General features: G+C 40.9%; 2 protein-coding genes across 2 annotated transcripts; both read right to left on the minus strand.

The window, feature by feature from the left end:
• Nucleotides 1-16,131: 16,131 nt before the first annotated feature.
• On the minus strand, nt 16,132-39,596 carry LOC129543816 (myosin-4). Its single transcript, XM_055407159.2, has 40 exons — nt 39,575-39,596; nt 39,317-39,364; nt 36,709-36,949; nt 36,466-36,609; nt 36,200-36,356; nt 35,420-35,447; nt 35,222-35,336; nt 35,043-35,135; nt 34,849-34,912; nt 34,124-34,222; nt 33,927-34,030; nt 33,491-33,629; nt 33,171-33,289; nt 32,931-33,080; nt 31,505-31,675; nt 30,419-30,725; nt 29,507-29,577; nt 28,865-28,952; nt 28,667-28,784; nt 28,231-28,354; nt 28,005-28,141; nt 27,629-27,884; nt 26,684-26,926; nt 26,193-26,369; nt 25,833-25,978; nt 25,269-25,359; nt 24,788-25,177; nt 24,161-24,287; nt 23,635-23,753; nt 23,312-23,508; nt 21,950-22,133; nt 21,698-21,863; nt 21,471-21,595; nt 20,897-21,205; nt 20,066-20,269; nt 18,057-18,182; nt 17,797-17,967; nt 17,617-17,721; nt 17,417-17,512; nt 16,132-16,399 (listed from the first exon to the last, which is right to left on the minus strand). Exons 3-40 carry the CDS (start codon nt 36,910-36,912, stop codon nt 16,247-16,249), a joined length of 5,817 nt encoding a protein of 1,938 aa, XP_055263134.2. The 5' UTR covers nt 36,913-36,949; nt 39,317-39,364; nt 39,575-39,596; the 3' UTR covers nt 16,132-16,246.
• A 4,665-nt stretch (nt 39,597-44,261) lies between these two features.
• Nucleotides 44,262-68,867, minus strand: LOC129543839 (myosin-1). Its single transcript, XM_055407191.2, has 40 exons — nt 68,760-68,867; nt 68,476-68,506; nt 66,540-66,783; nt 66,297-66,440; nt 66,036-66,192; nt 64,909-64,936; nt 64,027-64,141; nt 63,848-63,940; nt 63,659-63,722; nt 62,913-63,011; nt 62,716-62,819; nt 62,425-62,563; nt 62,115-62,233; nt 61,875-62,024; nt 60,617-60,787; nt 59,534-59,843; nt 59,371-59,441; nt 58,212-58,299; nt 58,009-58,126; nt 57,587-57,710; nt 57,362-57,498; nt 57,011-57,266; nt 54,940-55,182; nt 54,671-54,847; nt 54,447-54,592; nt 54,110-54,200; nt 53,632-54,021; nt 52,908-53,034; nt 51,025-51,143; nt 50,665-50,861; nt 49,753-49,936; nt 49,309-49,474; nt 49,095-49,219; nt 48,387-48,695; nt 48,097-48,300; nt 47,646-47,771; nt 47,388-47,558; nt 47,015-47,119; nt 46,800-46,895; nt 44,262-44,523 (listed from the first exon to the last, which is right to left on the minus strand). The coding sequence occupies exons 3-40, from the start codon at nt 66,741-66,743 to the stop codon at nt 44,371-44,373; spliced, it is 5,820 nt and encodes a 1,939-aa protein (XP_055263166.1). The 5' UTR covers nt 66,744-66,783; nt 68,476-68,506; nt 68,760-68,867; the 3' UTR covers nt 44,262-44,370.
• Nucleotides 68,868-70,753: the final 1,886 nt, after the last annotated feature.

Raw genomic sequence — 70,753 nt, forward strand, 5'->3', positions numbered from 1 at the left:
TGAGAAAGCTATTGTGTTTCCCTCCCCAGAGTCAACAACAGTTATCAGATTCCTGTGTGTCCTTAAGAGATATTTTATGTATGTATAAGCAAATTTAGATATATTATTTTCCCCAATATGACTCAGTTTTTATGAATTTTTTAGATCAGTGTTTTTTAACCTTTTTTTCAATAACTTGCCCACTGAAGAGAGACATTAATCAAATTAAATTCATTAAGTCTAATTTCTCTTTAAGAAATGAATACTCAGCATAAAATTTTAATTAAATGGATTTAAATTTAAACTTAAAATAATTTCTCCATAACAAAAGAGATTAAGCAATAAGGTTTTTTCAGATAGGGTTGAGCTTTTTTTATATGGGGGCCATAGGGAGGCACAAACTATTATAATGCCTAAGATTTTTTTGCTCTCCTAAGAACTAATTTTTACTTCTTAAGGACTGATATCACCTCCATTGAAAATGTATGTGTCAGTTGTTTGAAAAGCATTTATGTTCTCTCACTGTTGGCTACAAAATATTTTTAAAATTTTATCATTCAGCTTATTATTTGTGTTTTCCAAATCATCTGTTTTTCGTTTTGTCTACTTGATCTGTGATTTTTCTAATAGGTGTAACTTAAAAGAGTCCACTCTGGCTATTCTCAGATTGTTCAGACTTTTGTTTATGTAATTCAAAGTTAGTTGCTAACTCCATAGAAATTTATGATGGTTTTATCTTTTTGGTAGATTGTATCTTTTTAAAACGAAATATGAACTATCCCTGCTGCTTTTAATAGTATTTTGCTTTGAGTTCTGTTTTTGCTAATATTTTGTTATACTGTGTTGCTTTTACTTTTGGGTAGCATGTATATGGACTATCTTTTTCCATATCTTTATTTTCATACTTTCTATTTTATTTTATATCTAGCTTTAAAAATCAAGTAGCTACTTTAAAAATTCATTATATGAACTTCTTTTTTTTATTTTTAAATTTAATTTAATTAATTTATTTATTTATTGGAGGCTAATTATTTTACAATATTATATTGGTTGGTTTTGCCATACATTGACATGAATCTGCCCCGGGTGTACATGAGTTCCCCTTCCTGAACCCCCCTCCCACCTCCCTCCTCCCCTTATCTTCCCTCTGGGTCATCCCCGCACACCAGCCCCGAGCATCTTGTAACATGCATCGACCCTGAACTGGCGATTCGTTTCACATATGATAATATACATGTTTCAATGCCATTCTCCCAAATCATCCCACCCTCATCCTCTCCCACAGAGTCCCAAAGACTGTTCTATACATCTGTGTCTCTTTTGCTGTCTCGTATACAGGGTTATCATTTCCATCTTTCTAAATTCGATATATATGCGTTAGTATACTATATCAGTGTTTTTCTTTCTGGCTTACTTCACTCTGTATAATAGGCTCCAGTTTCATCCACCTCATTAGCACTGATTCAAATGTATTCTTTTTAATGGCTGAGTAATACTCCATTGTGTATATGTACCAAAGCTTTCTTATCCATTCGTCTGCAGATGGACATCTAGGTTGTTTCCATGTCCTGGCTATTAAAAACAGTGCTGCAATGAACACTGGAGTACACCTGTCTCTTTCAATTCTGAACTTCTTTTAATAGGTAAGTTTTAGAGGCTGCAAACTGGCATGTATTTGATGGTGTATACAGGATAAGGGCTTCCCTTGTGGCTCAACTGGTAAAGAATCCGCCTTCAGTGTGGGAGATCTGGGTTCGTTCCCTGGCTTGGGAAGATCCTCTGGGGAAGAACGGCTACCCACTCCAGTATTCTGGCCTGCAGAACCCCATGGATTGTATTGTCCATGGGGTCACAAAGAGTCGGACATGACTGAGCGACTTTCACTAACTCACCCACTCAGTGTCTTAAATATCCATGTAACAAGCCAGGTGTTATTTTGTATGATTTTACGCAAGTCACCTAACATCTGTAGGCTTCAGTTAGTTCATCTGTTAAAGTACAATTATAATAATTTTCCACCACCTCACAGGATTAATGAGAAATATAATTAATCCTTACAGGATCAGTGAGAAATATGTGTAAAGCAGCTACCATAGTAACTGGCAGTGTAGAAAATATTTGATAAATATTGGCTATTATCACTCTGTTGAAAACCGTGTAAAAGATAGGACTCTATTACCATAGGTCACAGGATATCACTGGAGTCTTTTAAACAAGGAACTGACATTTTAAGATTTGCATTTTAAACATAGTTATGGTGGCATCATGGAAGATGGATTGGAGAAGTGCAACAGAGATAACCTACTTAAGCAGTTGTTGTGCTATTTTAGGGAAGAGTTGAGAATCTAAACTAAGCCAGTAGCTCTTGGAAAAGAAAAGAGGCGGGGGTATGTGTGGGATTGTAGACTTGACTGTGCTTGCTGCTGGTGAAATATAAATAACTGTAGATGTTTAGGAATCACTTAATTTATTCTACCCCAAGACAATGAAAACTAAATTTCCTGAGATTATGGTAATGTTTCTCCATGGAAAGGGAATAGATTTGGAAGTAATAGACAAAGGATAGAGCTGTAATTCAACAGCAAATTGCAATATTCAGTTCAGTTCAGTCACACATTCGTGTCCAACTCTTTGTGACCCCATGAACTGCAGCACACCAGGCCTCCTGGTCCATCACCAACTCCCAGAGTCCACCCAGACCCATGTCCATCTAGTCGATGATGCCATCCAACCATCTCATCCTCTGTCATCCCCTTCTCCTCCTGCCCTCAGCATCAGGGTCTTTTCAAATGAGTCAGCTCTTTGCATCAGGTGGCCAAAGTATTGGAGTTTCAGCTTCAGCATCAGTCCTTCCAATGAACACCCAGGACTGATCTCCTTTAGGATGGACTGGTTGGATCTCCTTCTAGTTCAAGAGACTCTCAAGAGTCTTCTCCAACGTCACAGTTTGTAGTAAAAGAATGCAAGTTTCCAGGAATAATAAATTTTTACTGACAACAAAGTAACAAGTCCATCCTTGAGTTCAGTTCAGTCACTCAGTTGTGTCCAACTCTTTGCAACCCCATGGACTGCAGCATGCCAGGCTTCCCTGTCCATCACCAACCACTGGAGCTTGCTCAAACTCATGTCCATTGAGCTGGTGATGCCATTCAACCATCTCATTCTCTGTCGTTTCCTTCTCCTCCCACCTTCAACCTTTCCCAGCATCAGTGTCTTTTCCAATGAGTCAGTTCTTCACATCAGGTGGCCAAAGTATTGGAGCTTTAGCATCTGTCCTCCCAATGAATATTCAGGACTGATTTCCTTTAGATTGACAGGTTTGATCTCCTTGCTGTCCAAGGGCCTCTCAAGAGCCTTCTCCAACACCGCAGTTGAAAAGCATCAATTCTTTGGCGTTCAGCTTTCCTTATGGTCCAACTCTCACATCCTACATGACTACTGAGAAAACCATGACTTTGAATATATCAACCTTTGTCAGCAAAGTGATGTCTCTGCCTTTTAATATGCTGTATGTAGGTCAAGCCCATCCTACCTGACATCAAACATATTTTAGAAATGTAGTGATGGAAATAGTGTGAAGTTAGTGTAGGTTACTGATATTTCTCCCAGAAGTGTAGGTTAAGATGAGTAGATCCGTAGAACTACTATTAGTAGTCCAAAAATGGTTTCTGGCATGTACAGAAACTTAGTATATCAAAAGATAGCACTTCAGGTCACTTTGCAGGGGAGTGGGGAAAGAAAGGACAATTAGGTCTTTGCCTGACACCATTTATAAAAATAAATGCTAGATGTATTGAAATCTTAAGCATTAAAACAAAGCAAAACTGTAAAAAAAAAAAATCAAGAAGAAATGGAGATACACGTAAATAGGAAAAGTAGCCAAAAAATACAGACAGACAGTTAATGGAAGAGGCAATGTAAGTGGCCAATAAACTTGAAAATACTCAAAGTTCAGGTTATTCAAGACCTGAACTACTGGTATATTATATATTATAATAATATTATATAATATATAATATTATTTATATTATAAATAACAACTGGTATATTTCACCCATCAGGTTGAACAAAACCGAAACCAAAATCTGAACTAAAATTTCAGAAATGGAGACTTGATTGGAATAAAGAGGCATTTATTTGAGCTTTATTCTTTATTAGGACAAGAAGCACTTGAATTTTGTTCCACTAGACCATCACTTCATGGCAAATAGATGGAGAAACAATGGACTGTGGCTGACTTTATTTTGGGGGGCTCCAAAATCACTGCAGATGGTGATCGCAGCCATGAAATTAAAAGACGCTTACTCCTTGGAAGGAAAGTTATGACCAATCTAGACAGCATATTAAAAGGCAGAGACATTACTTTGTCAACAAAGGTCTGTCTAGTCAAAGTTATGGTTTTTCCAGTGGTCATATATGGATGTGAGAGTTGGATTATAAAGAAATCTGAGTGCAGAAGAATTGATGCTTCTGAACTGTGGTGTTGGAGAAGACTCTTGAGAGTCCCTTGGACTACAAGGAGATCCAACCAGTCCATCCTAAAGGAGATCAGTCCTGGGTGTTCATTGGAAGGACTGATGTTGAAGCTGAAACTCCAGTACTTTGGCCACCTGATGCGACGAGCTGACTCATTTGAAAAGACCCTGATGCTGGGAAAGATTGAGGGCAGGAGGAGAAGGGGATGACAGAGGATGAGATGGTTGGATGGCATCACCGACTCAATGGACATGGGTCTGGATGGACTCTGGGAGTTGGTGATGGACAGGGAGGCCTGGCGTGCTGCGGTTCATGGAGTTGCAAAGAGTCGGACACGAGCAACTGAGCTGAACTGAATGATTATATGGTGGGGAGAGTACTTTAAAACTAAGTTTGTAGAGTTATAATGTTTTGAAAATGGTTGTTAGTGTCCTTGAGTTTGATACATTTCAGAGAAAATTCAAGTTTTCATGTAGGAATATGTCTTAAACCACATGTAAAATGTCCATCTAGCTCCATTTTGGATGCCTGAACCATAGTTACACCATTTTGATTTTTTAAATGATCGTAAATATGTCATCAAAATTGATAGTAGCAAATGGTGATGTGGGGGAGTGGATGCTCTCATATGCTATGGATAAGGGTGTAAAATTCCAGGGCAATTTGTCCCATCTTTTGAAATTTAAAATTGCAATAATTGCCACCTTACTCTTTTTCTATAGAAGCATGGGGTGGGGGTAGTGGGGACAAGAGGTGTGCCTAGGCTGTGCATCTAATATTTCTTCTAATAGCAAAACTTTAGAAACAAATGTCCCTTCAGTTACTTTGTCTGTGATTAATTAAGTGGCCACCTGTTAAGCAGTGTTTCTCTGATTATGTGGTGAGTAGTTGAAACCTAACACTCACTTTAATCTGAGATAGGGATCAACATAATGCATTTTCCACTTGTTTTCTTTGAGATACAACCCTGGAAATGGAAAACCTTATTTAAAATGACAGTAAACAAGCATGTAAAGAGTTTTGATGGCAATGTATAAGAAAACTGAGCTGTGAGTTGTATTTTACTAAAACTTATTTTTTGGTGTATTCCAACCCTTCTCCAATGCAGATATCTCTTACACAATTCTTGTGTGACAACTCATTTCTTTTAACTTGGAGCAAAAGTTCTTCCAAGGTCTGGCTTACATCCATTGTCCTTGCTCTTCTCACTGGTATCTGCTTACAATTAAGCCCAGAGCCAGCATTAAGTTACTGTATTTAATGGTCCTTCTACTCTGAGTCCTTGCCAAGAATTAGCTTACAATTCCTAAGGTTCTCTTTGCCCTAAGGATTTTTCCATTTTTTTCTCTTGATCGAAGAGAAGCAGAGGAATTACAGCCACTTGAGGCATCTCTGTGTTTTCTGATATGAGACTCTAGTTATCTCATCTTTAAGAAAACGAAGTAACTTCTGTCTTTTCATGGCTCGTGCCAAAGAGGAATGTTGTTTAGATTCATCTATGCTCTTCCATTTCTTTTTATTGGTGAGTAGTAGTCTGTTGTGAGGATATACCGTATTTTTTCATCTATTCTCTTGCCAAACCATATTCTTTCCTTTTGTGGGCATATCTTTTATTTCATTTGTTCAATCTAAGGAGTAGAATAGCTATATCAAAAAGTAAAAGGTATGTACTTAATTTATAAGAAATGGCCAGACAGTTAAAAATCAATTGAACCATTTTATGTCCTTACTAGTATACATGAAAAATGTAGTTGTCCAGCATCCTTGCCAACACTTGTCATTGTCAGTCTTTATAATTTTAGCCATTCTTATGGATGTATAGTAGAAGCTTCTTGTGATTTTAATCAATATCCTCTAGACCAGTGATATTAAGCATCTTTAAATCTGATGATTGGACCTTCACATATCTTCACTTTGGAAGTGTATGGTAAGTTTTATGTGTACCTTTCATGTTTTCATTTTAGTTCCTGTATGCACTGCAATGTGCTCATCACCAGAAGTTTAGTTTCTACCTAGTCACCATATAGTTGACGCCTCCTTTACCCATCTTTCCCTCCCCCAACTCCCTTCTCCTCTGGTAACCACTGTTCTGCTTTGTTCTCTATTTATGTGTTTGCTTTTGTTTGTTTGTTTATCCCACATATGAGTGAAATCATACAGTATTTGTCTTTTTCCATCTGATTTATTTCATTTAACATAATACCCTCAAGGTCCATCCATGTTGTTTTTATGGCCAAGTAGTATTATATTCTGTATATATCTTCTTTATCCATCCATCAGTGGGCACTTAGGTTGTTTTTATATATTGACTGTTGTAAAAATGCTGAGAATGAACGTAGGAGTGCATATATCTTTTTTAAGTTTTCATACTCTGAATAAATATCCAGAAGTGGGATCAGTTCAGTTCAGTCGCTCAGTCGTGTCCGACTCTTTGCGACCCCATGAATCACAGCACGCCAGGCCTCCCTATCCATCACCAATTCCCAGAGTTCACTCAAACTCATGTCCACAGAGTCGATGATGCCATCCAGCCATCTCACTCTCGGTCGTCCCCTTCTCCTCCCGCCCCCAACCTTTCCCAGCATCAGAGTCTTTTCCAGTGAGTCAACTTGTCGCATGAGGTGGCCAAAGTATTGCAGTTTCAGCTTTAGCATCAGTCCTTCCAATGAACACCCAGGATCGATCTCCTTTAGAATGGACTGGTTGGATCTCCTTTCTGTCCAAGGGACTCTCAAGAGTCTTCTCCAACACCACAGTTCAAAAGCATCGATTCTTCGGCGATCAGCTTTCTTCACAGTCCAACTCTCACATCCATACATGACCACGGGAAAAACCATAGCCTTGACTAGACGGACTTTTGTTGGCAAAGTAATGTCTCTGCTTTTTAATATACGATCAAGGTTGGTCATAACTTTCCTTCCAAGGAGTAAGCGTCTTTTAATTTCATGGCTGCAATCAGCATCTGCAGTGATTTTGGAGCCCAAAAAAATAAAGTCTGACACTGTTGCCACTGTTTTTAAATGGGAGTTCTAGTCTTAATTTTCTGAGGAATCTCTGTACTGTTTTCCACAGAGGCTAAAGCCAATTTACATTCCCATTAGCAGTTCATGATGGTTCTCTTTTCTTCACATCTTTGCCAACACTTGTTATTTCTTTCTTTCTTTTTTTTTGATAAAGCCATTCTAACAGGCTTGAGGTGATGTCTCATTGTGGTTGTGATTTGAATTTTCCTGTAATCAGTAATATTGAACATCTTTTCATGTGCCTCTTGGCCCATCTATACATCTTCTTTGGAAAATGTCTAAGTAACTCTTCTGCCTATTTTTTAATTAGGTTGTTGTTTTTTGTTTTGTTTTTGGTTGTTGGTTAAATGGTATGCCTGAATGCTTCCAAGATATTTTTCTTTGCCTTTAGGATTCAGACATTTATGATAGAACTTGCTGTGGATTTGAGTTTATCCTACTTGAATAAACTCCTTATTGACAAATTTAGAACTTTTCAGCCATTATTTCTTTGAGTACTTTTTCACTCTGTTCCCTCTCTTCATTTCAGGACTCTGATAACATGAATGTTAGATTTGTTTGTTATGGAGCCATGGAACCCTTAGGCTCTGTACATTTTCCTATTCATTTTCCTTCACTTGTTTAGGTTGGGTCATTTCTGTTCCATATTCCAATTCACTGATTCCTCTGTCTGCTCCACTTTTCCATCGAGCCTGTTCATTGCATTTTAAAAATTTGTTATTATATTTTTCACTTCTAAAATTTCCATTTTAGATTTTTAGATCTTCTGTTTCTTTACTGAGGCTTTATATATTTACATTTGTTTCAAGCATGTTCATAATTGCTCCTTGAGGCATTTTTATTGTAGATGCTTTAAAATCTTTGTCAGGTAATTGTAACATCTCTTATCATCTTGATTTTGACTTTTTCTAGTCATTTAAAATGGCAACCCACTCCACTGTTCCTGCCTGGAGAATCCCAGGGACGGGGGAGCCTGGTGGGCTGCCGTCTATGGGGTCTCACAGAGTCGGACACGACTGAAGTGACTTAGCAGCAGCAGCATCCTTTTTTAATTCACTGTGAGATCTTCTTGAATAATGAGTGATCTTCAACTGAAGCCTAGACATATTTGTACTATGTTCTGTAATTCTGGATCTTATTTAAAGCTTTCATCTAACTTTCTGTGACATTGTTCTGTTAAGGTAAGGGGGTGGTACCACTTTGTTACTGCCAGGTGGAGGTACAAATCCAGGTTTCTTTCTGTTAACACTTGAGAGGGAGGTCTCCATATTAATCCTGGGTGCAGATGGATGTCTACCGAGTGGTTGTCTCTGCCTCCACAGTTCGGGGGGCAGTAGCCTCATTACCACTGCGCAGTTGTGAAATGCTGACTTCCCATTAGGCCTCCTTTGACAGTGAGAAGGACAAGAGTTACCTGATGGCTGAGAGTCAAGGATCCCATCTATTGACTGCATTTGTGGGGTCCCATTACTGGCTAGCAAGCATGAAAGTCTTTTCTTCCTATTTGGTCTCTCCTGACACCACCCTAGTGGTGGTGGGGCACCTCATTATGGACTCATGGGGTAAAAGAATAGATTTTCTCCTTTACCTTTGCTGGTGGTATGGGATACAGCCATAATTTTTTTTGTTGTTGTTGGGTTGGATCAGTTATCTAAAAGTTTTTCTGTTGCTAGGCTGCCCATTACTTTGTACTTGGGTTAGAGAGAAAAGATTCTTGTTGGGGCTTTCTTGGTCTGCACCCATTTGTGTTTCTGTGTTGTCTGCTTCTTCAGTTTTAAATCTGGGGCATATTAGGCAAAATGAAAACCTGGAGAACTTACCTAGCTGGTCCATCTTCTTCTCTCCACTTTCGGAATTTCTTAGGTTAGTTTTATGTCTAAATGTCCAGGGGGTTTTAGCTGTTATTAGTCAGAGGAATAGGGGAAAGCAGGTCCACTTCATCTTCCTGGAGACATAAGTATCCTTACTGATTTTTTTGTTTAATTTCTATTGAATACTAAGAAAGTGGAATTAAAATATCATCTGGTTTGAGATTTATTTTGGGATAATGCATGTAAAATCCCTAACACTGTGCATGGCATACATTAAGTTATTACTGGATTATTATTCATCCCACAAATATTTCTTGAGTACTTGTTACATGCCAGGCAGTGTTCAAGTCATCAGACATTCAACAGTGAACAAAGCAAAATCCTGCCCTTGTGGAGCTTTTATTTTAGCTGAGGGAGAGAGAGATTAACGAGTAAGTTAAAAATCAAGGGGTGATTTATTCCTAAGTATTTTATTCTTTTCATTGCAATGGTGAATGGAATCGTTTCCTTAATTTCTCTTTCTGTTTTCTCATTGTTAGTGTATAGGAATGCAAGGGATTTCTGTGTATTAATTTTATATGCTGAAACTTTACTGTATTCATTGATTAACTCTAGTAATTTTCTGGTGGTGTCTTTAGGGTTTTCTATGTAGAGAATCATGTCATCTGCAAACAATGAGAGTTTTACTTCTTCTTTTCCAATCTGGATTCTTTTTATTTCTTTTTCTTCTCTAATTGATGTAGATAAAACTTCCAAAACTATGTTGAATAGTAGTGGTGAGAGTGGGCACCCTTGTCTTGTTCCTGACTTTAGGGGAAGTGCTTTCAATATTTTGCCATTGAGGATAATGTTTGCTGTGGGTTTATCATATATGGCTTTTATTATGTTGAGGTATGTTCCTTCTATGCCTGCTTTCTGGAGGGTTTTTTATCATAAATGGATGTTGAATTTTGTCAAAGGCTATCTCTGCATCTATTGAGATAATCGTATGATTTTTATCCTTCAATTTGTTAATGTGGTGTATCACTTTGATTGATTTGCAAATATTGAAGAATCCTTGCTTTCCTGGTATAAAGCCCACTTGGTCATGATGTATGATCTTTTTAATATGTTGTTGGATTCTGTTTGCTTGAATTTTGTTGAGGATTTTTACATCTGTGTTCATCGATGATATTGGCCTGTAGTTTTATTTTTTGTGGCATCTTTGTCTGGTTTTGATATTAGGGTGATGGTGGCCTCATAGAATGAATTTGGCAGTTTACCTCCCTCTGCAATTTTCTGGAAGAGTTTGAGTAGGATAGGTGTTAGCTCTTCTCTCAATATTTGGTAGAATTCACCTGTAAAGAAACAAAAGACCTAGATACAGAAAACTATAAAACACTGATGAAAGAAATCAAAGATGACACAAATAGATGGAGAAATATACCATGTTCATGGATCAGAAGAATCAATATAGTGAAAATGAGTATACTATCCAAAGAAATCTATAGATTCAATGCAATCCTTATCAAGCTACCAACTGTATTTTTCACAGAACTAGAACAAAGAATTTCACAATTTGTGTGGAAATACAAAACCTCGAATAGCCAAAGCAATCTTGAGAAAGAAGAATGGAACTGGAGGAATCAACCTGTCTGACTTCAGACTATACTACAAAGCTGCAGTCATCAACACAGTATGGTACTGGTGCAGAGACAGAAATATAGATCAATGGAACAAAATAGAAAGCTCAGAGATAAATCCACACACCTGTGGATGCCTTATCTTTGACAAAGGAGGCAAGAATATACAATGGAGAAAAGACAATCTCTTTAGCAAGTGGTTCTGGGAAAACTTGTCAATCACCTGTAAAAGAATGAAACTAGAACAATGTTTAACACCATACACAAAAGCAACCTCAAAATGGATTAAAGATCTAAATGTAAGACCAGAAACTATAAAATTTATAGAGGAAAACATAGGCAAAACACTATCTGACATAAATCACAGCAAGATCCTCTATGACCCACCTCCCAGAGTAATGGAAATAAATAAAAAATAAACAAATGGGACCTAATTAAACTTAAAAGCTTTTGCACAATGAGGAAGCTATAAGCAAGGTGAAAAGACAGCCTTCAGAATGGGAGAAAATAATAGCAAACAAAGCAACTGACAAAGAATTAATCTCAAAAATATACAAGCAACTGATGCAGCTCAATACCAGAAAAATAAATGACCCAATCAAAAAATGGGCCAAAGAGCTAAGCAGACATTTCTCCAAAGAAGACATACAGATGGCTAACAAGCTTATGAAAAGATGCTCAACATCACTTATTATCAGAGAAATACAAATCAAAACCACAATGAGGTACCATCTCACAGTGGTCAGAATGGCTGCTGTCAAAAAGTCTACAAACAATAAATGCTGGAGAGGGTGTGGAGAAAAGGGAACCCTCTTACACTGTTGGTGGGAATGCAAACTAGCACAGCCACTATGGAGAACAGTGTGGAGATTCCTTAAAAAACTGGAAATAGAACTGCCGTACAACCCAGCAATCCCACTGCTGGGCATACACACTGAGGATACCAGAATTGAAAGAGACACGTGTACCCCAATGTTCATCACAGCACTGTTTACAATAGCTAGGACATGGAAGCAACCTAGATGTCCATCAGCAGACGAATGGATAAGAAAGCTGTGGTACATATACACATTGGAATATTACTCAGATGTTAAAAGGATGCATTTGAATGAGTTCTAATGAGGTGGATGAAACTGGAGCCTATTACACAGAGTGAAGTAAGTCAGAAAGAAAAATACCAATATAGTATATTAACGCATATATATGGAATTTAGAAAGATCGTAACGACCCTATATGCGAGACAGTAAAAGATACACAGGTATAAAGAACAGACTTTTGCACTCTGTGGGTAAAGGTGAGGGTGAGATGATTTGAGAGAATAGGATTGAAACATGTATATTACCATATGTGAAACAGATCACCAGTCCAAGTTTGATGCATGAAACAGGGCACTCAAAGTTGGTGGACTGGGACAACCCAGAGGGATGGGATGGGGAGGGAGATGGGAGGGGGATTTAGGATGGGGGACACAAGTACGCCCATGGCTGATTCATGTCAATGTATGGCAAAACCCACTACAATATTGTAAAGTAATTAGCCTCCAATTAAATAAATAAATAAAAAAAATCAAGGGGTGATGAGGTGCATGAAGACATTTAAAGTGAATCCAAGGAGTTAGAAGTATAATTGGTAGGGCAGGAAGAAGGGGTTGTCTTTTGATACTGAGCAGCCAGGGAAGGCCTCTCTAAGAAGGTGTAATAGACCTGAGTCCTGCAGCTATGAAGGTGCGAGCTATAAGGATGTCCAGGTGAAGAGCACTTGCTCTTCCTTTCCTCTCATGAAATGCAGGTTACTGACCTTGTTTCTAGGGGAAGGTTGTCATCAACACTTCTCACTGATCAGGTTAGGCTGGGTTCCTCAGTTCTTCCAGCATTGAATTAGAAGATACTGGTCTAGGTCTCACTCTATTACCTGTTAATTATGCAACTATGGCAAACCATTGTCCTCTTTGTATCTGTTTCCAAAAGGATTCTTTCTGTCTCACACCATTGTGAATGTTTCAGTTCAGTTCAGTCACTCAGTCGTGTCCGACTCTTCGCGACCCCATGAATCACAGCACGCCAGGCCTCCTTGTCCATCACCAACTCCCGGAGTTCACTCAAACTCATGTCCATCGAGTTGGTGATGCCATCCATCCATCTCATTCTCTGTCGTCCCCGTCTCCTCCCTCCCGATAAATTGTAAGTGAAAATGTTTTGCAAATAAGAGTCTACAGATGTAGGATATTATAATTATTTCATATAATGACAGTGCTTTCCAACAAAAACTCAAAGGCATTTACATGGTGTTTTAGTGATTGTTTTAGCTCAGCCTTTTCATTTTATAGATGAAGAAACTGAGGCCCAGAGATGTTGGATTGATATGTGTATATGTGGGGCAATAGTACATCATATGTTATTTCTTTGTGAAATATTTGGTCATAATTTAGAGACATGGTTTTCAGAATGTAGTCACTGAACTAGCAGCAGCATTAACAGTACTTGGGGCATTGTTAAAAATACAAATTCTTGGGTCCCAACATAGACCTACTGAATTAGGAACTCTGGAAATGAGACCCAAAATCCTGCATTTTAACAGGATCTCTAGATGACTCTGATGCATGCTACATTTGAGCAGCTCTAAAGAAGAGGTTCGAGTAATCTCTTGGCCCTCGAGGAAGGATGCTTGCAGTCTTAATGCTCCAAGGCAGGTCTCAGCAAAATTGTTAGTAAATGGCCTCTGTGGACATATTTTCTTATTGCCTTTCCTTCTCTCCAGCTTGCCTTCCTTCAGGCACATCTCAAGAGACCTCTTTCTATGCTTTTTTAGTTGGTTAGCCAATAATTCTAGCTAGAGTATTAGTTGAGGTTAGTATATTCTCAGTTTAATTAGAGATTAAAGTGAACATCCTTGAAGAAGCCAAGGGTTCAGTCTCTAAGAGTAGGATATGTAGAGAGAAGATTGAGAGAAGGGGAAGTGCTGTTTTGGAGTAGAGGGATCTTGAGATTTCTTCTGATTTTGGTGTCTGTTGCTTATGTGAAGACTTATGAATTGAGGGAAAATTCATGATATTTTCAAGTATCAGTATGTTAATGGTCCCAGGTTTTGCTTTCAGTTGTCATGGTCCTCAGAGCATAGAGAGGTAAAGAAACTGGCCTTTGTACAAATTTTTAGGAGATGTTTTAGTATAATGGTGCCTGGCTAGATACAAAAGCACTGGGGCATGGCCATCTCTGCTTAGTTCTGCTTGCATACATTTTAAATATGTAAGTTAGAGAAAAAGTCCCTTGCCCTTTGTAACATTTCACTGTCTTCTTCCAGTCTTGGATTCTTTCCATCCTAGTAAGCCTAAGCGATACTTATCAGGAAGGAATTGGAATTAAACTGCCTCCATTTTTCCTGATTTAACATTAATCATGGAGACAGCCTTCTGCTTTCTCCTTGCTGGCATCCTTTTTGGATTCTTGTATCTGGTATCAATAACTTAGAAATGGTTCCCAAATCTCAATGATTCTTCATATCAGTTAAAGAAAATACAAAGAGCATTATAAGTATTTATATATGATCATATGTGCTTTTATTGTAAGACATAAGGATATAAATCTATAAATCACTTAATCTATGAAGAAGATGAAGAAGAATATTAACAAGCATAGCTGTGACTCTAAATCCTTGCTGCCTTATTTAATCAAGGACCCCAGAGTAATTGACCCCTAGATAATGAAATCCATTCTCAACTCTCTACATAAGCAATTATTTAAATAGGAGACAGAATAATAAAGCAATTGCCCAGTGCTTTTTAGGTCAATAGGTTAACTCTACAGAGTTTAATTAAAATTTGATAATAAATGCCTACTCCAGGCAGAATATTTCATTAGTCTTTATCATGACCTAGGTAAAATATTCCTTATAATTATGTTCTACTGCTTTTAAATTCTCTTCTCATGAAGCAGGTTCCTTATTGCTAATTAGGATTCCCACACTGGGGAAAGGAGACTTCCCATAGTACCTTCCTCACGAGAGAGGGATGCACTGTAAAAGAGTAAATTGGGGTTCGACTAGCTTGTTTTTAAATGTCTACAGAGTGAAACCAAATTGTAAGCTTTAAAAAGTATTTTAAAAAAGCACTCTGGCAATGGCTGTGATAAAATTTCAGTCACATTCTTTTTGATATTAAGAAATTATTTTTTCTAGTTCCTGCTTGAAATATGTATGGTACTGAGAAAATTTAGGTTTCTTGGTAGGCAGAAGTGTGTGTAGAAATTAGGTCAAAAGGAAGATTTATCTTAAAAATTCTGTCCTTTTTCTTGGAGAGATAGGTGGTTCTGAGGAAAAGCTTTTCCCTCTGAGGGAAATAAAATCTGTAACTATAAAGTAACTGTGAGGTTTGAGTGGTGTGAAACTGTCTAACTTTCTCATGCTCTCCCAGGCCTTTCTTTATAGCAGTGTTGGAACCCTGCTTTCATTCTGCATTCTTGTTATTTCTGTCACTGTCATCTGCAGTCTATCTCATGTAAAAAGCTCCACAGTCTTTCCAGGCTCTGTTCTTTGCTATTCTCCTCCATCCTCCACGCTACTACCAGAATTACATCAACTCTCCTCCACATGAGGACCAGTTAGATGCTTTCCTAATTCCTCAGGCCTGTGTGTGGGGCCATGCCCCTCACAGTCAGGTCTCAGCTTCCGTCTCTGGCCTTCTCAGATGCTCTTTGCTCATGGAGCCTCTGCTTCAACTATTCTGAAATCTCATGCTGTTTTCTCTTCTTAGAATGCTCATCTCCTTTTCTCTTTCACACGACAGCCATTACTCATCTTTTAGGAGCTAACTCTGTCTCCTCTGAGATGCCTCCTGGATTCCCCAGGTTTGCATCTCATTCTCTGCTGTTACCACACTGCGTTTTCATGCTTCTCTCAGAGGATGCATACTGTACCAGAATCTGAATTGCCATGACTTGCTGGCTTGAGGTCTTCAAGAGCAGGGACACAGTGGTCATATCCATGGTGCCCATTTCTGTACAGACACATTCTTGGTACTCAGTAAAAATGGTTGAATGGAATTGAAGGTCCATTAAACCACCTTTGCTTCATTTCATTTGCCTTCTATTAAAGTTGGTTCACTGACCACATTCATTTTTTGTCATTGTCTCTGACTGCACATAGTAGGATCATAACAAATGTTGAGCGAATGGCTTAGTTCTAATAGCACTGTTGAGCTTGTAATTAAGAGACACATGTATTTTTAGATTGCAAAATTCTCTGCAGATTTATTTCCTTGATATTAAAATTACATTTGACAGTGACAAAGAATTTCACATTTTGTGCATTTCTTTGGTCACCTTTTTGCATTAGAATGAATTACTCTTCACTTATGACTTTTGTGTGAACCTCCCGGCTCTTCACCCGCAGCTTGTTGACCTGGGACTCGGCAATGTCAGCCCGTTCCTCAGCCTCCTCCAGCTCATGCTGGAGTTTGCGAAATTTGGCAAGATTGACATTGGATTGTTCCTCCTGAGAAAAGAAATGCATTTGAGAGAACAAGAAAATGTGACATTTCCTGATTCTTACTGCCTGCGTTACTAGGAGCAGCTACAGGATTTGCTTCGTAAGTGAGAAGCAGAAGAGTCTGTTCTTCGGTGACATACCTGTTTGGGACAGGGCATCCCACACATTCGCCTCTGTGTTATTTGGGCTTACAACTCCCTGTTCATTATCTCTTATTTAACTCTCTTCTTGGCAAACTTAAGATGCTACAGTGACAACAGGGAGATCAAAGTAGCAGGTTGATTTGAATCAACCTTGTTTCTGTAAAACAAACTCTTAAAAGTAGGTACTGTGGTAGAATTGGGTGCAGAGAACCTTAAGGAAGGATTTTAGAATTAACAGTATGAGAAAGCGCGCGTAAGTGCTCAATCACTAAGTTGTGCCCGACTCTTTGTGACCCCATAGACTGTAGCCCACCGGGCTCCTCTGTCTATGGGATTTCCCAGGCAAGAGTACTGGAGTAAGTTGCCATTTCCTTTTCCAGGGTATCTTTCTGGCCCAGGGATTGAACCAGAGTCTCCTGCACTGGCAGGTGGTTTCTTTACTACTGAGCCACCTGTGAAGCCCATGAGAAAGAGAACTGCAACCAAATGAAAAAGAAATGTTCTGAGGTGGATTCATCATAAACTTAAATAAGGCTTAGATTCAGAGCCCCCATTTGCACACCTCTGTGAGTTACTCGTTGTTGCTGAGTGTTCTAGATAGGGAGGGAAGTGAGTTATAACCAAGAAACATTTCTATACTACCATGTCTGGAAAACTGCTTAAAAGAGACCTCAGAAGAAATGAACCTGAATCTCTAAGGCTCTGGTGATTAGTGTTATGGTTTTTTTCCTTCTAAATATTCATTTTTCAAACCCAATTTCATATTCTTAATTCTGTGTTCTTTGCCTTAAAAAAAAGCCTCTTAAATTCTTTGACCTTTTGTCTCCACAAAACCTGGCCCTGCTCCTGAACCATTTTCTCTCACTGTAGAGGTACTCACAGCCTCTTCAGCTTGTCTCTTGTAGGCTTTAACTTTGCTTTGTAACTTGTCCACCAAGTCCTGCAGCCTGAGAACATTCTTGCGGTCTTCCTCAGTCTGGAATGAAAGAGGTAGCAAATAGACAGTGTCATAATTTGAAAACAATTTATTTTTATTTTCTTGAAAGCAATAGGCCTGAATTATATGGAAAGGCTTGTCACCTGGTAAGTGAGTTCCTTCACTCTTCTCTCATGTTTCCGAAGACCCTTGACAGCCTCAGCATTGCGCTTCTGTTCATTTTCAATCTCATTTTCAAGTTCCCTCACCTGCAGGAGTACAAAGATGGTTAGCCACTTGGCTATAACTAGCTGCATGGGAGTTGAACAGGTTGGGAGCCCCACCCTGGCCTCCAGCTTCTGGATCTGCTTCTTCCCGCCCTTCAGGGCCAGCTGCTCAGCCTCATCCAGGCGGTGCTGCAGGTCCTTCACCGTCTGCTCCAGGTTCTTCTTCATCCGCTCCAGGTGGGCGCTGGTGTCCTGCTCCTTCTTCAGCTCCTCAGCCATCATGGCCGCCTAATTAGCAGTAAAACAAAACGAGTTGAGAAAGGTGAGAGAGCCCATCAAGATTCTAGGTTGAGAACCCAGGGTGGCCCTCTGCTCACATCAGTGATGGCCTTCTTGGCTTTCTCTTCTGCGTTGCGAGCTTCCTGGACAATGTCCTCCATCTCTCCCTGGATTTGAGTGATGTCTGTCTCTAGCTTCTTCTTGGTGTTGATCAGGCTAGTGTTCTGTTTCAAATTAGTTAAAAAGAGACAAGGTCATTTCAGTGTATTATACCTGTAAGGTCGGACTTCGGTGGCCATCTTGGCTTCTTCTTCTCTTCATTTCCCACCGGCGGGAGAAAGTCCCGCCAAGCGTCTGGAGAGTCTCTGACGCAGCAGCTCTCGACCAAAACCAGCCCTCCCTCCTAACCTCCAGAGCAACCAACCCCCTCTCGCCACCTCGACTAGCTGACCATTCATAATCTCGAATTCCTGTGCTTCACCTTATTTAGACCTGTCCAGGCTATATGAGGTTAAAGCGTCTGCCTCCAATGCGGAAGACCTGGGTTCGATCCCTGGGTCGGGAAGGTCCCCTGGAGCAGGAAACGGTAACCCACTCCAGTATTCTTGCCTGGAGAATCCCATGGACGGAGAAGCCTGGCAGGCTGCAGTCCACGGGGTAGCAAAGAGTCGGATACGACTGAGCGACGGAACGAATGAACGAGGCTATATGATGTCATTTCCTGCCCCGAAGACATATAAACCGCACCCTGCCTTTGTTGGGGGCAGAACTCCTCCTGGCCATTCTTGTGGTTGGTGGGTTCTGCCCGAGAGTGCACTGCTATTAAAGCCTGTGACTTTCCTTCAGTGTCTCGGTTATTTTTATTGCAACTTGCGGAGCCCGTTTCCAAAATCTTACAATACCTATTTACATTGTTATTTTTACTAGGCCTAAAATTATTGATCATAAGAAATATTCAGAATAAAAACCAAATCAAAGGTAGACTCTTAAGTTTCACTTTTCTTCTTTCTACCTACCTACGTCTATTAATAAAAATTCTTTTAGATTCTTCCAGATGAAAATTAATTTTGGATACCAAGCATATTCAACTAGTATCAGTGGCTGCTGTAAGTATAAAGCACGACCACTGCCCCAGGAAAAAATGTGAAGTGCTGCAGGTAGCATCACATGGCTCATGATGAATGGATTATTCATTTTTAGTTGTTTATTCACATTTGTTGGCTCTATATGGATAAATAGCACCATTATTGGTACAAAAATGAACCAAGGATCTCTTATAGTTTTAGAAAGTTGACAGTATTTGAAATATGCAGTCAATTCAAGGATACTAATGATGAGTAACAAAAATGCTGCATTTTAACTTGATTTTAAAATTATTTTGTAGTAGGTGATTTTAACTTTTCATGATGGCTATTTCCATATATTGCAACTTTTAAAAAGTATACAATAATATATGCTTATTGTAAAAAAAATAGTTAACATACAAATTAGCAAAAAAGAGACAAAGAATAATTACTATATTCTTGCTACCCAGAGATAACTGTTGATAAAACCTTTGCTTACACTTCTGGATATTTTCTGGGTATTTTTAAAAGAAAGCATAATGCTTTCTATATGATTAAATTGCTTTCTTAACTTATTATATTGTAAATATCTTTCCATGACATTTATTACATGAATATTAAGTGCTGCTTATTAGCCATTGTGAGGCTATAACCACCACTGATTTAACAAATCCATTATAAACAACAAACGCTGATTAGAGGTACTGCGGCCTTCTTGCATTTGATTTATCTCTTTGCAGCTTAGAGTTACAAGATAAGATGGGTTACCGATGTTGTAAATATGATTATTAGTAGGGGGTCTTTTGTGCTTTTTTTAAACAGAAGTTTCTAGAACAGTAAATTATTTCAAATCAACATGATTAAGCCAGCCTATAAATGTATTTGTAAATCTGCTGGACCCCAGTGCATATTTACTGCTGTACATTTTCCTGAACTCCTGGGAGGGACCCTTGCCAAGGTTCCCTCTGTTGAACAAGCTTATCCTCTGCAATGGTCTCCAGCTTCAGGGATTGCATTTGCTCAACCATAGTCCCAAACCTCACCTGTGTGTGCAGGAGCTGCACACGCTCACTGGCGTCCAAAAGCTCTTGCTCTGCCACTCGCCTGCTCCTCTCTGTCTGTTCCAGCAATGCCCTCAGCTCTTCAATCTCAGCCTGCATCAGGTTGGCTCTGCGCTCAACCATGGCCAGCTGCTCCTTAAGGTCATCCTGGCCCCTGATGGCATCATCCAAGTGGAGCTGAGTGTCCTGTGCAAATGGAGCAAAGGGCTCTTATGCTCCAGTTAAAGCAAATACAACTTTAGGGTCACGTACACACATTGATCTTGACAACTGAGTGCATGATTGGACAGGAAAAATCCTCAAGTCTCTTTAAAGACAAATTCTTTGTAGCTTGGGTGGCGGTTCTACCCAAGAATGTGATGTTATATTATTTTAGATTATAGTCATTAAAGAAAATGCAATGAATAAAGCTATACAATTTTGGATTAGGAAAGTATCCTTAGAGATGAGCTAATAAAACGGTGTTATTTTATAAATGTTAGATAAATAGAGATATACATATTATGTTTCTATTTATACATTAAACACATACAGTCCACGTAAGTGATTTGTGCAGTGGTATGTCACTAAAATTGTTCATCACTACCTCTGACTTGTCACCCTCATCACTTTGTCTTCTTTTCAGATGACAAAGTAAATTCTGCCCTGGGCTTTTAAGAATTAAGCTGTTTTTCAACTGTGTGCAGCAAAATTTCAATTAATTACTGTACTATTCAGATGACTTATGGCATACAGTCCTCCTGAAATATTAAAATTTGAGTCACACAATTACTCCCAGACTGTATAACACCATGTTTGTTTATCCCAATGTACCTTCAGTACTCCTTGTGTGTTTCTAAGATTCTTTATTGCCTCAGTAGCTTGGCGGTTGGCATGGTTCAGCTGGATTTCCATTTCATTGAGGTCTCCCTCCATCTTCTTCTTGATCCTCAGGGCATCATTCCTGCTCCTGATCTCAGCATCTAGGGTGCTCTGCATTGACTCCACAACTCTGAGATGGTTCCTCTTTAGCTGATCAATTTCTTCATCTTTTTCAGCAATTTTCCTGTCGATCTCTGATTTCACCTGATTTAACTCAAGTTGGATGCGAAGGATTTTGCCTTCTTCGTGCTCGAGAGATGCCTTTAGAAAAAGAAACATTTAAATTAACTAAGGAGTGTTTCTGAGGGGTACCTTATGATGATTTCTTCAAGAAGGCATTAGAAAAACTCAAAAACTCTAATACAGCTTAGTTTAGCCTTTTAGTTCAATATTCCTAAGGTACAATTCGATATTTCTTACTGAATAACATGAGTTATCCCCTGAAAGCTTGCAATGTGATAGATCTCAGTGGCTATTAATTTTTCAATTTATGTATAATGCATAGGTGAGCAAACAAAACATGTACCTCTGCTTCCTCTAGAGAAGCTTGTAGTTCACCCTTCTCTTGTTCTATTTGTTTCTTTACTTTCTCCAGTTCATGGATATGCTTTCCTCCCTCTGCAATTTGCTCAGTCAAGTCAGAAATCTCCTCTGTAGTTTAATAATAAAATACAAAGTTCAGTTGAGAAAGATGAAAAATTGAAAAGATACCTGTCTTACCATTTTTGAAATAGAAAGATTACAAAGACTCACGCTGTAAGTTCTTGTTTTCTCTCTTTAGGGTTTCAAGTTGGTCGAGGGACTCCTCATAGGCATTTTTAACTTTGAACAGCTCAGTGCTGAGAGAGCGGGACTCCTTCTGGGAGGCCTCAAGCTCAGCCTGAGTTTCCTCATACTTCTGTTTCCATTCTGATAGGACCTGAAAAACAATAAATTGTCAGTTGATGGAGAAAGGGAGACTAAATATTAATAAAACATGGGTGGAGTTTATACAGGCTGAGCCACCTTGTCAAAATTCCTCTGCTTCTTATCGAGAGCTGCGCAGGCAGCGTTGGACCTCTCCACATCGAGCATGAGGTCCTCAACCTCATTCTGGAGCCTCTGCTTGGTCTTCTCAAGGGAGGCGCATTTGGCGTTCACTGCTTCTACGTGTTCCTCAGCATCCTGCAGACGCTGGGCCAGCTTCTTCCTGAGTTGGTCAGTGTGAATGACCAACAGCAGAGTCAGAGTTACCGCCATGAACTTTATAAAGCTGCTGACTAGCATATTTTCCCCAAGACTATTTGCCCCTTTGCCCATAAGTTGTTATAGTTTTCTAAAATACCTTCTCAGCACCTGTTTTATCTCTTCTGCAATTTTCTGTTTTCCCTAGTGAATTCTTTTTTATCTTGGAGATATTCAACAATGTATGAGGTCATTTTGGTGTGTTTGCTAGGGGTGATGGTGGAGGGGGTATGAGTAAGATTCTGAGTAGGCACTTTAGTGGAGCAAGCAACGTGAGGATGAGGAAGAAGGGACAGCCATGAACAGGAAGCCTGGCATTAAAGACTTTTAACTTTGAATGGGATCCTCAACCATTTTCTAGTACTGTCTTCTTTACAAATGAGGAAACTGTGGCCCAGAGTGACACTGTCAATGTCATACAATTAATCAATAGTTTTCTAGGTTTGGTCCCTTGAGAGAAGAAATATTATTCCCTTATTACACTTCTCCAAAGTCTTATTGCTCTCTTTGAGCTCACACTCATAACCAGGATGCTTCCTTTGCAAAAGCTCTCTCATTCTGTTTAATTCTAACAACTGCTGAGATAAATCAAACTTTAGAAAACTTCCTTCACTAGAATATAATGTTTATTTTCCTTCCATGTATACCTCCCATGAGTTTTATTCCACAGTGTGTGTAATTAGTAAGCTCATTGGTACTGGTTGTTAGTTAAATGATGGGAAAGTATTATAGTCTTATTCTGAACTAATAATGCTCCAGGTAAGGATAAACGGATTGCTGTTAATTATAATATTCATAATAATGTACTAGGTAGTGTCAGTGCCTCTGTTTTTCCTTATAGTAAAGAAAATGAATTATTCTTAATTCATAAAGGATATGCTGATAGTTATTAATTCATTTTGGTGGAAAGAAGTTTAAGTTGCTTTTGTAACAGACCGGAATAGGGTGAGGGCTCTGGTCTTGGCCCATTCTCTACTGGACATACACTGGGCTGACAGAAGGAGAATATGGTGGAGTCCACCACTCTACATAAATAGGCTGAAATCCTTCCCCTATCTCCATGGACTAGTCTCTTTCTTTTATTTTTCCTTCACTATTTTAAAGCTTCTATTTCTTTCCACCCGCCTTGCTAAGAGCTCATACTTGGCCTCCTCCAGCTCCTCCGTGCGCTGGATGGCGTCCGTCTCATACTTGGTCCTCCACTGGGCCACCTCGCTGTTGGCCTTGGACATGGCCCTCTGCAGCTCGGCCTTGGCTTCCTGCTCCTCCTCGTACTGTTCCCGCAGCAGGTCACAGTCGTGGCGGGCTGACTGCAGGGCGTGGGCCAGGGCGCTCTTGGCCTGGACCAACAGAAAGTGTGCACTATAGGTTTATGATCTGATCCCTGATCTTCTCAGTGTAGAGTTGCATAGGGTGACATGCTGCAGAGTTCAAGTGACTGAAGGTGTCAGCTGGAGAATTCTCACCTTGGTCTCCTCCTCTAGCTGCCTCTTTAATTCCTCAATCTGTTGAGTAAATGCTTGCTTGCCTCGGGATAGCTGAGACACCAGAGCATCTTTCTCATCTAGCTGTCGTGAAAATTCACCTGGGAGGGACAGAATGTGGTGATTTAGTTCTGTCGTCTAGGAGACGAATTACTTAATGAATGAAATCACACCAGAACTCTGTTATTTCATATGACAGGGAGAGTAACTCCAGAACTTCGATGCTGTTGCGAAGTTTATTTCTTGCTCTTTTCTTCAAAAAGTGTGGGAGTTTTCTTTGGTATTTTAAGGTTGAGGGGGGTGGTTTGAGTAATGCTGAGGCAAAAAAAAAACAATCTCTTCAGCCCATTGAGATTAAATTTTTTTCTGATTATAACTTGTGGTCATCCTACTGTCTCATAGTAAAAAGAGGAATAACATGTCAGTGATAAAGGGGTGTATGTGGCCAAAGAAATGATTCCTTTCTGATAGGCGCACCCTGCGCTCCAGCGCCTCCGCGTTCACTGACCTGACTCTGTGTGCAGACGTGCCTTCTGGGCTGACAGTTCACTGATTAGGCGCTGGTGCTCTTCCTCCTTAGTTTTCACTTCACTCAGTTGGTCCTCTAGTGTACGGCACATTTTCTCGAGGTTTCCCTGTGGTGGGAAGTAGAAAACAGGGAAAATAACATGCTTCTCTTTCTAAATCTGGGGAGCTGTAACTCTTTGCACAAAGGGGCTGAGTTTTCTTTACCTTCCTATCTACTGCAAAGCTCTGCACAGTGCCTTGGATGCGAAGTAAGAGGCACCTGATATTGGCTAAATGAATAAATGAACTATTGTAAAAGTTAGATTTTTGTTTTTTGGAAAACTAGAACATCATTTAAATTCTGCATCACGGAGAATATAGTTTTACATAAGTTTTTTTTTTCTATATTTTTGCGTTTTCGTGGTAATAGTGACAAAGTTTAAAGTGATTTTTCTACAAAGGAGATAGGAAGATTAAAATGATTCATTTCAATATAGTAATATCTATTAATAATAATTTTAAAGTTTGAGATAACATCGAAGGCTTGTACAGTTAGATTAGATATTATAGAAACTCAATCACTTTGAGTCATGGAAAATAAGATGAAATGGGACAGGTTAGTACATACCTTGGCTTTGGAGACAGTCTCCATGTTGCTGGCCAGGTCATCGATCTCCATCTTCAGCTCGCTCTTCTCCTTCTCCAGCTTCTGCTTGACCCTCTGCAGGTTGTCGATCTGCTCCCCCAGCTCGGCCACACTGTCCGCGTGCTTCTTGCGAAGAGCGGCCGCCGTGGCCTCGTGCTGCAGGGTGGCCTCCTCCAGGTCCCTGCGCATCTTCTGGAACTCGGCCTCCCGCTTCTTGTTCATCTCGATCTGGGCAGAAGTGGCCCCGCCGGCTTCTTCCAGCCGCTCGCTGATCTCCTCCAGTTCCCGGGAGAGGTCTGAGCGCTGCTTCTCTGCTTTGGCGCGGGAGGCCCGCTCGGCCTCGATCTCCTCCTCCAGCTCCTCGATGCGGGCCTGGAGGTGGGGAGAAGTTCATCGTGAGCTCCTTTAAGCTAATTGGTAATTTTGTCATGATGGATGAGACTGATGGACACCATGGACTTACCTGTAACTCCTTGATCTTCTTCTGCAACTGCATCCCGAGGGCCTGTTCATCTTCAATCTTGCTTTGCAGATTGCTCATTTCAAACTCCTTCCTGTTAGGAGAGCAGCATGTTAGCTCAGGCCGTGTCCTCTTGCCAGTCTTTTCTATGTGTAACTGAACATTTTTGTATGGCTGGTGTTGAGGAAGTGCTAAGTACATGTTTTATAAGTCCATGCGACGAGTTGATTCACTGGAAAAGACTCTGATGCTGGGAAAGGTTGGGGGTGGGAGGAGAAGGGGACGACAGAGAATGAGATGGCTGGATGGCATCACCAACTCGATGGACATGAGTTTGGGTGAACTCCGGGAGTTGGTGATGGACAGGGAGGCCTGGCGTGCTGTGATTCATGGGGTTGCAGAGAGTCGGACACGACTGAGCGACTGAACTGAACTGAATGTAACATTTTCATTAAGTACAAAAGTTGAAGATGTCATTATTTGTATTTGTTTTTTCTGTGTGCCGTGAAGTAATGTTTTTGAGATCCAGATAGTGAGCAGCTTACAAATGTATTCTCTCATACTCACTTTTTGAGTTTCTCATCCAGTTGCTGCTTATCATTTTCTATATCCATTGTGGATTCTTGGGCCAGTTTTAGGTCACCCTCCAGTTTCCTCTTGGCTCTCTCTAGGTCCATGCGCAGTTTCTTCTCTTGTTCCAGAGATCCTTCAAGCTAAGTTTATAATGCATTTTATTTGTTTAAGTTCTTAAGCACTGAATGTAGCTTTCAAAGACATAGGAGAATTTTAAAAGATACAGCAAATAGCATGAAAGCTTTAATTATTATTTCCAAATCAACAATTAAAGGCTTATGAGCATCACTGCTGGGTGCATGTCACAATTGTTTATTTCACCTTAAGAGGAAATACTGTGTTTTTCACACTTACATCATCCACTTGCTGTTCTAGCTTGGTTTTAGATTTGGTCAGGGTGTTGACTTTGTCTTCTTCTGCCTGTAAGTCATCCAGGGTCTGCTGGTGGGCCTCCTGAAGGGCCTTCTTCTCCTTGGTCAGCTTTGCAATGTTTTCATCAAGGCCTGCCATCTCTTCTGTGAGGTTTTTCACCTTTAGAGTTAAACAAATTACAGAAATATTAATGACATCCTGTTGTCTTGATGAGAAACATAGTAATATTTTAGAATAATGTCAACATGAGTTGAAAAATGGAAACTAGAAGTTAACCCAGGCCTATGTAGCTGAAAAATATGGGAGATAAAGGTCAAGGTAAATGGATAAAAATGATGAAGACTAAAGAGATGACATAATTATAACAGTGTTATCTTTTCATATTCAATAATTTCAGGATTAAACATGCAGTTAAAATATATCAGTAACAAGCTCGCACTTGCAAACACTTTAAAATGGGTCACGATTTGTACCTTGTTCTCTGTGGCATGTTTCTCCTTCTCAACCTTGGCCAGTGTCAGCTCAAGGTCATCTATGTCTTTCTTTAGTTCTGAACATTCGTCCTCCAGTTTCCTCTTCTTGGCCGTCAGCTCAGCATTGATCTCTTCCTCATCCTCGGCTCTCTCAGTCACCTCCTTGATCTTAGCCTCCAGCTGGATTTTGGTTTTAATCAGCTGGTCACACCTTTCCTCTGCATCAGCCAAGCCATCTGCTTCCTAGAGGGAGAAAGGAAACATATTCATTTGTTTAAGCTGTATCTGCAAATACACAACAATGTATTAAAAGGAGCAAACTTCAATGACTCAGTCAGAATGGTCAACAGATATGCCAACTAACTTGTCAACTTAATCAAATGGACAAAATGTTAGTAATTGCAACCTACTGATTAAATAAGTATAATAGTGAATTTCTTCCAAATATCCATGTGTGGAAGGTCAAATCAGTAAAATTAGCCTTTTGGCTAAATCTGCTGCTTGGCTACTTTGGAAAAATTACTTATTCATTCTAGAGATCAGTTTTCTTACATTTGAGGGGGATTAGTTTAGCCTTTTTTCTGTCCTCGTAAAAACAACGTAACTTTCATTTTATGCACAAAAACATTTATTAAGAGGAGAACATTATAATGCAAGGGAAGGTTGTAGAATGAAAGGAAAATGTTTATGGATTTTTTTGTGTGTGTGACTTTGCTCACTGATGACCGAACTATGCATGAATGTGCATTGAACGAATAGGGCATAATTTGTGACTTTACGTCTACTCTTCTCTAGGTCTGAGTTTTAGAATTTTTGAAGGGTAAACAATTACAACAAATGTGTCAGTGGAAACCATTTATTTATAAACCTTCAGTTTAAAAAAGCCTCATATCCAGTCAGTGATTGGATGATATGTAGCTGAACTGTGCAATGTCTCATACTCACAGCTTGAACTTGGAGTTGTAAGTCGTTTTTCTCTTGCATCAGAGTCACCATTTTCTCTTCAAGTTCTTTCCTTTTTGCCTCTGACTTAGCCAGCTCTTCTTTGGTCTTCTCAAATTCTTCCTTCATGTTGGCCATCTCCTTCTCTGTCTCTGCACTCTTGAGGAGGGGCTTGATCTTGAAATATAGCTTCATCCAAGGCCAGTGCTTGACATTCATGAAAGCGCGGACATTGTACTGGATGCAGAAGATAGATTCTCTGTTGCAAGAAAAGATGCAAGTGAAGAAGAATGTGGAAAGTTAACATCTCTCAACAAAAATAATGACTGGATTAAGCTATGAAAATGTGGAGCAGTGAGACTTGTACTTGTTCCCTCACCTTCTCTCCATCATCTTCCTGAACTCCACTCTCATCAGGAACCCTCTGCAAATGGCCTGAGTGCGTGTGATGAGCTGAGCCAGCTTTTCATCTCGCATCTCCTCTAGAATTCCCAGCAGGCCAGCCTTAAAGAAAACCTTGCCAAAGAACAAGTTAAATACGTTACTTCTGCTCATAAGAAAGCCCAGAGGGGGTGAATTATGATAGAAATTAGGGTTGCTGGTACCTTGGTGTGACCAAATTTGTACTGGGTGTGGTCAATGTCAATAGACCCTAAAAGTTTCTCAGAAGCCTTCTTGCTGTCGATGAACTGACCCTCTGGGATAGCACTTGCATTTAGAACCTTATATCTGTCAGAATAAAAAGAATATAAAAATGTGGGTTTTCACTGGAAAAAAAATGAAACTCTTGGTAGCTACCATTGAAAAAATTAACTTGAGTTTTGGAGAAAACAATTCCATTAAGACCATCAATTGCTTTTTGTAAAACTTGAGAAGATAGGATGAAAAACTTAATGACTATATAAACCAAGGCTTCTTTCTTTTACAATCACCTTTAAAATGGCTGAAGCTCATTTTTCAAGGAAAAGCCTTACAAATGAGCTGTGTGACAATTTTTATATAGACTAACACACTGAAAGGGAAAAATAAAGAGACACAAACCTCTGTTTGAAGTCTGCATACAGGATTCTGCTGGGGAAGCCCTTCCTGCAGATGCGGATGCCCTCCAGCACGCCGTTACACCTTAGCTGGTGCAGGACCAGCTCGTGCTCCATGGCCCCTAAAAAAAGACATGTTCTCCATATAATAGTCTCCTGAGAAGTCACCCTGGAGCTTGTCTGGGTATCAGAAGTGCCTTACCAGGAGTTTTTGTTTCATTGGGGATGATGCAGCGTACAAAGTGGGGGTGAGTGCTCCTCAGGTTGGTCATCAGCTTATTCAGATTCTCCTGTGGAACCATGTTAAAAGTTTCAAAATAATTTCTAGTTGCATCAACACGAGAGTTCCTATCAATGATCCTTAGTGAATTTGCCCCCATTTCACATTGTAATGAGCTGTCTCAATGAAGAACAAGTCATGATGACCAGGAGAAATCATATGTATATAGAGAGGAAATAATGGATTACAAAAAATCAGCCAACTTCAGTTTATTTGCCTCAAGCACTGCTAATGAGAGAAAATTTGTATTGAGACTTCATTCATATGAAGTAGATGTAACTGACTACATCTACTTCAAAGAGGGTTTGATTTCATGTGAAATTAGCTTTTAGATATTGGGCTTAAGGGGTAAATGATTAATTTATCCTAAAAGTTGACATGAAGAAGGACACACCATGGGTCTTTTTGCTACATTTTTCCTTAAGGAATTTTCCAGTGTTTTTTTTATTTTTTTGTATGTCACTACCTCAGTTTCACCATATATTTCTTTAAAATATTTTTTTAAGTTATGGTAATATTATTTTTTACATAAGTAATCCTTTGGAATTCAAGAATATACTGTACCCTGAAAAGAGCTGACACAGTCTGGAAAGAAGAACCCTTCTTCTTGCCACCTTTCTTTCCACCGCCACCCTCTGAAATATGAAATGGAAAAATTAAAATTATTTACAATTATCCGTAGACATCAGAGCTGCCAAAATTCCCTTGGGAATTTAAATTTGCACTCATTCAGTTGCATCATTCCTATTCTTTCCGTGTCTCTCTCCCTTCAACTTTAGATTAAGAAAATATGTGTCGGTTCATGTAATCGGTATTTAGAACAACAGCAACAACAACAACAAAACTTGTGGGTGAAAGGAATATATGTGGGGAAGGGATGGGACACAGCTACTCCAAACTGGCCAAGTCTGTCCCCTGAAGGGGGTGCCCAGGAGACAGAGTAGTAATGCCTCCTTACTGCACCCAATTCCAGGAGGGAAGGCAAAGTTGCATGCTTGGTCCCAGGTGGTGAACCTCTGGTAACCTGCAAGGAAGTCCTATTTCCTATTTGCACGTACTTTTGTCCTGTTACGTGCACATTTGGGGTTTAGGAGAATAGAACTTCAATTTCTTAAGCTCTGGTAGGCTGACAAAAGATGTCATCATTTCTAGCTTAGCTGAATCCTTGTAAAACCCAATATTGTTAAAATGGTATAAATGAGCTCTATGATCCTGACTAAGGAAGTCCCTTTACCTCTTGGAGTCTCTGTTTGCTCATTGGTGAAATGAGGCTATAGACAAAGGATCCATAGTGTAAACTGTAGCTTTGAAAGTCTGTGATCTTAGAATGATACCATGCTTATTAAATATACCTCTTTCTATTAGCTCCACATTGGCCAGTATTTTCAATAGTAGATTTTGTTGTATCTGTCTCTGATAAGCAATGTATTTATGTTTTGAGACTCTTAAGGATATATAATTGATCTTAAAAATAACCTTCAGCACTTGGACCTCCAGCGAAGAGGAAAGCCAGAGTCTTCATTGCAGACTTCTGGTACAGCCCGACCACCGTCTCGTTCAGGGGGTCCTTGTTCTTGTCCAGCCAGCCGGCAATGTTGTAGTCCACAGTGCCCGCGTAGTGTACCAGGGAGAAATGGGCCTCAACCTTGCCCTTGGCAGGTTTGGGCTTCTGGAAGTTGTTGGACTTTCCAAGATGCTGTTCATAAAGCTTGTTCTTGAAGGAGGTGTCTGTGGCCTTGGGGAACATGCACTCCTCTTCCAGGATGGAGAAGATGCCCATAGGCTGAGAGAATGAAAAGAAACATGCCACTTGAATTGTCTGCCTACAGAAATAATGGGTAGCATTCTGATCCGACTTGAGTAAATACATCGTATCATTCTTTAGGTTAGTGAAAACTCATTTCTTTGGTCAGAATTTGTTAAATGGCAAGTATTAATTGTGTGCCTATCAATATGCAGGTGTGTGCTGGGCTCTGGGATATGATGGAGAGTAAGATGAACAAGGAAGGACCTCTGGTGGAGTTTGTGTCTTTGCCCCAAAGCCTTGGAGCAATGTTTTTCCAAGTGTGACTTGTAAATGGGTTGTGTCAGAAACACCTGATAAAAATGCATATTCCAAGGCTCTACCCCACCTTTACCCCAAAATATTTCTAGGAGCGAGCTTAGGAGAATGTGCAGGTTTACTCAGTACTTGTGGGGTCTTTGGTACAACTGAGAGCCCCTGCTTTATAGTACTAGGAACTCCACCTTCAAATGCCTGCAGTAATGACTCCAAAACTGACAAAGAAATAAGTGAATCATGCTCTCCTCAGAGCTCTTTAACAAGGAAAGATGGTTTAAGAATCAGACTTGCCATCAGACTATGAGGAAGGGTAGAGTTCTGGACTCTAGGCAAGACTCAGTCTCCTTGTACCGGATCGTCTACCTCAGAGTTGGCCAAAGGACCTTCCCTGATCTTAGTTACCAATAGAAACCTTTTACCAGAGTGTGCAGTGAGATTTGTGATTTTCCTTTAACTATGGGTCAGCAGTGTGACCTGTGGTCTGAGAAAGGAAGGCGAACCTTCTCGATGAGCTCGATGCAGGCGGCCAGGTCCATCCCGAAGTCGATGAACTCCCACTCGATGCCTTCCTTCTTGTACTCCTCCTGCTCCAGCACGAACATGTGGTGGTTGAAAAACTGTTGCAGTTTCTCATTGGTGAAGTTGATGCACAGCTGCTCCAGGCTGTTGAACTAAATAAGTAGAAAATACAAATGAACATTCTTCTTGTGATAACAGCTTCTCTTTGAAAGGACTCTTCTTACATAGTTAGCCCAACTGCTCCCTGCATGAAAACACAAGCTGACTCAGAGCGATATCCCCATACACAGAAGCCAACGAGGTTCTAAGACATGGGTGAACCTTGCAAATACTAGGCTGAGCGAAGGAAGCCAGGTTCAAAGCTCTACGTAGTGTATGATGTCATTTACATGAAATGTCCAGAACAGGCACATTCATACAGGCAGAAAGCAGATTTCCAGGGGATGGGGTAAGAGGGAAATGGGAATTGACTGCTTATTGGGGAGCGGTTGCCCACTGGGTGGATGAAAATGTCCTAAAATCTATTTTACACATCTATAAATATATCTGAATCCATTGAATTCAGTACTTTAACTGGGTGAACTGCATGAGATGTGAATTATTATAACTCAGTAAAAAACTGTTATTGAAAACTCTTAAAAAGGTTTCCAGTTTACAATGTCCTTAGCTCTCATTTGAAAACATGTGGCTCACTCTTCATATTGTTGCTTGGAACAAGATTATTCCTCTCTTCCCATGTTGGGTTGAGGATTTCTGGAAATGCTTTTGTTCCTAAACCTAGAAAATCTCATCCAGTGTCCATGAGTGCACTCATAGAGAAAGGGGTGGAAATGAGACCTCTGGATCAGACACACCTGAGACACTGCTGTTGGGGAGAAGACTTGGGTAAACTGTATGGGAGGTATTCTGTCTCAGGCAGGTGAATTTGAGTTTCTTTACCATGCCATTTCCGTCCCCTCTACTGGCCATGGAGGGCAGGTAGGAATCTCAGAATTGGTCTTTGAATGTGTCCTTGTCTTCCACACAGCCATCTCTGCTAACTATGAAAGTGCTAACTATGTGCTGGGGGATGGTGCTTAGGTCTTTAAATCCAGAAATCTTGTAATGGCAAAAGATTCACAGAAGTAGATCCATTATCTGGGGTGCTATGTGCTTTCCATACAGGTCTTAGTTGAATTTACCCTGTTTGGGATCAATACCATTTCCATTATCCAAGTTCACAGGTAGGAAATGACAGAGGTGGAGTTTGAACCCAAAGTTGATGCCTTTTCATGGACTTTTTGATTATCTTTCATGTGTCGATTTAAGGTGTTATGGTGTTAACTGTTTTTTTATAGACTCTTTCTACTAATGACTGCTGCTGCAAGATTGGTAAGCTTTTCTCCTGCAAAGTTTCTGCTAACTCACATCAAAGATCTCAAAGCCAGCGATGTCCAAGACACCGATGAAGTACTGCCTGGGCTGCTTGGTGTCCAACTGCTGGTTGATGCGGGTGACCATCCACAGGAACATCTTCTCATAGACGGCTTTGGCTAGAGCTCCCACTGCATTGTACACCTTCATGGACATAGTAATGATTGTTGTGCTTATTAAAGACATGACCTGAAGGCCTGGAAAATGTGTGATTTACAGAGGTTGTGCACTTACCTGCTGCACAGTTTGGCCTTTGGTGACAAACTCATTGCCGACCTTGACTCTGGGGTAGCAGAGGGCTTTGAGCAGGTCAGCAGAGTTCAGACTCTGGAGGTAGGCAGCCTTGTCAGCCACTGCAGAGACACAATTCAGACATCCAGCATGACCTACTGTGGCCTCACAACACCTAGGGGCAGAGTAAGGAGGGAATCACTGCTGTGTGGGGTTTGATTTGTGTGTCCATCAGATGCTCAGGTGAAAAGGAGACATGAGCTTGGAGTCAGTTTACTTGCCTATTTTCTCTCATTTAACCCAGTTGTGGGTTCATTTGGTACCTTCAGTGCCATCTGGTTCTGCTTGCTCCTCACGCTGCTTTTGCTTAAATTTCATGTTCCCATAATGCATTACTGCCCCTGTGAGCTTGTAGATGGACACTCTTTCATCAGAAGTGAAGCCCAGGATGTCAATGGCGCTCTGCCAGGAGAGATGAGAGGACAGAATTAGGACATAAGACACTAACTTATTTAGGAGACTTTATACTGTGTCATCACCAACTCGATGGACATGAGTTTGAGTGAACTCCAGGAATTGGTGATGGACAGCGAGGCCTGGTGTGCTGTGGTTCATGGGGTCGCAAAGAGTCGGACACGACTGAGCAACTGAACTGAACTGACTGAACTGATACTGTGTCCTGAACCACACCTACAGCAGGGTTGTCACTGTCATTCCCATATATAACAACTCGTTTTAAAAACTGCATGTGAAACTTACATCTGTGGCCATCAGCTCTTCTTGGTCATCGATGCTAGGGACTGTGATCTCCCCTTGACTCACGAAGGCATAGTCATATGGGTTGGTGGTGATTAGGAGCATTTCTGGGTACATAGAATTCAGGGTGTATGTTTTGCATTAGAAGGGACTAATAAAGATGTTAGCTTTTAACTTAATACATTTAAGCTTTTTCATACCAATTAGATCTGGCTTCTTATTAGACATGATCTGATAAAAAATATGGTAGCTTCTTTCTGCCTTCAGCTGGAAAGTGACTCTAGACTTCTCCAGAAGATCTGCAATGGCAAGTGGACATGGGATTAGAGGGAAAACTGATAAAGTTCTTGGAGTGACTGGATCATGGGGTCATGAACTGAAAATTTCATCGGTCCCTTGTGATTTCGGCTGAATGGTCCCATGAGGTACCATGTAATTTTGTCTTTACCACTGTGGTTACTCTTACCCTCTTGAAGGAAACTAAAGTTGTCTGTCTCAAGACATATTCATTTCTAATACATAGGATCCTTGACAATTGATTCTTGATAACCTGTTCCTCCTCAGGGTCTCTGCTCACTTAATAATAGTTACTAAGAGAAACGTTTATCAAGCTCGCACTAAGGAAGAAATCCCATACACTAGACCCAACTAATGTACCCCTAGTCGTAGTTTTTTCTTAGAAAAATCTGAAATGTCTTATGAGGCTGAAATCCTTCTGACAAGCCCAGAAATTCCTGGCAGTTTCTATAGCAGAGTTAGCTTCTGACAGAAGTGGGTGAAGCATACCTTCAGCTCTAGTTAGACTGGCACATTTCCCATTGGCATGTTTGGTGTTACACAGGCTCTTAGGCCCAGCAGGAGCTAAGATATAACTCCAGTCTATCACTGTCACTCTGGATTCTGCTTAGAAGGTCCTGTTACTCACATGTTTCAATATCAGCAGAAGCCAGTTTCCCTGTGGTACCAAAGTGGATCCTGATGAATTTACCCTTGCAAGTGAAAAAGACGATGTTACAAACAAAACAGCACATGAGTAAGAAAAGATTGAAATAATGACTGAGAGATGCCTTTGTGGGCATTTAAGGCCCGAGAAAACCCTTCTGTGACCCAGAGACTCACAAAGCGAGAGGAATTGTCATTCCTCACGGTCTTGGCGTTGCCAAAGGCCTCCAGCAGGGGGTTGGCACTGATGATCTGATCCTCCAGAGTCCCCTGCCAAGGCAAGAGCAGTGCTCACATCTCGGGCTCAGGAGTTTCTCACCTGACAGCCCACACGCTGACCTGGCAACCTGACCCACCTGCATTTTGCCTGAAGTTGGTTCCTCCTTCTTCTTCTCCCCAGTGACTGCAATTGTTGCAAAGTACTGGATGACACGCTTTGTGTTCACAGTCTTTCCTGCCCCGGATTCTCCGCTGTCAAATAAAAACCAAGTCAGTAGAGGTCCCAAAGCCAACAGCTATGGCAGTCGTGAAAACAAAGCATCAAATCTACTCACGTGATCAGGATTGACTGATTTTCTCGGTCTATAAAAGAGAAATTATAGGCAGTCAATACCATTTTTTACTATATTTGTAAATGGTAAATTAATAAAATGGTATGGACCTAGTATTTTTCAGCAATCCTGAGGGCTTGGTGGTCCTGAGGCCCAGCACCTTTTCCAGCTCCCTGAGCTCCTACTCCCTGAGGCTCCCCCCATCACATCAGCTTACAGACCACTACTGAAACAGAACACTGCAAGGAAGCAGCAGACTTTCTCTTTTTATACTCCACACTAAACGCACACCAAGTGGACTTGGGTTTTCACGTGTGTTTAGATGACAAGTTAGTAGCAGGTTTATTGTAAGTACAAGAAGTAATGAAAAAAAAAGGCATTAGAGATATTTTTAGTGTGGGAGTGGGAGTCAGTATAGTAAAGGTGGTAGCTTTGGAAGTAATCATGGCCTTAGTTGTATTTTCAGGAAAAACTAAAGGCTCATTTTGATGTTCTGCTCTCTCTGAAGAGGAAATCTCAGTTCTTTCCCCAAGGTGCGATTGTGCCTCAGAATGGTCTAGCTGAGACAGCATTCCAGAAAGAAGATTCATAGTATGACTGCTCTAATTCCATACACACCTTATAATCTGGAGTATGTTTTGGTTGGTTCTGGGCAAAGGGCAATGGCATTTAGGGGACCACTTTGAAGAGTGTGTTGAGATGAGTCTCGTTCTCCTATGGTTAGTCTCTCTCTCCTAGAGTCTCATCTCCTAAAAAGACGCACGTGGAAAACACCCAACTCACCAGTCAGCATGAACTGATAGGCGTTGTCGGAGATGGAGAAGATGTGAGGCGGGGCCTCCTGGCGCTTCTTGCCCCTGTAGGCCGTCACTACCTCTGCATTGTACACCGGCAGCCACTTATAGGGGTTGACGGTGACGCAGAAGAGACCTGAATATGTCTGCACCATTAAAAAAAAAAAAGGAATATAATTATTTCATGAGGACATTAATACTGGTTTTCAAAATATTAACTACCTGTGTGAACAGAGGCCATGAGAACAAACTCACGTAGATCATCCAGGCTGCATAACGCTCTTTGAGGTTGTACAGCACAGCGGGCTCGTGCAGGTGGGTCATCATGGCCATGTCCTCGATCTTGTCATATTTGGGAGGGTTCATGGGGAAGACTTGGTCTTCTTTCACAGTTACTGTCTGTCAAGTCAAACAAGAGAAGCCAGGTCAGTAAAGAAGTGTCCGCTCTCCTGACTGGCAGCGGGGCCCCGTCTCATCACCTCCGGATGCTCTACTCACCGCTCCAGCTTCGGTCTTGGCTGTCACCTTCCCCCCTTCCCTGCTCTGCACGGTTGCTTTCACGAAGGACTCCTTAGGGTCCACCACGAAGACTGAGGTCTTGGCATCAAAAGGCTTATTCTGGGCCTCAATGCGCTCCTTTTCAGACTTTCGGAGGTAAGGAGCAGCCTCCCCAAAAATGGCCATCTCAGCGTCGGAACTCATGGCTGCAGGTTCCTGGTGGCAGCAGGGCAGCAGATACCTAGATGGAGGGGCAGAGCTGGACGGTGAACCAGGGCGCAGGTGGACCTGTTCCCTTTGCTTTTTGGTGAGTATACTTCAGTGGCTCTGCTTATTCTTCACTCTGACTCGAGGACTTACTCCTGTGTACCATGCCAGTGTGCTGGTAGAGCAGATCACTGATTTGAAAGTCTTTTCTTGGTAGCTTAGTATTTGTGGTATTTAAGCCTCTATTCTATCCCCTATATTATTAGCCATCCTTGACAAATGTGGAGTAATTGATGTTTCAACCAGCCACATCTCCAATGTCTTCAGAATTTTTTCTTCTTCTCCTTGCTTTTTTTTGTTTCCTTTTCCAAACCCCCTGCCTCTTTTTTTTGACATTGTGATTATAAAAGAAATAGAAAATAACTATTTCTAATGGCTTTACCATCTAAATGAACCTATTTTAAAAATTCAACTACTCAGGCAGATTTTCCTCCTGTCTCAAATTATTAAAATTGGATTTATTAATTGAATGTGAAAATTATTAAAATTGGATGTATGAAAAAGTAAATCTGTTTTTTGAACAAAATTCCAGGTTGAAAACACCTGATAGACACAAATATACTCCTCGTTAATTCAAAGGTATTAGGTAAGTAAAAGGATAAGTACAGTGAAAGTTGAAAATGCAACAAATGATTTTGTCCTAAGTCATATAAAAGCCTTTTTCTATAATCTGTTCTTAAAATTTGTGGAAGTCAGTGGTTTATCTAAACAGAAGATAACATTAAAAGACTCTTGAATTAAAGCATCTGAATTCTTAGTAAAATTTCATAGTGATTGTATACCTTTGGTCTATGATTTTTTAAGCTAGATTTCAGCATACCAGTTACTTTTATCTGATTCTTATTATTTTAGGTGTATATCTATATCTTCCCGTTTCTCTTTCTTTTAAAATACATACCTGTCCTCTAAATCTCTCTTCTGAAATGGATAGCCAGTATAAAGTTTCAAGCCAAAGTGAACTTTTTTCTCACTCACAAATTAATTATGAGAAAATAAATCCTCTAGCCCAGATGAGTGACCAGAGTTAAAGAAGGTGGAAATCCATGTGTTGGTTGCCAACAGCAATGACAGCAATAGCCTCAACATTTTGTAGGCTTTCCAGAAGAAGTCTTGGTCCTTAATCATCAGGATTAAACTTCCCTTGACTTAGAAAGTTTGGGTGTTTGCACGTACTGTATCTCTGAAATCTATCTAATTTGTACCTCTAATAGTCTCTTGACAATTCTGAAATTTAGACATATTTTCAGATACCGGAACATTTAATGTTAGGGCTTTCTCTTGCAAGGAGAAAAGCTTTTTTTGTTTCTGTGTTTCTTTTCACACCAGACAGTTTTGAATTAACAACATCCTACTTTGCAGAGATTACTACGATGCAGTGTATCCACAGAACTCAGAAAGGATGCTTCTCATTTCAATCTGAGAAAAATCATTTCCCAACTAGAGGGTCACAAACCCTCAAAGATCCTCAAGGCCCTTGAATCCACCCACACAGTGATAATGGTCTCAAGTTCGAACAGGCAACATTCCCAAACTATGTTTTATCTTCTTTTAATGAATATATCTAATATAGCTGCTATATTTAATACAAACTCATTCAAAATAGTTATTACATATATAGTAGGTTTTTATCATTATGTATATTTCTAGTATAGTAGTAAAAGCACACGTTCCAATACATGGAGTGAGGAAGACCCCTTAAATGTTTCAGTTCCATGGAGAAGTCCTTGGAACCATTGACTTACATCATAGTTTACTAGAGCTGGAGGCACCTGAGTAGTCACATAGGATTCAGCTTCCTTATTTTATTGGTGAGGAAACTGAGGCCCAGAAAAGTGAAGAGTTATGCAGTGTTCCAAAGGTGTGAGTGGTGGTGTTAGGATGTGAGCCCTGTTGTATTAAGTCCAGGTTCAGTGCTAATTCTACTGCAACATGCTGTATTTTAAGATACACAAAGCCAACTGGCTTGACACAGGCAACTAGAGTTGGTGCAAAGCCTGGATTGGCACCTGGAAATTTTGACTTCTGTAGCTGCATGTTGTTGATTTTATCCCTCCTGATAATATCCTCAGAGGTTAAGTTGTAGTAATAGTTCATATTAAATATTAGATGTGATCCTTGCATTCTTTCTGAAGTTCTCACATGTCAAAGAGAAGAGTCACTAGATTTTGTGTGGGTAAGTGGCCTGAAAAACCAGAAATTTATGAGAAGCCAGTTTTAAAGAAAAACTGCTTCTTATACCCTATTCCCAGTACTAAACTAGGAGATAAACTGGTAGCTCTTTAAGACATAGCAATATAGAAATCTCTTTATTCTTTAGAGTGTAATAATAAATTACTCTTACCTCTTGTGTTATCAGATGCAGAAGGTGGCAGGCTCAAAGCAGAAACTACTGTTGAGAGACAAATAAGAGAATGCAGATTCTTTCATTTTTTTCCCCACTTAATCACAAAATATTAGTAACTATATTGTGTACGATGTCATCTTAGGAGTGTCGGAGGGAGAAATTTAAATTTGAGAAATAGCAGCCATCTCCCTTAAGTGAATAATCATTTTCATCAGGAGTGTAAGACTAGCCAAGTGTTCTTCCACGTATACATACCTTAAAGGCTTTTGAGGAAAGACAGGACAGAGGCATCCCAACTCCACTTTTATAGAGACTGTTTTGCAAACACAGCAGCCACCTCAGCTGTCCCATCCGGGAACTTACTTGGCAAACCTTTTTTGGCAATCTCTTTGCACAATATTCACTGACTGTGGCTGTGAATGGATATAATTAGAAATATTTCTTGACACCTATAAATAATTTGACAGAGGATGATCTAGGGTTCTTTATAGGCATTTGATAGGGATGGGGATTCAGTGCTTCTAAGGCTATTTCTCCAGCTTTGCTGTTGCATCATTCACCACAGCATTCAAAGCCAGGTTCCCACTATTCTCCTATAAAATTGGTCCACAGAATGAGCTTGGCACAAGGAGTTTAGAACTAATGGATTTGTTAGCCCTTAGAGCCATTAAGGAGCTGGGATGAATTTTAGATCTGACAGTATGATTGGAAGCAGTGAGTGATGGATATTGAAGCAGAAAATCCCTAGCCCAGGTCCGGATCTTGGAAACACTAGTGATGGATTCTTTTCAAGTCTGAACACCTAAACATGAAGGAGAAAGTTTAGGCAGATTCTCAGATTAGGTAGTAGTGACAGACCAGTGGGGGAGTCATATAGGATTTAGAGTGGATATAAACACTTCTGTTCCTTTTCTGGAGGACATGGCTGTCTTCAGTTCACATGTTTTCACTGAGGAAACAACAAGATGCCATGTGATATTCCATGTATGTTTCCACTGAATAATGGAAGGAGACATAAATACAAATTCCTAGTTAACAAGCAAATCCTCATGACTATTTGTTGCTCAAATGAGGTGGGTAATACACATTTTTATTGAAGGTGGGAGGAAAGCTATGGTATCCATAAGACTCTCTCTCTCTATTGAGAACATGAGTGGGCTGTCACATATGCCCACAGTACATGTAAATTGGGTTTTGGTGGTTTTGCCATAGACAGCTGCTGCTGAACATGACGGAAAACCTGTCTACTCTGTGTGACTGAGATCTGATGTGATATTTTTGGCTATCATCTGCTAGCTTAAATGACCGATCAGCGTGATTACTGTTTTCAAATGTCCTATTAACTTAGAATTTCTTTTTCATACATTTGCAGATTGAATCTTTTACATGTTTTATTTCTTTGATACACTACTGTGGAAGAGTTGGTCAGTCTGTTCCCCGCCTCCCCTCCCCCAGTCTCCATGGAAACGATTCACAGAAGTCTAGTGACTTACCCAAAATGTTAGTCTTGAGGCCAGAAAGAAGAGACATCTTTTGATTTTTTTCTCAAATTTAAGATTTTCACAACTTATTTATTTTTACTTCTTCTGGAGCTTAATATCTAAATGATAGACATAAATGTTATCAAACACATGCACTAGTTTTGGAACTGAAAGATGAAAGAAGAAACTATGGATGAGACCAAAACATATAGGCTGAGTTATACAGATAGAGCTACTGGGGATTCTCTACCTAAAAGTCACAGCTTTGCCCAGTTGTAGATAGGTTGATCATGCAGTTCTTAAAAAGTCTAAAGCAAGGAGTAGGTGAAAGGTGAGGAAGTAGAGTTGGTTTGTATATATAACACTTTTGAGAATCTGTGTAAAGAAAAGCAAATGACTCAATAGCTGGAGAAAAAAATAGGGTCAAGGGAGAGTTTAAGAAAGGATATAGTAGAGTGGGAGAGACTGGAAATAAAACTGAAAGAAAAGGACAGTCCATTGTAGAAATATTCTAAGTGGGGGGAAGGGATGAGACTCAGCCAGGCAGAGGAGAGGGCCCTGAATTGGCGGAGAGACCTCCACATCAGAAGCTGGTTTTACAGTAAAAATGGGTGGCCTTTTTCATCTGATGACATCCAGTTTCTTTTTTTCTTTTAATTAGGATGTGAGATCATTTTTTCAGGCAAAGAGGGAAATGGAAATTTGAGGAAAGTGGAAAGATTTGAAGTAGAGAGAAATAAGAGTGAGCAAGCTGACTACATAACTCCAGCACTGAAGGCTCACTGGGGTTAGTGATTGGGAGTTTCTCTGAAGTGTGGAGTAATGAGTTGTTTGATTCATTAGTGTCTCTGCTCTCAAGTGTGACGGGGACAGGAGATGGCAAGGACGTTTAGGACTCTGTCAGTAGAATAGAAAAAAAGCCAAATTATGAATTTTTGCTTAGTTGGGGGAGAAATAAAGATGAAATAGGGGCTGATGGATCTGGAAGAAACAAAAGGTCAAAATATTGGAGATGTCAATGGAGTTGAAGAATTGTTATGTTGAGAGTAGTCCAACAAGCAAGCTAGAAAATCAGGAGAGAGATGCTTGATTTGGTGACTTAAAAGGTTAGGCATTTTCTAGAGTGAGGCTGTGGAAGGGATGGAATGGAGGCAGGAGTCAGTGTATTGGATGAACCATCCATGTGGGCACTGAAGTCTACCAGGAATGTAGTGTGAATTGCATGGATAGAGGAGAGGTGCCAAAATCTTCAATGAATGAGAAGCCATTCCGTTCCGTTCCGTTCCGTGTCCGACTCTATGCGACCCCGTGGACTGTAGCCTACCAGGCTTCCCGGTCCATGGGATTCTCCAGGCAAGAATACTGGAGTGGGTTACCGTTTCCTTCTCCAGGGGATCTTCCCGACCCATAGGTGTCATCAATAGGTATGTTGAATAGCAGGATAGCATGATTCTCAAGGAAGAGCTTTCTGTAAGAGGATAAACAGCAGTGGGGGTCAAGGGGGTTATCATTTCTAGCTTAGGACTAAGGCATTCTTAAGGCATTAGGGAATAATGGTCAGCTCTTACAAGAGCTTCCAGAGAAGCACTGTAATTGGTGGGTGGCAGATTTTAGTTGAGAAGCACTGTTATTGGTGGGTGGCAGATTTTAGTTCAAGCCGAGAGGTGGAGCATGTTCCGAGGCATGAGGAATCTCATGTTTTCCGGGAGAGTCAGTATTTGGTGAGGTCCCACTAAGACTGGCTGCCATTATCAGAGTCTGCCTCTCTTTCCTGTTTCTCTGCTTAACGTTTGTCCATTTTCCTATTCACTTTTCTCATTAAGTCAGTAGCCAAATGAAATGGCAATGTGAGATTGGAATATTAGGTTGTAACCACTGGCAGAGAATTGAATAATATATTAAGGATGGTTAAAAACTGCTTTATAAAGTATTTTAAAGTGCAACTCGGATGGCATCACTGACTCTATGGACATGAGTCTGGGTGAACTCTGGGAGTTGGTGATGGACAGGGAGGCCTGGCGTGCTGTGATTTATGGTGTTGCAGAGAGTCGGACACGACTGAGTGACTGAACTGAACTGAACTGAAAGTGCAACTCGAGGTGTAGAATAAAACAGTTGTCTCTAATGATTGGTAGAAAGCAGATGGAGGTGTGTAATACCCCAGAGGGAATCGTCCCCAGGAGCTGAGACCCAGAGGGTACAGTTGGATAACTTAACCTACTAGATAATGTAATTAAAAATTTTAATTTTGTATTGTTCCTTTTAAATAGGTGTGTAATGTTCTTGTAAGACCTTTGTTGTATATATTCCTAATAGACAGGACGATGCTGTTTAACCTGCTCCCTGCCTGTGAAAAATAAGGGGAAGGCCCATGCTGGCCTCAGCACATGTAAATCTGTAGTAGTAATACCAATTAGGGAGAAGGCAATGGCAACCCACTCCAGTACTCTTGCCTGGCAAATCCCATGGATGGAGGACCCTTGTAGGCTGCAGTCCATGGGGTCACTAAGAGTTGGACACAACTGAGCAACTTCACTTTCACTTTTCACTTTCATGCATTGAAGGAAATGTCAACCCACTCCAGTGTTCCTGCCTGGAGAATCCCAGGGACGGGGGAGCCTGGTGGGCTGCCATCTATGGGGTTGCACAGAGTCGGACATGACTGAAGCGACTTAGCAGCAGCAGCAGCAGCAGCAGCAGCAGCAGTAATGATAGTAATTGCCGTACACTATAGAGAGGCACAGTGTGGGAAACAAAAGATCAAATAATGACAGTAGGGAACCGACTTTTTGGAAATATAAATGGACTTTCTGTTGCTAGTAGAAGTACTAGGAGAAAGCCTTATAAAAAGTACAGAAATTTCCAAAGAGACAGAACTGCTGAAAATATATTCATTCTTAACAAGTGAGAAGACTCAGTAAAACAAACAACAGACTATCTGTAGGTAGCAAAAAAACTAACAATTACAGAAAATCTATAAAACATATTTCCCTCTCAAGGGGTCCTAGTCCCACTTAGTGGATATAAAGTTTGTATTTTAAATACTTTTGCATGTCTATTCCAATTTTTTTTCAACTTTTTTCTTTTATGTAGGTAATTGCTGTTTTATTTATTCTCAGTCTTAGGATCAAGGATTTCCTACTGTTTTATGAAGAAGGTCAGTAAATTCACTACAAGAAATCCTTTTTTCCTGATAACTAGCTGATGCTCTGCCGGCTGCGATTTACACTCATCTCTGCATACTCTTGTTTTGTATGTCTAAGATCTGCCTCGAGGCTTCACCTGCTCTTCCCACAGGGCCATGTGGTGTTTAGGGCTCTTTCTCACAGGGACTGGCTTGGCTGCTCAATCCATGTTTCATTTTTGGTTACTAAATACGTCTCCATAAGTTATAAGTAATATGTTTGTTTCTTGTGGCACCAAAAGATAAATCGACACAGTGTTAAAAAGAGACTCACAAGTTCTTTACAGATAAATTTTTTATCTGCAAAAATCATAAGTACAAAACAGAGTGACAAAGATTTTCACATTTTGTGCATTTCTTTGGTCACTTTTTAGCATTTGGATGAGTTACTCTTCACTGATGATTTTTGTGTGAACCTCCCGGCTCTTCACCCGCAGCTTGTTGACCTGGGACTCGGCAATGTCAGCCCGTTCCTCGGCCTCTTCCAGCTCGTGCTGGAGCTTGCGGAATTTGGAGAGGTTGACATTGGATTGTTCCTCCTGAGAATAAATGGAAATGCATTTAAGAGGGGGAAAAGTTCAAAATTTCTTGTTTCTTAGATCAGTGGGTCTTGAATTTCTTATTACCTAAAAATGGTTCACTCTAGTACACCTTTTTTTAGCTTAGAGAAATGCTCTTGCATTAAAAAAAAAATTAACTTCTCTCATGCTTCTGAAGTCATGGGTAGCAAGGAAGGACAGGTGACATTTGTCTCCAAGTTGTTCTAACTAAAAGTTCTCTTTTTATAACATCTAAACATCTTAGAATTACTGCTAAATATGCTAGCTTTCCAGCCTCTTATTCTTTCCCCTTACCTCCCAGAATTCTGAGAATGGAACCAGACCTCTTAAAAATACATGTATACAATTTGTATTATACCAAGCTAGTTCAGTTCAGTTCAGTCGCTCAGTCGTGTCCAACTCTCTGCGACCCCATGAATCACAGCACGCCAGGACTCCCTGTCCATCACCAACTCCCAGAGTACACTCAAACTCATGTCCACAGAGTCGGTGATGCCATCCAGCCATCTCATTCTCTGTCGTCCCCATAAATTATTGTCATGCTAAGTCACTTCAGTCTCTGCAACCCTATGGACTGTAGCCTGCCAGGCTCCTCTGTCCATGGGATTCTCCAGACAAGAATACTAGAGTGGGTTGCCATGCCCTTCTCCAAGAGATCTTCCTGACCCAGGGATCAAACCTTCATCTCCTGTGACTCCTGCATTGCAGGTGGATTTTTTACCACTGAGTCACAAGGGAAGCCCTGTAAATTATTATTGTCACTTGAGTATAAATTATTGCCACTTAATGCAGTTTAAAAATTAAACAGGAAGTTGTTTGCCAAAACAATCTATGTGTTCCCTGATTATATGAATATCTGAACACATAGCAGTAAATTTGAGAAGGCCAGTTATAGTTTAGTCTCTAGTAGTCATTCTTTTTTTAAAGGCTCATTAAGAACTGTCCAAAGTAAGGCTTTCCAATTTAGAACGTTTAGAAAACTTTGAGTCACTAAAAAATAGAGCTTGAGAAAACCTCCAGATGGTCCTCTTATAAATGAAAGAGTAGGAGCCAGAGAAATGTTCTCTCTCAGACCTTAGATCAGGGGAAAAACAAAACCAGAGATGGTCAGAGGAACTAATTTGTGATATTCAGGTATGTATCTATTCATACTTCTATACCTGGGAAATTCATATTGTGATTACTATTTCAGATAATTCACAGGCTGAGGAAACGAGATGGGGTGGCGTGCTGAGGATCTAGTGGTTGGAATATAACCAAGACCTTCTGAGACTGGATATTTAGAGGCTTACTTGACATCTTCACTTGTGTATGTATCATGGTATCTCAACCAATGTTTCCAAAACAGAATTCCTGCGTCCTTCTTGGCCTACATGTGTTCCTTCCTTCAGTTCAGTTCAGTTCAGTCGCTCAGTCGTGTCCGACTCTCCGCGACCCCATGAATCACAGCACGCCAGGCCTCCCTGTCCATCACCAACTCCCGGAGTTCACTCAAACTCATGTCCATCGAGTCAGTCCAGCCATCTCATTCTCTGTCGTCCCCTTCTCCTCCCGCCCCCAATCCCTTCCTTAGTTCCTTCCTTAGTTGCTCATTTTAGTAAATTTATGTCATGCACCTAGTTACTCAAATCACAAATCTGATTAATTATCCTTGTTTTCCTTTCTCTGTCTTTCCAAGCAAAACCTATTAGTATCTTCTAGTTTTGACCTCCGAAATATATCTTGAATCTCTCTACTTCTGTTTTCTCCACAAGCCACTGGACCACTTGAAAATCCTCCTAAAACGTCTTCTTGTACCTAATAGTGTTGTCTCACTATCCATTCTCCAATAGTAGTCAGAATTCTTTTTTAAAAAATATAAATCAGGGCATGACCAACCCAGCTTAAACCCTGCTGTGGCTTCCCCAGTGTTCCACTGTACCTTGAATAAAAACCAGACTTCTTATCACTGCCTAGAAGACCCCATGACCCGCCCCCTGCCCAGGGCTGGGGGTTCTCTATTGCTGTTCCCCTATTCTTTCCACCTCTCAGACCAGGCTCTTCCCACTCAACAGATTTGCATTGCTGTTCCTCCTTCCTAGAACACTCTCCCCTATCTCGTCAAGTGGTTGGTTTCTGTTCATTCTTCACATCTTCATTGAATCATCTTTCATTGATCCTTCCTTATTTCACCCTTATTTCTTTCACCCCTTGAACTAAATTGGCTTGGATATATCTGAGAACAGCCCCATCACCCCGAGGGGGTCTGAACTCACCGCTTCCTCTGCTTGTCTCTTGTAAGATTTCACCTTTGCTTGCAGTTTATCCACCAAATCCTGGAGCCTGAGAATGTTCTTGCGGTCCTCCTCAGTCTGAAATATTTCCAAGAGTGAGTTTCTTGAAAGCACAGATACCATCCCATTTTGTTGTTTATTTGGTTTTTGAATACCTTGTAGCCGAGGGGAAAACAGAGACAGGATGTTTTCCTTACCTGGTAAGTGAGCTCCTTCACTCTTCTCTCGTGTTTGCGTAGACCCTTGACAGTTTCAACATTGCGTTTCTGTTCACTCTCAACTTCTCCTTCCAGTTCACGTACCTGCAAGAAAATGAGTATTTTAGAGATGTTTAAAGTGGTCCATTACTCAGTGGATTTCTTCTTCTTCAGATGAACCATAATGCTGCTTTTACTCTGCTTTATATGTAGTATACGATGCCCTAGTCTAGTCACCCCCTTTATAAGCTCTTACAAAGAATATCTCTTCTGAATCTTTGTATGCCTCTCATCATCTAACAGTGGGAGGTTCTAAAAAAAAATCACGCGTTAGATTAGAATGAGATGGGAATAGGCTGATCAGAAGACCCACCCGGGCCTCCAGCTTCTGGATCTGCTTCTTCCCGCCCTTCAGGGCCAGCTGCTCAGCCTCGTCCAGGCGGTGCTGCAGGTCCTTCACTGTCTGCTCCAGGTTCTTCTTCATCCGCTCCAGGTGGGCGCTGGTATCCTGCTCCTTCTTCAGCTCCTCAGCCATCATGGCTGCCTGATTAACAGTAAAACAAAACCAGTTGAGAGAGCCGACAGTCCATCAAGATTCTAGCTTGACGACCCAGCATGGCCCTCTGCTCACATCAGTGATGGCCTTCTTGGCTTTCTCTTCAGCGTTGCGAGCTTCCTGGATAATGTCCTCCATCTCTCCCTGGATTTGAGTGATGTCTGTCTCTAGTTTCTTCTTGGTGTTAATCAGGCTGGTGTTCTGGTTAAAATACCAAATTTAGAAATATTAATACATGAGAGCAAAATCAGGGTGTCCAATGTTCTAATGGACACAAGCTAATTAATTAAGGTATCTAATTAGTATCCCTTCTTGTTCCATAAATTATCTGAGTTGACTATATTTTTACAAGACAGTCAACTCTGAATGTCATAGTTCATGTTAATAAAAATATTTGTTAATTCAAAAATATTACATATTTTAAACTTTAACCCCCCATATAACACTGTGAATAAATTTTTAAGTAATATGAAGATTTGAGCAAGATTTTCATTTCCAGTGTCTTTTGCTGTTCTCTTATGCCCACCTGCGTATGCAGGAGCTGGACGCGCTCACTGGCATCCAGGAGCTCCTGCTCTGCCATCTTCCTGCTCCTCTCCGTCTGCTCCAGGGTGGCCCTCAGCTCCTCGATCTCAGCCTGCAGCAGGTTGGCTCTGCGCTCCACCATGGCCAGCTGTTCCTTCAGGTCCTCCTGGCCCCGCAGAGCATCATCCAGGTGGATCTGGGTATCCTGTGGGAGGAACGATCATTGGGACACCTTGTTCTCAGGGCTGCAGTCACCCACCTGCACTGGGACCATCTCCTGAATCCATTTACCTTGAGGATGGCTTGGGTGTTCCTGTAGTTCTTCAGGGCCTCAGCAGCCATGCGGTTGGCGTGGTTCAACTGGATCTCCATTTCATTGAGGTCTCCTTCCATCTTCTTCTTGAGCCTGATGGCGTCATTCCTGCTCCTGATCTCAGCATCCAACGTGCTCTGCATGGACTCCACGACTCTAATGTGGTTCCTCTTCAGCTGGTCAATTTCCTCATCCTTTTCAGCAATTTTCCTGTCAATTTCAGACTTGACCTGGTTCAGCTCCAGCTGGATACGCAAGATCTTTCCCTCTTCATGTTCAAGAGATGCCTTAACAACAGCAAGGGGGTGACATTAGCACGGAGTGGAAGTGTTTAGTATTCTGGAGATAGAAATTAGCTCCTACCTTTGTGCTACCATAATGCATCTTTATCCCACTGTTACAGAAATTTCTGCAATGTGGAGTTGTTGGTTTTATATAATTCTATCTTCCCAGCTAGCTCATGCCCTTGAGTTCAGGGCCCTGACCTCATCTTTGCTTTCTCAGTGTCTATCACATAGTTCCTGATGTCCAGTTACATTTGTTGTATGCATGGTCAATTTTCCATCCTCATATTTATTATTACAGAGTAAAAATTATGTTTCTTTTCTCTTGATTCACCTGTTTTTGCATGTATTCGATCTCAGTTGCTCTCAAAATGGTTTTAGAGTCTACAGTAAAATGTGTACCTCTGCCTCCTCTAAAGCAGCCTGAATTTCAGACTTCTCTTGTTCCACTTGCTTCTTTACTTTCTCCAGTTCATGGATACGTTTCCCTCCTTCTGCAATCTGTTCCGTGAGGTCAGAGATCTCCTCTGTTGGTGAAAAAAAAATTTAAAAATTCATTCAGTGATGAAAACATTCTTTCAAATTCTTTGTTGAAGAAAAGGTAAGGTGTACTCACGTTGCAAGTTCTTATTCTCCCGCTTCAAGGTTTCCAGTTGGTCTAAGGACTCCTCATAGGCATTCTTGATCTTGAACAGCTCTGTGCTAAGGGAGCGAGACTCCTTCTGGGAGGCTTCAAGTTCAGCATGAGTTTCTTCATACTTCTGCTTCCATTCTGATAGGATCTGAGGGGCAAGGAATGGTCAAGAAATTTGGTGGAGAAAGTTGGATGGGATGAAACCATTTTTTCTGGCAGCTTTCAAATAGAGTTGAGACGGTTGGGGACTAAAAAATAATTATGAATGAGAAGAGCAGAAACCACAGGAGTCCCCCCTCCTCCCCACCTACTTATGGCAGGAGCTGCTGAGCACAGCCCTTGGATGGTTTGAATAGGCACACAGAAGGTGACCAGCTGTCCTCAGTCACATGTGAATGCTGAGGCAGAAACTGGTGCAGAAGTTACCTTGTCGAAGTTCCTTTGCTTTTTGTCCAGGGCAGCACAGGCAGCATTTGTTCTCTCCACATCAATCATGAGGTCCTCAACCTCATTCTGGAGCCGCTGCTTGGTCTTCTCAAGGGAGGCGCATTTGGCGTTCACAGCTTCTACGTGTTCCTCAGCATCCTGCAGACGCTGGGCCAGCTTCTTCCTAAAATGTGAAATAAAGGCTTACACAGATACTCTTCTAAGGCATCCACTAAAATGGTATCATTCCTGTCTGGCTGTACATTATTCACAGGATAAATGACTAGATCTCTGATTAAGTTTTCTCTTGAATAAGCAGGTCCCTTCCTTAAACTTTCTGTAGAATAAGATTCTCCCTGTTAAGTTCAGTCTTGAACTTTTGATTGCATTTAAATCTTTATATAAGAATGTTTTCTTTCTTATTGCAGAATTTAATGTCTACTTTTTAGTCTTTAGCAATAGAATTTCTTTTTCCCTCTACAAGTAGCTGTACTTTTTTATCTCAAAAGGAGGATCTGTGGTTTAAAGCCAGATGTTTTTTTCTCTTACATACCTATCACTTTGGATCAATTTTTCCATTAGTGGCTAAGAAGGAGGAGAAGCTCGGGACAATATAATTGACTCTTACTCTATATATACCTGTGTAGGAATGATGACATCAAAAGTTTCCTTTTTTAAAAAAAAAACCATTCAGCGTCCTGTTGCCCATGTCCTTCTTCCTCTACCCTCTAACTTAATTTCTTTCCCCAGATAACCTAGCGTATTTGTTTTACTTGCTTAAGTTTATATCATGTATGATCTATTCCTAAGGTTTTGTTTGGGAAGCAATGGACATTTGTTCATATGGTACTTAATATCAGGTGCACTTTGATTGTTATCTCTATTTCCATTTTAAGTAAGTCTAGAACATACTTGGCCTCCTCCAGCTCCTCTGTGCGCTGGATGGCATCCGTCTCATACTTGGTCCTCCACTGGGCCACCTCGCTGTTGGCCTTGGACATGGCCCTCTGCAGCTCGGCCTTACCCTCCTGCTCCTCCTCATACTGTTCCCGCAGCAGGTCACAGTCATGGCGGGCTGACTGCAGGGCGTGGGCCAGGGCACTCTTGGCCTGAGAACATAGCAATTGGTGACTTAATTTTATCATCTTTAAAGTGATGCTTAGTCCCTAAGCTCCTGTAGGCCACCAGAAGAAAATCCGTACAGGTAAGCAGAAAACAACCTTAGAAGCCAGTATAATGACAGCAACAACAACAGTAATGAGTGGGGCTAACCTTTATCTCCTCTTCCAGCTGCCTTTTTAGTTCTTCAATCTGTTGTGTGAACGCTTGTTTGCCCCTTGAGAGCTGAGAAACTAGTGCATCCTTTTCATCTAGCTGGCGTGAGAATTCACCTATAAAGACCAAGAACCAGAAAACTCAACCTTACTTTGGAAATTAAAACTCCCACGTTACAAACTGGAGCAGGGGAAAGGGAGCTGGGGTTGATACATGATGCAGAGTGCGGATTACAGCAAACTGCTAATTTCTACCTCAACCCTGGTGAGCACATCCATTTGAAAATGAGAAGTAGGGAAGACTTTAATTCAGATTACACTCTTCTGAACAACAGAAAAGATTTCAGGAGATATTTAAAATTGTTTGATCACAGTCAAAATTGATGAAGAAATATGTGAAAAGAAATATAAATCAGACTAACAAAAAGCATTCCAGTGTTTTTTGTCTATGGCAACGGTGTTGTACTAGTTTACCTTCCACTGAAACTTGACTGAAACAGAATTTATTCTGTGGAAAATTTATTCTTTGAGCAGCACCCTTTGAACTGATGTTCAAAGGAAAATCCTGGAAGAATTTTTATATCGAGACAGTCAAGTGTCCTTCCACCCCAAGAATGAGTTGGTTTGTGGATAACAAATCAGTTCCTAAACTAAGTGTCATTTAAGTTTATCTCCCATTCTTTAAGCACCATAATTTGAAAATATACTATACACTTGACCCTTGAGCAACCAAGGGATTTCAACCCTTTGAGCAGTTAAAAATCCAGATATAACTTTATAGTCAGCCCTCTCTGTCCACACCCATGGACTCAACCAACTTTGGTCATCTAGTATTATAGTACATTTTTATTGGAAATAATTTACATATAAATGGACCCATACTCTTCAAACCCATGTTGCTCAAGGGTCAAATGTATTGTGTTATAAAGAGGGAAAACACTTTCAGCACCATTTTTGAACTGATAACCTGGAAGCCTTAGCTCTTTAACATTTAATAAGAAACACAACTTCCAATCTTTTTCATACCACTGGATTACTAGGAGCAAACATGTAATGAGGAAAAGAAACTATAAGGGGCATTTTGATTCTTTGAGAAGATAGTTTTTTCTTTTCATGAAATGTACTTACCAGCTGTATAACAATAATAAAAGCCTTACGTGAGTTTTGTTCTAGAAAGAACAATATTTGAATGAAGATGAAAGAGTAAAGTGGTTCTCCAACAATTTGATCTACCCATTGCTTTACTAGTTCAAATGACCCATAAAGCAATTTCCATCTGTTACCTCTCACTTGGGAGGCAGAACTTCATTAGAAAGTTGGACAAGTTGGTACGTACGGGGAGGAGTAAATGCAGAGACTCTCCAGTTTGGATAATCAGAACTTTTTGAATCTCACTTGCATGCTCCTGGTTAGATTGTGGTCCTGAATAGTTCCCTACTTAACTGTGGTGTTACCAGCAATTGTCAAGACTTCAGGGAAAAGACTGGAGTAAACATTCTTAGACAGGTCATTTCTCTGCTACCATAATCTGACATCGTTAAAATGGGGATAACACTACACAGACTAATGAGGGTAAAAAGTAATTAACGTGGGAAGCATTTAGTGAAAGTAAATAATGTTGTTCAGTTGCTCAGTCATGTCTGACTCTTTGTGACTCCATGGATTGCAGCATGCCAGGACTCCCTGTCCCTCACAATCTCCCAAAGTTTGTCCAAGTTCATGTCCATTGCATTGGTGAATACATGTCCAAGCCGGTGGTAGCTAAGGTATTCATATTAGCAGCACCTCCCATGAGCTCAAGTAACTCAGTGCAGGGTTTATCAGCCAGTTGAGAATCCAAGGTAAACTGGTCATTCAAAGTCAGGACTGGTAGATGCCCACCTGATTCTGTCTGCAGACGCGCTCTCTGAGTCGTTAGGTCGTTGATCAGCCGCTGCTGCTCATCCTCCTTTGTCTTAAGTTCACTCAGTTGATCCTCTAGAGTGCGGCACATCTTTTCAAGGTTTCCCTGCATTCAAAAAATGGTAGATGGCATCATCTCAAGTATTTAGATCATGGAAATCTGCAGTAATCCCAGGATTCCATAGGAGCTGCTGCACTCATTTCCTTTGAGAATAAGCTCTTTACAAACAAAACCAACTGAGGCCTTAGACTGTGATGGAAAGAGTCAAAACATAACAGTCTAAACCTACTGCCATGAAATTGCCTTGTGACTCAAAACCTTTACTCAGTTGGCTTATCTGTGATATGAGAATAGTGACAGCCAATGATTCAGCTCATGAAATTTTTTTGAGAAACAAATTATGTATTTGTGCTTAAGGAGAAAACAAAGAGCTTATTCAAGGTGAGGTGTTTTTAAAATTTCAAAATATACCATTGAATTTTATTTTTTATTGGAAAGAACTTGAGTTTTCAGGATGCACAGTCTTGGGGTACAGCTAGTTTCATGTAAGAGGGAACACTCGGCCCCATCACACTGGGGTTACCCCTTCCTGCCACTAGCCTCCTGTCATAGTGTCATCCTGCCAGTTGCTAATGATTCCTGAAAGGCTTGCTCTCACCCGTCCCACAGAAATCTCTTTTAAGACTTAAATCACGATTGTACCTTGGCTTTGGAGACAGTCTCCATGTTGCTGGCCAGGTCATCGATCTCCATCTTCATCTCGCTCTTCTCCTTCTCCAGCTTCTGCTTGACCCTCTGCAGGTTGTCGATCTGCTCCCCCAGCTCGGCCACACTGTCCGCGTGCTTCTTGCGAAGAGCGGCCGCCGTGGCCTCGTGCTGCAGGGTGGCCTCCTCCAGGTCCCTGCGCATCTTCTGGAACTCGGCCTCCCGCTTCTTGTTCATCTCGATCTGGGCGGAAGTGGCCCCGCCGGCTTCTTCCAGCCGCTCGCTGATCTCTTCCAGTTCCCGGGAGAGGTCTGAGCGCTGCTTCTCTGCTTTGGCGCGGGAGGCTCGCTCGGCCTCGATCTCCTCCTCCAGCTCCTCGATGCGGGCCTGGAGGTGGGGAGAAACTCATTGTGAGCTCCTTTGAGTTGGTAATTTTGTCATGTTGCATGAGACTGGACGGAAACCATGGACTTACCTGTAATTCCTTGATCTTCTTCTGCAGCTGCATCCCGAGGGCTTGTTCATCTTCAATCTTGCTTTGCAGATTGCTCATTTCAAACTCCTTCCTGTTAGGAGAGCAGCATGTTAGCTCACCCCGTATCCTCTTGCCAGTCTTCTTTTCTATGTGTAACTGAACATTTTTGTATGGCTGGTGATGAGGAAGTGCTAAGTGGGTGTTTCACAAGTCAGAAATGTACCATTTTCATTCAATCAAAAGTCAAAGATGTTATTATTTTCCCCTGTGTGCCGTGAAGTAGTGTTTCTGAGATCCAGACGATGAGTGGGTTACAACTGTATTCTCTCATACTCACTTTTTGAGTTTCTCATCCAGTTGCTGCTTATCATTTTCTATGTCCATTGTGGACTCTTGGGCCAGTTTTAGGTCACCCTCCAGTTTCCTCTTGGCTCTCTCTAGGTCCATGCGCAGTTTCTTTTCTTGCTCCAAGGACCCCTCAAGCTGAATGTAAATAATGTTGAGTCAAAGAATTGCTTAGCTTACTTTCCAAGAAAATTTCCTTGACAGTCCTAGACTTACGTCATCCACTTGCTGCTCTAGCTTGGTCTTAGCTTTGGTCAGAGTGTTGACTTTGTCCTCTTCTGCCTGCAGGTCATCCAGGGTCTGCTGATGGGCCTCCTGGAGGGCCTTCTTCTCCTTGGTCAGCTTGGCGATGGTTTCATCAAGGCCTGCCATCTCTTCTGTGAGGTTTTTCACCTAGAAAGATTAAGAAAGAGATTATCTTTGCTGTAAAGCAGCTTAATTAGATGGCAGAGTCTCAATATGCCGTATAGAAGTATGTTTCATACCTTGTTTTCTGTGGCATGTTTCTCCTTCTCAACCTTGGCCAATGTCAGCTCAAGGTCATCTATGTCTTTCTTCAGTTCCGAACATTCGTCCTCCAGTTTCCTCTTCTTGGCCGTCAGCTCAGCATTGATCTCTTCCTCATCCTCGGCTCTCTCAGTCACCTCCTTGATCTTAGCCTCCAACTGGATTTTGGTTTTAATCAGCTGGTCACATCTTTCCTCTGCATCAGCCAAGGCATCAGCTTCCTGAGAAGGGATGGTAGACACTTTTAGGTCTTGTTCTGTGGACCTTTTCAGATTTTATTAAGAATTGAAACCAAATAAGTAAAGCTTTGTACTCTAAAGCTTTAGGTTAATTTTTATTAGTTTTCCATCATTTAGGAAATATTTATTGGGTATTTAAGGCACTGGAGATTTTTTAAAAGGAATTTAAGTTACAATTCCTGGTGAAATAATAAGATAAACTTATTAATGATGAGTTTCAGAATACACTGTCCCAAAATATGGTACCTTGGCACAGTGAATATCTTAAGCTAAAGGAGTTTGAGAAAAGAGCAGAAACAGGAAGACCACTCTGAACTATTCCTCTTGCCCCCTTTCCTTGAAACAAGTCATTAACCTTCTACGTGGAAGGTTCCCTCTCTGTACTGGGAAGAAAGAAGGCATTCTTATTACAAGGGATGGGGAATTTAGGGCTGAGAATGTTGTATAAACAAATCTTGTTAAACTAACTCTTATCGTTCTGTTTCTTCATCACTTACTACCCCAGTCCAGGCCCCCTTGTCTTGTCAGTTCTTCGCGTATTTATCATTTCTTTGTCTCAAAGGTATAAAAGCTTCATGCTCTGGTCACTTCTTTGGGTCTTCATTCTCTTATGAAGGTTTACATATATAAATAAAAATTAAGTAAAGTTTGTATGTTTTTCTCTTGTCAATCTATCTTTGTCAGTTTAATTTTCAGACCTAGCCAAGGATCCCTAAGAGAGTCAATGAAACTTTTTTACTCCCCTACATGATAACTCCCCGTGTTTGCAGTCAGATTCTTTACCATCTGAGCCACCAGGGAAGCCCAAACCTGATTCTCATAATTTCAGTTAGCTGTCTTTATTTAGTATTGTTTTCCAGAAAGTTTTAGTAAATAAAAAAAAGAAATGGTTGGAGCATATTATACTGAGAGGAGTTAATTTCCCATGTAGTTATCCCTTGATTTTTGAAGGTATGATAAATCTGTTCTCAGTTTGAAAAACCTTGGACTCCATAAACCACAGGGGAAGTCACAGTGCCAGCCCAAGTATTTATAATTCACTTTTATTCTTTCTAGTTATGTGTCTAAAACCTATGCATTCCCTAGAAGCAGTGTAGATTCCCTTCTGAATTCAGAGAACTAGAGGGTAACTTTTAATATTTCTGTTGTTGATTTCATTGGTGGCAGCTGAAATTTTCTTGTCATTTGAGTCACAGAAATGAGATAGACAGTGGTGGTCATCAAATATATCTTCCCAAGCCTCTGGAGATTTCTTAGGACATCAGAACAAGAGCATCAACTCATGCTTTGCCTAATTGACACTATTTATAAAAAGTGCTGCCATTATCTTGGCAATGATCTTATTTTTTCATGTACTAGAGGGTTCCTAAAGAGATAGTTGAGAGTGAAGTTGCCAGGGGGCCATAGATTTAAAAATTCACAATATTGGTTTCCAGTTGGTACATTTTCATCATAAAGTCTCCACCCTCTTCACTGTCTATAATGTTCTTTCTTCACTGTTCTTATATGCATTTTTCAGTGGGGAGAATCTTAGGGAGCAAAGATCACTTTATTTCCTGCCCATATTCTGCTAGGAAAAACACCAGGGGCAAAGGAAAATCACTTTTATTATTCTCTTCTCAACAGCACAGAATCCTCCGACAGAGCTGTTCATAATACTGCATATGAAATTTGACGGAACACTTTGAGGATGGGAATTAGGAAAGACTGGTGATCAGTTCCTCAATCAGGTACCATCTAGACTCTCCCCTAGCAGCTGATGAATTGGAATTTTAGCATCAGATAGTAGACAATGGCTTCTGATACTCACAGACTGAACCTGGAGCTGCAGGTCATTTTTCTCTTGTGTCAGAGTCACCATTTTCTCTTCAAGTTCTTTCCTTTTTGCTTCTGACTTAGCCAGCTCTTCTTTGGTCTTCTCAAATTCTTCCTTCATGTTGGCCATCTCCTTCTCTGTCTCTGCACTCTTGAGGAGGGGCTTGATCTTGAAATACAGCTTCATCCAGGGCCAGTGCTTGACGTTCATGAAAGCACGGACATTGTACTGGATGCAGAAGATGGACTCTCTGTGATAGGAGCAGAAATGTTCAAAGTCAGGTGTAGCAGGAAACAGAATTACAGGGCATAGGCTGATGGAGTTAGAAAGTTTCCCATATAGTACCTTCTCTCCACCATCTTCTGGTACTCCACTCTCGCCAAGAACCCTCTGCACCTGGCCTGGGTTCGGGTAATCAGCTGGGCCAGCTTTTCATCTCGCATCTCCTCTAGGAGCCCCAGAAGACCAGCTTTGAAAAAGACCTGTGCATGGCCAGAGTTGCAGATCAGAAACTTTACACAGACTCCAAAGGGACAGACATAGTGCCAGGTGGGCCTTAGAGACTATTACCTTGGTGTGACCAAATTTATACTGGGTGTGATCAACGTCAATGGACGCAAGGAGCTTCTCAGAAGCCTTCTTGCTGTCAATGAATTGTCCTTCAGGGATTGCACTTGCATTTAATACCTTGTATCTGTTTGAGCCAAACAAATAAGTGATATAGCTGTTGTCACCAACAAGAACTCTTTCTGCCTTACTACAGAAACAGTTGAACTGTTGGGTAGTCTAACACATAACCAAGTAATCATATCTGCCTCTTTATCTATTCTTTGTATATTCAAAGGGTGTCAAACTTTTGGTATATCAATATGGAATTTGTTAAATTTGTTGCTTTTTCCAGTTTTAATAGAAGTTATAAAGGACAGGCTTATTTCATTGAAAAATTCAATAACCAGAACCTTGTAAAATAATTCACAGTGAGAAAGTCTGACCTTTGTTTGAAGTCTGCATACAGGATTCTGCTGGGGAAGCCCTTTCTGCAAATACGGATGCCCTCTAGCACACCGTTACACCTTAGCTGGTGCAGGACCAGCTCGTGCTCCATGGCCCCTAAAAAAAAAAAAGATATGTTTTCCATAGAATAATCTCCTGAGAAGTCACGCTTGAGCTTGACTGGGTATCAGAAGTGCCTTACCAGGAGTTTTAGTTTCATTGGGGATGATGCAGCGTACAAAGTGGGGGTGAGTGCTCCTCAGGTTGGTCATCAGCTTATTCAGATTCTCCTGTGGACCCATATGCATATCTGGTTAAAAATGCAGCATTTTTATACATTCACATTTATAGACATAATTGTCACCATCCATGACATTTGTTTAATTCCAGTGAATAGTATCTAGATTGAATTTGCCAAGGGTTGTCTCTGAAAATAGCTCTATTTTCCCTATCTTTGTGCATTTTAAACTTGCTGTTGAAGTGGTTGTTCATTCCTTTTGAATTTCCTAGTATATGTTATAAATTTATGGCATTTTAACATATGGAAATACTCCACCCATTGTGTTTTACCTAGATGTGGAGTCTGATTTACAAATTCAGAGTCTTCCTCCAATTCACCCCTTTCTTTCTTTTCCCAACTTTTCAATTGTATCTGCTTCTCTAGCACAAGTTTATTCTTTATAATTACATAGCCGTGCCCTCCTGCTGGTTTCATAGAAAGGGGTCTTACAATGCCTGCCTCTGGGAATTGGCAGAAAATGGACAGCCATATTACCAAGTGTAAGAGATCATTCACCCTATGGAAATCCTGAGTTTTCAGAATAACTGGAACTTCAGTTATTATAGATAGAATTCTGAAAGGATAAATAAATTTTCCTTAAGAGGTGTTTCTTAGCACACCTTTGCTGATTTCTGTTTTCTTCTTTTAGAACAGCCTCCAAAGCCTACCACTATTTCTCTACCCTCACCTTTCAAAACCCACTCATTTCAGTTCTGTGCCAAGACGCACCTATGCCTCTACCTCAGTTAGACGCCCCCAGAAACTCAAGAGAATCTCCTGATTTGCTTTTCCAAGAAGAACCTTTTAAGAGTCGAATGAGTATATTTCCCAGCCCCAATATTGAATTTTACCATCTTATACTGAGTCCGACCTTCTGGCACCTGTGTTTCCTATCTGCTGACTATCTCTTCCAGGTTACCCCAAACCTTCCTGAGAGACTCAGTGCTACTACCTCTGCTGCCCTGTCTCCTTGAGTTACATTCAGTTCTAGAATACTTGCCAGACTACTTCCCCTTCCCCACACAGTAAATTAAGATTTAATTTCCCAAATCTAATTAGAGAGAGAAAATGGAGTCCGTACCCTGAAAAGAGCAGACACGGTCTGGAAGGAAGAACCTTTCTTCTTGCCACCTTTCTTTCCACCGCCGCCCTCTGAGGGGAGGAGAAACCACAGGCACTCATAGTACAGGCTTTCTTTGTCTCATTTTATACCTTAAATAAACATGGATTCTGTTGGTAATTACCTGCTTCAGCAGATGCTGCGCCAGAGAACAGGAAAGCCAGAGTCTTCACTGAAGACTTCTGGTACAGCCCGACCACTGTCTCGTTCAGGGGGTCCTTGTTCTTGTCCAGCCAGCCAGTAATGTTGTAGTCCACAGTGCCCGCATAGTGAATGAGGGAGAAGTGGGCCTCAGCCTTGCCCTTGGCAGGTTTGGGCTTCTGGAAGTTGTTGGACTTTCCAAGATGCTGTTCATAAAGCTTGTTCTTGAAGGAGGTGTCTGTGGCCTTGGGGAACATGCACTCCTCTTCCAGGATGGAGAAGATGCCCATAGGCTGAGAGAATGAAAAGAAACATGCCACTTGAATTGTCTGCCTACAGAAATAATGGGTAGCATTCTGATCCGACTTGAGTAAATACATCGTATCATTCTTTAGGTTAGTGAAAACTCATTTCTTTGGTCAGAATTTGTTAAATGGCAAGTATTAATTGGATGCCTATCAATATGCAGGTGTGTGCTGGGCTCTGGGATATGATGGAGAGTAAGATGAACAAGGAAGGACCTCTGGTGGAGTTTGTATCTTTGCCCCAAAGCCTTGGAGCAATGTTTCTCCAAGTGTGACTTGTAAATGGGTTGTGTCAGAAACACCTGATAAAAATGCAGATTCCGAGGCTCTACCCCACCCTTACCCCAAAATATTTCTAGGAGCGAGCTTAGGAGAATGTGCAGGTTTACTCACTACTTGGGTCTTTGGCACAACTGAGAGCCTCTGCTTTACAGTACTAGGAACTCCACCTTCAAATGCCTGCAGTAATGACTCCAAAACTGCCAAGAAATAAGTGAATCATGCTCTCCTCAGAGCTCTTTAACAAGGAAAGATGGTTTAAGAATCAGACTTGCCATCAGACTATGAGGAAGGGTAGAGTTCTGGACTCTAGGGAAGACTATCTCCTTGTACCGGATCGTCTACCTCAGAGTTGGCCAAAGGACCTTCCCTGATCTTAGTTACTAATAGAAACCTTTTATCAGAGTGTGCAGTGATATTTGTGATTTTCTTTTAAATATGGGTCAGCAGTGTGATCTGTGGTCTGAGAAAGGAAGGCGAACCTTCTCGATGAGCTCGATGCAGGCGGCCAGGTCCATCCCGAAGTCGATGAACTCCCACTCGATGCCTTCCTTCTTGTACTCCTCCTGCTCCAGCACGAACATGTGGTGGTTGAAAAACTGTTGCAGTTTCTCATTGGTGAAGTTGATGCACAGCTGCTCCAGGCTGTTGAACTAAATAAGTAGAAAATACAAATGAACATTCTTCTTGTGGTAACAGCTTCTCTTTGAAAGGACTCTTCTTACATAGTTAGCCGAATTGCTCCCTGCATGAAAACACAAGCTGACTCAGAGCGATGTCCCCATACACAGAAGCCAAAGAGGTTCTAAGACATGGGTGAACCTTGCAAATATTGGCTGAGCGAAGGAAGCCAGGTTCAAAGGACGACATAGTGTATGATGTCATTTACATGAACTGTCCAGATTAAGCATATGCTTACAGACAGGAAACAGATTTCTAGGGGGTGAAGTAAGAGGGAAATGGGAAAGAGATTGCAGGTTTGCACTGTCCTTAGCACTCTTATGTGAAAGCTTGTGGATTACTCTTCATATTGTTGCTTGGTACCAGATTATTCCTTTCTTCCCATGTTGGGTTGAGGATTTCTGGAAATGCTTTTGTTCCTAAACCCAGAAAATCTCATCCAGTATCCATGAATGCACTCATGGAGAAAGGTGTGGAAATGGGACCTCTGGATCAGACACACCTGAGACATTGCTGTTGGGGAGAAGACTTGGGTAAACTGAATGGGAGGTATTCTGTCTCAGGCAGATGAATTTGAGTTTCTTTACCATGCTATTTCTGTCCCCTCTACTGGCCATGAAGGGCAGGTGAGAATCTCTGGATTGTGCTTTGAATTTGTCATTATCTTCCCCATGGCCATCTTTTCTGCTATTGTCACCCTCATCACCTTCTTTATCATTTATTAAATGCTAAACTATGTGCTGGGGTACAGTGCTTAGGTCTTTAAATCCAGAAATCTTACAATGGCAAAAGATGTACAGAAGTAAGTGTGTTATCTGGAGCTTTCTATACAGGTCCTAGGTAAATTTACCCTGTTTACAGTCAATACCATTTTCATTATCTAAGTTCACAGAGGTGCAGTTTGAGCCCAGATCTGTCTCATCCCAAAGCTGATATCCTTTGATGGAGTTTTGATCTCCTTTCATGTGTCAGTTCAGCTATTTTCATGGATCTTTTTAAACATTTACTGTGGCAGCAAGATTTGTAAGTTTTCCTCCTGCTAAGTTTCTGCTTACTCACATCAAAGATCTCAAAGCCAGCAATGTCCAAGACCCCGATGAAGTACTGCCTGGGTTGCTTGGTGTCCAACTGCTGGTTGATGCGAGTGACCATCCATAGGAACATCTTATCATAGACGGCTTTGGCAAGAGCACCCACTGCATTGTACACCTTCATGGACAAAGTAATGATCATTGCCATTAATAAAGGCATGATGTGAAGGCCTGGGAAGGATGTGATTCACACAGGTTGTGCGTTTACCTGCTCTACAGTCTGGCCTTTGGTGACAAACTCATTGCCGACCTTGACTCTGGGGTAGCAGAGGGCTTTGAGCAGGTCAGCAGAGTTCAGACCCTGGAGGTAGGCAGCCTTGTCAGCCACTGCAGAGACACAATTCAGACATCCAGCATGACCTACTGTGGCCCCACAACACCTAGGGGCAGAGTAAGGAGGGAATCACTGCTATGTGGGGTTTGATTTGTGTGTCCATCAGATGCTCAGGTGAAAAGGAGACATGAGTTTGGAGTTGCCTATTTTCTCTCATTCAACCCAGTTGGGGGTTCATTGGTACCTTCAGTGCCATCTGGTTCTGCTTGCTCCTCACGCTGCTTTTGCTTGAATTTCAGGTTCCCATAATGCATTACTGCCCCTGTGAGCTTGTAGATGGACACTCTTTCATCAGAAGTGAAGCCCAGGATTTCAATGGCACTCTGCCAGGAGAGATGAGAGGACAGAATTAGGACATAAGACACTAACTTATTTAGGAGACTTTATACTGTGTCCTGAACCACACCTACAGCACGGTTGTCACTGTCATTCCCATATATAACAACTCGTTTTAAAAACTGCATGTGAAACTTACATCTGTGGCCATCAGCTCTTCTTGGTCATCGATGCTAGGGACTGTGATCTCCCCTTGACTCACGAAGGCGTAGTCATATGGGTTGGTGGTGATTAGGAGCATTTCTGGGTACACAGAGTTTAGGGTGTATGTTTTACATTAGAAGGGACTAATAAAGATGTTAGCTTTTAACTTAATACATTTAAGCTCTTGCATACCAATTAGCTCTGGCTTCTTGTTAGACATGATCTGATAAAAAATATGGTAGCTTCTTTCTGCCTTCAGCTGGAAAGTGACTCTAGACTTCTCCAGAAGATCTGCAATGGCAAGTGGACACGGGATTAGAGGGAAAACTGATAAAGTTCTTGGAGTGACTGGATCATGGGGTCATGAACTAAAAATTTCATTGGCCCCTTGTGATTTCAGCTGAGTGGTCCCATGAGGTACCACGTAATTTTGTCTTTACCACTGTGGTTACTCTTACCACTTCTTGAAGGAAACTAAAGTTGTCTGTCTCAAGACAGATTCACCTCTCACACAGAGGATCCTTGGCATTTTCAGTATAATTGATTCTTGATAACTTGTTCCTCCTCAGGGTCTCTGCTCACTTTATAGCAGGGGGGTTATTACTAAGAGCAACATTTATCAAGCTCACACTAAGGAAGAAATCTCATACACTAAATCCAACTAATGCACCCCTAATCTTAGTCTTTTCTTAGAAAAATTTGAAATGTCGTGTGAGGCTGGAATTCTTCTGACAAGCCCAGCAACTCCTGGCAGTTTCTGCAGCCCCTGACTGAAGTGGGTGAAGCACACCATTGGCTCTAGTTAGACTGGCATTTCCCAGGGGCGTGTTTGGCAGTGAGTGGTGTTGCACAGGCTCCAGGCCCAGCAGGAGCTGTAAGATGTTCCTCCAATCCATCACTGTCACTCTGGATTCTGTTTAGGAGGTCCTGTTACTCACATGTTTCAATATCAGCAGAAGCCAGTTTCCCTGTTGTACCGAAGTGGATCCTGATGAATTTACCCTTGCAAGTGAAAAAGATGATGTTATATATAAAACTGGAAGCACACAGTAAAAGAGATTGAAATAATAACACAGACAGGCCTCTCTGGCATCTAAAAGAACACCCTTCTGTGACCAGAGACTTACAAAGCGAGAGGAGTTGTCATTCCTCACGGTCTTGGCGTTGCCAAAGGCCTCCAGCAGGGGGTTGGCACTGATGATCTGATCCTCCAGAGTCCCCTGCCAAGGCAAGAGCAGTGCTCACATCTCGGGCTCAGGAGTTTCTCACCTGACAGCCCACACGCTGACCTGGCAACCTGACCCACCTGCATTTTGCCTGAAGTTGGTTCCTCCTTCTTCTTCTCCCCAGTGACTGCAATTGTTGCAAAGTACTGGATGACACGTTTCGTGTTCACAGTCTTTCCTGCCCCGGATTCTCCGCTGTCAAACAGTTATCAAATATATGTGAGAATTTCAGCTCTATGACAAGTGAAACTGCTTCCTTCATCACCCTTAACTATCCAATGTGCCTGTCTTTATATGTCTTTGTCTGAGCCCCCTAGGTTTTTCTCTTCAGCCCGTGTTTAGCTCGTATTATTTCTGTTGCCTTGCATTGATGAAAAGCTGAGACATTCAATCATTAATCATGCAGCACTTGTTTCTTGAGTGCTTAAAAAGTGTCAGACTCTCTTCTATGAGCTGAGGCCAGGGCTTGAGGAGTCCAAGAAGCAACTACTCAACCATTATGTAGTAAATGAAATGATTAGTAAAAACTCTCAGAAGCAATGCATACATTCTTTGGCTTCCTTAGACTAAAGATAGTCCCAAGTTAGGTCTTTGAAGGAATAGACATTCCTCCAGTAAGCCTTGAGAATGAACCACTGGTAATATTCACAAAGTGTCCAACCTTTAGAAGGTATACATGCTTGCTGTCCAGTACTGGGTTCTGGCCTTGTGTGGACACAGTGTTTTACATCTAATCCCTGGAAAGCTCTGGGACTTTTAAGGTTGGTCTAGCAAATGATGTAATTTGGGACATTGCTATTTTACATTAGGATGCAATCTGAACCCTATAATAAATAATAATGATGTTTAGTTCCTGGCTGATTTGCCATTGCTTTAAAATGGGGGCATGAACTAACTTATTCCTTTGATTAGTCATTTTCCCAGTGAAAATAAAATTGGAGTGTCAGAATAATAATACATACGTGATCAAGATAGACTGATTCTCCCGATCTAGAAGAAAAACAGTGGACAATCAGCTTATCTACAGTTACTTACACAGAACTTCCTACAGGGAAACATTGAGGGCATTGAGTGTAAGTGTCACATTCAGGAGAATTTTTCAGTATATTATTATAAAAGTACATGTGATGTTGTTATATCTCTCAAGTTGGGGAAGAGAAACGTTAAAATGTTGTCACATTTTAAACTCCTTGAACTCCACATAACGTGTGTCCTTCTGGTTTAAAGGAAAGAGCCATTCTTTCCAGAGGCACAATTGTTAGTTGTTATCTCTAGGCTCCAATGGCCTGCTCTTCATGGACAAATGCATATAACTGAGAAATGCACTGTATACTAAGGATTCAGACTGTATTTCATAGCTCCAAATCATGTTAATTAGGCCAAGATTGAGATTTAGTTTCTGAATGGATCAATCTCACACAGACACACAAACACATGTACACACATCTATCTGTCTCAAGATCCAAGACTGCAACCCTAACTCTGATCAGGCTTCCCAGGGTAGGCCACTGGGTCAAAACAGATCAGAGAGGATGCCTTAATCAGAATAAAGTCCTTTGGAGAGGGGCCAGTAACAGCTTCCATTTGAATGCTGTAGTCCTCCAATACCATTTCATTCAGAGAAAGGCTGCTGTCTCTGAAATGGGTTCTGATAACTTTAAAGACATAACAACACTTCTTAAACCATCTAATTCAAAATCAACAAGAAACTTGGGTACTAAAATGATTGAACATATATTTTTCATTTCTGTTCAGACAATACTATTCAGTTCTAACTTAGCCTTTTTTGTTACTTGAATATATAAAATGAAGCATGTATTTCTCAGCAAGGAGACTGTAAACAATTAAACTTAATTGGGTTGGAGCAGCAGTGTGGTCTGGTAAAGTTGTGGAGGTGGAATCAGGAGAACCGAGGTTTATGCACACTTGACAGTGTGTGCATGTCTGTTCTTTCATCACTTTTGGTGTGCAACTAGGGGGCTTGGCTTTGGATTTGGTTATTTCTAAGGGTCTTTTCATGTTTTAGCTTCACCGTTTTGTGATTATAGATGGTGAAATAATTTGTATGAAAAACAGTCAAGGCTCGTACCAGTCAGCATGAACTGATAGGCGTTGTCAGAGATGGAGAAGATGTGTGGTGGGGCCTCCTGGCGCTTCTTGCCCCTGTAGGCCGTCACCACCTCTGCATTGTACACTGGCAGCCATTTGTAGGGGTTGACGGTGACACAGAAGAGGCCTGAGTAGGTCTGTACCATAAAAAAAAGCAATAGAATTGTTTCATGAGGACATTAATACTGGTTTTCAAAATGTTAACCGCCTGCATGAACAGGGGCCACGAGAACAAACTCACGTAGATCATCCAGGCTGCATAACGCTCTTTGAGGTTGTACAGCACAGCGGGCTCGTGCAGGTGGGTCATCATGGCCATGTCCTCGATCTTGTCAAACTTGGGAGGGTTCATGGGGAAGACTTGGTCTTCTTTCACAGTTACTGTCTGTCAAGTCAAACAAGAGAAGCCAGGTCAGTAAAGAAGTGTCCGCTCTCCTGACTGGCAGCAGGGCTCTGTCTCATCCCCTCCAGATGCTCTACTCACCGCTCCAGCTTCGGTCTTGGCTGTCACCTTCCCACCTTCCCTGCTTTGCACAGTTGCTTTCACGAAGGACTCCTTAGGGTCCGCCACGAAGACTGAGGTTTTGGCATCAAAAGGCTTATTCTGGGCCTCAATGCGCTCCTTTTCAGACTTTCGGAGGTAAGGAGCAGCCTCCCCAAAAATAGCCATTTCCTGGTCTGAACTCATGGCTGCAGTTTATTGATGGCAGCCCAATCAAAGACCCTGCCTGGCAGAGGAAGAAAATATATTACAGAAATTCAGAAACTGGATCATTAGATTCATGTTTAAAAAAAAACAACACCCAACCTTATACTTTGACAAGTTGAGCACTAGCATCTTGTTGGGTATGACTCCCTCCCTGGCTTGGTTGGAGGTCAAATGTCAGTCTCTGTGTTCTGTACCATTGCTGACAGATACTTATTTGGCAAGAGACTGTTGGTTCTGGCTCATCTTCTACACGATATTATAACTCCTTTCTCTGTTTCTTTTGCATAAAAGAAAGCAGCCTATCATCAGCTTATAGAGAACACAACGCTAAGATGACAGCGGGGTTTCTCGAGCTCTTTCACCTCTAGTTCTTGTCTTCCGATCAGATTACAGGGACCTTGCAGACTGGGAGTAAGTTCCTTTTACAGCATCCTTCACACCTCTTAGAACACATGCTGGGTGTGGGTAAGGACCAGAGTTGGCTTTATAAATTAAAAGATCAATACAACTATGTTGCTAAAGTTATATGAACTATTTAGTGCATGGTGAAAACCTTTTCATTATAGATTTGGAATTTACAAGGACCACCTAATAATAAAGGAAAGCATAAATGTGATGAGCTTTGTTTTGCATTGTTCAGTTAAAAATATCCTGTTTTTACATCCACTACTCTTGTTCCTGTGCCATAATTTTGAGAAACTCAGCTTCTTCGCCTGTCTTTAGTATTTCTCAAAGACATTAGTTATTACTTAGGTTTTCTTGCTTTATTACTAGTATTCTCATAAAAAATTCAGGAAACTTTTTCTTTCAAAATCTGTCTCTTGTCACTTTAACATTCATTAATCCTGTCAATAAGGATCATATATAACCTATTTTAGAATTTTTTAAAAGATATTTTATTGAGAAAAACTAAAGCACTTGAGTAGTCTTCTCAATATATTTCTATTCAAACCACAGTGGTTTGGATAGCACAATTAAAATCCCTTGTCTAGACTTTCCTGGCAGTGCAGTGGTTGGGACTTCACCTTCCAGTGCAGGGGATGCAGGTTCAATCCCTGGTCGGGGAACTAAGATGCCAAATGCCTCGGGACCAACACTCCAAAGCATGAAACTGAAGCAATATTGTAACAAATTCAGTAAGACTTTAAAAATGGTCCACAGCAAAAAGTATTTTGAAAAAATCCTTTGTCCTACTAAAAATGCTCACAATCATTTTTCATATCATATATATATTTTTTAAATGTTCACTTTACAGAGTGTGAAACAGCATGCAGGTTTCAACCACTTTTCCAAGTCAAAGATTCACTTCATCTTATTAATCCAGTAACACTGCATCTCAAGGGTTTTTATATTATATACAGTGGTAAGAGCTGTAGTATAGAACATTTACATTTTCTCTGTAAATGAGCAATAATGGTGTGAAATGCTGTGTTGCATATTGTAATTGAATTATTTAAAAGATAATCTGCAATGCTGGAAATAGAAAAAACAATGTATCTAAAACCTCCTGAAGCATTGTATTTATTGCAAAAGATACTGATTAATGAGAACCAGTTTCTAAAGGCTCCCTCTGAGATTTTCAGGGAAGCATGAACAGCCATGAAATCGAAATGCTTTTATTTTGTAGCCCTTCCCCTCAACCACTCTCCAAACCACTGCAGAAGGTTTCCTACACCTTGCAAGGAATGAGAAAAACAAGCCAGTGCCTTACCTTGGAGATGCAACCTTGAAGTGGGTCAGAACTGTAAGAAAAAGAGCAAATGTCCTCTGATTAAATGTGAACAGTTCCTAATAGTAGCAAGAATGATTCTGAATTGAGAAGCAGGAAATGACTGGGAACGCCAAAACATCTAATTAAAATTGCTGCGGAGTAAGTTGGTGCTTCATTGGAAGGGCTCCCAGGGGCAGCAGGAGCCAGGATGTGTGGCATGCGTGCGGGCAGCCAGGCATCCCTGCTGGCCCTTCAGACAGAGCCCTGTCCTCACACACACTTACCTTGAAGCTTTATGAGGAAAGACAAGTCATACTCATTCCCAGGGTACTTTTATAGGGTCAAATATGGAAAACACGTCGCCTCCTCCTCTTTCTTAAATCATATTTGGCAAAACGTGTTTTTGGCAATGAAGGTCTCCAAGCATAATTCCCTTCATATTAAAGATGTTTGGATATAATTAGAAATATTTCCTCTCACATTGGGTTAAGTGTATAAATCAATCTCCTATAAATAAGTTGAGTTGTTGGCAACCTGAAAGTGACTGCCTTTGGAATAATGTAAGGTGTTGTTTCAGAGATAGCTATGAGCTGGATTCCCTGGACTTTGTTGCCTGCTGCTCTTGTATTTCACTGAATTGCCTGTGTGAGTCTTTTCAACTGCCCACACAATTGCAGATATTATACTAGGGAGGAAAGTTTCTGCTCTTTACCAAAGCATCAGAAAAAGATAGTTTCTCCCAAGAAGCCATGGTTTTTTTCTCCCAATTTATTGTACTTTTTCAAGGATGCTTGGAAATTTAATTTTAAAACTTTCTTCATGAAGAGCAGCCAAACATAGTTTCTTTTGTTTCCTTTGGTTAGTCACTTCTGATTCATTGTCAAATAATTTTTGCCAAGCCAGCAAAATCATTTTCCTTCACTTTTATTTTTTAAATGCAAGTTGCTTGTGACATCTGTTTTCCTCTATGAAACTCACCATAGAAAACACTAGAAAACAGGGCATTTCTCTGTCTAAATATGTAATATTTGTGACTTTTCTATCAGTTATCCATGGTATATATTTCACATTTTGCTTACAAACAATACCAGTACATTATTTTCTATTTTGATTTTTAATTTTTTAAAACTTGGCTTATCGTCTCCGTGGTCTTGCATCTCTTATGTCAGCATTGTTTATCTGGGACTGAGACAAAATTTGCTTAATATACCCTGTTTGGCAACCATTCCTGTATTATTGTACTGATATTTCAGTTGATTCAGTGCGAAGAGGCTGCCTTATGAAAGCAGATATCTGGAGATACTGTTAGTAACAGTCACATGATTTTGTTGCCGTAATGGACTATCTAACCCCTATTCCTTACTTCACTAATAATGTAACTGAGATTCCAAGAACAGAAGAGAATTCACAAATGACACAGCAGTGTAGACACTGGGCACCTGATTCGCAGTCCAGTGTGCTTGCTGGTAACTGAGTAGGCTAAAGCCTTCAGGAAGGGTCTTTGGAGACATGAGTCTGAGAGGGGCTTCCCTTGCCTACCCTTCACCTGCTTTGTAACCACAGGTGCATCATTTTGCTTTTTTACACACTTTATTAGGAAAATGTTGAGTGCTTTCAGGAAGAGAGAACATTCTAATAATGCTCTCAATAGAGTTCTGTGGGAATTTTAAGACAGCCTTTGGACTACTCTGGATAAGGTTTCCAATAAGTAGAAAATAGACGTTGGTTTTAGTCATTACTGCCAAGCTCTGAGGCACGCAAGTATTTACAGGTGGTGTGGGAACACAGTGAAAGGGGCCAGGGCAGCGAGAAGCGATTCCATACCCTTTCTGAGCCAGTGTGACAGTGTGAATCCAAATTACCTGTGCAACTACTTCTGCACATATGATTACGTCAATTCTCTCACAGGGCCATTTAGAGCTGTGTGCTTTCTGTTCAGATGGGAAATCATCATTTAGTCTTTCCTTTACTTTATGCTGTCCAAGAAGGTTATATTTTTGGCTATGCATCACAATTAAATCCAGCTTTAAAAAAATCTTGGTTCTCTTGGGAAACTCCTCTAAATAATTCAGGTTGCTACTATATCTAGCTTTTGCACCAAATTCTTATCATTCTGTGGGTTTAATATACATTTGAATAATTTATTTGGGATCATATTTTATTGATACTTGGAATCATTTATTTTGACTCTTTACATAATTATAGGGGGCCATAAGATCTGGAAACATAGGCTAATAAACAGCCTATTGATATTATATAATATATAGAATAATATTTT

The sequence above is a fragment of the Moschus berezovskii genome, chromosome 20, assembly GCF_049115385.1.
Source record: "Moschus berezovskii isolate FMDL1 chromosome 20, NW_MosBer_1.0, whole genome shotgun sequence".
NCBI classification, from domain to species: domain Eukaryota; kingdom Metazoa; phylum Chordata; class Mammalia; order Artiodactyla; family Moschidae; genus Moschus; species Moschus berezovskii.

Coding starts and splice junctions, on each gene's coding strand:
- LOC129543816 (XM_055407159.2), bottom strand. CDS start 36,912: ATGAGTTCCGACGCTGAGATGGCCATTTTTGGGGAGGCTGCTCCTTAC. Junction 35,448..36,199: donor CTATCAGTTCATGCTGACTG/GTGAGTTGGGTG, acceptor TCTCTTTTATAG/ACCGAGAAAATCAGTCAATC. Junction 21,864..21,949: donor AGCAGAGGAATTTTGACAAG/GTGGCTCAGCCT, acceptor ATTGTTTTTCAG/GTCCTATCAGAATGGAAACA.
- LOC129543839 (XM_055407191.2), bottom strand. CDS start 66,743: ATGAGTTCAGACCAGGAAATGGCTATTTTTGGGGAGGCTGCTCCTTAC. Junction 66,193..66,296: donor ATGCAGCCTGGATGATCTAC/GTGAGTTTGTTC, acceptor TTTATGGTACAG/ACCTACTCAGGCCTCTTCTG. Junction 47,559..47,645: donor CCAAGAAGGCCATCACTGAT/GTGAGCAGAGGG, acceptor ACTGTTAATCAG/GCAGCCATGATGGCTGAGGA.